The 60,948-nt window shown below is 41.0% G+C and overlaps 2 protein-coding genes, 1 long non-coding RNA gene and 1 pseudogene across 3 annotated transcripts; all 4 read left to right on the plus strand.

The window, feature by feature from the left end:
* Positions 1-25,926: 25,926 nt before the first annotated feature.
* Positions 25,927-46,354, plus strand: LOC134081912 (zinc finger protein 208-like). The gene is made up of 5 exons (XM_062537595.1): positions 25,927-26,794; positions 30,882-31,781; positions 34,220-34,224; positions 40,246-41,104; positions 45,408-46,354. Exons 1-5 carry the CDS (start codon positions 26,008-26,010, stop codon positions 46,352-46,354), a joined length of 3,498 nt encoding a protein of 1,165 aa, XP_062393579.1. The 5' UTR covers positions 25,927-26,007.
* LOC134082072 (uncharacterized) lies at positions 34,447-36,865 on the plus strand. The gene is made up of 4 exons (XR_009939559.1): positions 34,447-34,506; positions 35,793-35,829; positions 35,924-36,015; positions 36,606-36,865. It is a non-coding gene; the product is annotated as an uncharacterized LOC134082072 (long non-coding RNA).
* Positions 46,355-50,378: 4,024 nt separating the features above from the next.
* Positions 50,379-52,775, plus strand: LOC134077816 (zinc finger protein 260-like; annotated as a pseudogene).
* Positions 52,776-55,964: 3,189 nt separating this feature from the next.
* On the plus strand, positions 55,965-60,637 carry LOC134077910 (zinc finger protein OZF-like; the record flags this gene model as incomplete). Its single annotated transcript, XM_062533584.1, has 5 exons — positions 55,965-56,292; positions 58,824-59,009; positions 59,178-59,333; positions 59,628-59,857; positions 60,026-60,637. Coding segments are annotated over exons 1-5 (1,512 nt in total), but the record flags the coding sequence as incomplete, so codon positions are not given.
* Positions 60,638-60,948: the final 311 nt, after the last annotated feature.

Here is a 60,948-nt window from a genome sequence, read left to right on the forward strand (position 1 = left end):
ATATGCAAATTATTGCATATTTAAGTAAAACTGGTCTCATTTGCATATCTAAACATCACATTTCAGAAAACTTGCAATACAAAAAATCTTTGCCTTAATGTGAGTAAACAACTGTGAAAGTTTCAATTTGATATCTATAGTTTAAAATTTTACCCATTTCACCTGTAGTAAATCCCAATGGCAAAATGCATTGGAAATTGCTAACCTTTGACCTTGAATAAAAGTATGTTCCACTAAATATAAATGGGTAGATTTTTGATATGTGATGCAGGAGGGTTTAAGGATCAATAAAAAGTATGAACCATTACTATTGCAATTAGTTTAAGTTTTGGCCCTTTTTTGAGCTAGATTGACTGGCCTATAACCATTCCAATGACTCCAAAGGTGATTAGATAAGGAAAATTAAGCTAAAAAAGGCCTTGTATAGTCCACCTTTAAACCATGCTACAAGTAATACTGGACAGGGATGTAGTGGTGGCTAAACACAAGTAAACACAGTTTATCAACCTCTGAAATTTCAGAAATAGAGTTTATCCACCTCTTATTAAAAATGTATCACCTCAAGAGTTTTGTCACAAATCGCATCATTTAACATTAAAAAATAACACACACATTCCTAGTGCACGATGGAAATAATTTGAAGGAATCTAGCAGCAGTCTTGTAAATAGTGACCCACAGTCTTTGCAAAATCCTAATCTGAGACTGGCCTGTGACTAGAAACTCAATGTATTGTCTTTAGATGTGAGAGGGTCTGAGACAGTAGTCTTTCAAAAATCTTTTCCAAATCTTTGCAAAGTCTGTCAATGTAAGGTAGGCTTTAGTTGACGGGAGCGCGCCGCGATTCTATTACAACCGATTTTGGAAATGTAGTCGCCGACTGTTAAAACAGACCAAAATCGTACAATGTAAGCCAGCCTTTAGTCCAAAACGTCTGCATGTCCGATTTCTTCATCCCAGGCGAGAGCTTAACGGGTGCGATAATTGAAAACCCCTGTGTTATTTTCCTATAGAAAAAGCTCAAGATACCGGATCTCCTTATTTGGGCAAAGATGGTAGCTTTTTTTTAGGCGAACTTCAGAGGTCTATTTATGTAGTGCCTCTTTAAGGCTGGCTTTACACGACAATGCTCCCGGGTGAAACCGACAAAATATTTTATCAGATGTGCCTTTCATTTAGACGGCGACAGCGTTTTTGGGGCTTAAAAACGCAAAAAAATGAACCCACCCTCCAGAGTGGAAATCTTAAAGACGCTCCACCGTCGCGTTCCCGTCTAAAGGGTTGACAACGCAAAAGTGTGCTCTGAGCAATGCTTGCAGTACAGCCAAAAAATAACAAACATGTCGGATTATTAAAGTAGAAGGAAGTTTCAATGCACGCGCGCGCTCTTGGTGTTGTTGTATGGCAGTGCTCCACAGTCACCTAGCCACCTGGCATGCATACTACATCAAATTTCACACACTTTTGCGTCACCGCGTGCATGCAGATTTCCACCCAAAGACGCTCGTCTATACGCGAAATAAAAAGTGGGAACGCAACGCCACTTTTGCGGATTGTGTTCAGATCGTTGTCGTGTAAAGCTAGCCTAAAGGCCTATTCGGACGGGATTAGTTTTATGGGGTGACATCAGGTAAAGTAATAATTACCAGGTAATGTAGTCCCGTCCGGACGCGCCATGTCAGTAAACATAACGGAGTATGTCGGTGACATTAGGCCTATTCGGACGGGATTAGTTTTATGGGGGGACGTAGAGTAATGCAGGTTTATCATATGACCTCTGTAATAAAAATGTCCAATTCGGACGGGACTAGACATCTCTGTCATTTTACCTGACATGGGAGGAGTAAACTACGTTTACGTTCTGCCGTCACATCTTCGTCGCCGTGCACGTGATACTTTGCGTCAGATACGTGCGGGAATTTCAGATTTTGTTTACAATCAACATGGCGCCGAACAAGACACGACAACATAAGAAGGGAAGGAACTGGACTAGAGAAGAAACTCTCACTTTAATATCAGTCTGGGGAGAACGTCGCTTTCAGCGATTATTCGAGAGTATGGTGCATAATCATTCCGTGTGGCAGGACATATATACCGAAGTTGTCAACAAATGTCCTAGTGTCGGCACCGACTTCAGTGACTGGTCAAAGCTAAAGGAAAGGATCGAATACATGAAAAGGAAATATAGAGAATGTGTGAAGAACAACCGGCGAACCGGAGCGAGTCCTGTGAAGTCACCGTATTTTGAAGAAATGGATGCTGTATTGGGTAAGAATAATACTTATTACAATAGCAACGTTCTGTGGTAGACATTAGCAGCTAGTGGTGAAGTATCGCTAACGTTAGGTGTGTGTTCACGCTAGGACAGGACATAGCCCTACTGAACACAGCTCTTCAGAGAGCATCTGCTGTTCTAACACACACACACACACACACACACACACACTGCATCTAGTGACACTATGTAGCTTGAATATTAATCTTCTTTTGGGCGTAACTTTGGATAAACTCGTCTGCTAAATGCATTACATGCATGCATACATCAAATGCTATACTGAACTCTTCTCTTTTAGGGTGCCGACCTATCACGAACCCAGGGGATGACCATGCAGACAACCGGAGCACCGAGGAGGAGGACGGCGACTCAGAATCGGAGGGTAAGCCCGAGGCTAGTTTTAGTTTTGTAACGTTAATGATTCCATTTTTATGGTGCTGCTATTAAAAACATCAATAGGCCTAGCTAAAGACACCATTCAGTATAGGCTACTGAAAATGGTAGCATGTTATATAAGCAGATACAAGGAAGTTGTATTGACATGCATGTGGTTACTCAAAAGCACGATCTAAAACCTATGTATTATTATTATTAGTAGTAGTAGTAGTAGTAGTAGTAGTACTACTACCATTATGAAATTGTTTCTCAGCCTATTTGTGCGGGGGGGGGGGGGGGGGGGGGGGGTGTTCATCCTCACAGCACGCAGCACAGCACGCAGCACAGCGGACACCCTTGGGCAAGAGTCAACAGAGTCAACAGAACCAATTCCAAGACCCAGTCGTGAGGAGAATCCAGCCGCCAAAGATCCACAACCACCACCAAGCGATAGTAAGTCTGTGTTTACAACTGCTGTGTCATGTGTGTCATCATATGCAAGGTCCTCCCCCCACAAATAACTGATGTGTGTCTCCATCTGTCAATTTGATTGTTTTTGACAGACAGTCGTAAACGGAAGGGGAAAAAGACCCAAGTGATGGAGGCTGTGGAGAAGGGTCTGGACCGCATCTTCCAACACGAAGCCTCTTCAAGTTCGGACCATATGCGTTTGGAGAGGGAGAGGCTGGAATGGGAGAAGGAAGTTGAGAGGAACCGCATGGAAATGGAGAAGCGTCGCCTTGATTTTGAAATGCGCCGCTTGGAAGCTGATGAGCGGCGAGCTCAAGAGACGAGGGATTTCATGATGCAGTTTCTGCACTCTCGTCAAATGCCAGCTGCTCAACCCACACCATTTAGTTATGCTCCGGCTCCTTATCCTGCTAGCTACCTGGAGCATCTTGAGGGCTCTCCTGCTCCAAGCTCCTCTGCTGGGTCACAGCCCTCGCATCCTTTTTTCCCTCGTTAACAACTATGTTATGACTAACAGCTAATGTTCTTGCACTTTACTTTTATTCAATGGTCACAAGACAATAATTCTTTTTTTGGACACAATACTTTATTTTTGATATCCAGTATTTGATATGACATCAGGTGAAAGTATAGAAACCAAAAAATAAATAGAAATCTTATTTTGTAATAAAAGAAAAAGTCACCAGCAGAGATTGTGTAGCAATTCATAATAACAAGCTTTTTCTTTACTTAAAAAAACTGAACTTTGTTCATTTGTAACAGTTGTGAATGTATACTGGAATACAGTATTCTGGAATATACTGGAATTTTCCGTTTTCTTGCAGTGTTTATGGCAGCTGATTAATAAATCCTTCTAAAGCCATGCGGATGTGTTCTCCATCATTTTGCATGACTTCCATTTGGATGGCATTGTTGGCTTCCTCCTGTGGCTGCTGAAATGTTTCTGTGTGTGGTGGAGTGTTGCATTGCAGGTTGAGGTTTTCACAGAAGTTGTGCAGGACAATACATGCTACAACAATGTATTTCAGGTTGCTTGTTTTTGAGTCGTTCCTCTTCATTAGTGTTCTCCATCTCCCCTTGAGGTGACCAAAGGCATGCTCGACGTGAATGCGTGCCTGACTGAGGCGCTCATTGAAGCAACGCTGAGATGCTGTTGCTGTGCCCTCTGGGTAAGGCTTCATGACTGTCTCGGATAAACTGTATGCTGAATCAGCCACAATTAGAACTGGAACCTCAACCCCGTTGATAATCCTCTTAACATTTGGGAAGAATGTTCCATTGTCCAGCTTCCTGCACAGGTGGGAACAGTCAAAAACAAAACAATCATGGCATTTGCCTGGCCAGCCAAAATCAAAATCCAAAAATCTGTAGTGGGAGTCCACAAGGCCTTGAAGTATCACACTGTACCACCCTTTGCGGTTGTAATCTGTGTGATATGCCGAGGGTGCGATGATGGGTATATGAGTGCCATCCAGGGCACCTCCACACATCGGAAAACCAGATTTCCTTTCAAAGCCATCAATGATGGCTTGCATTTCTGCCTCATTTCTTGGCCTTTTGATATATTTCTTCTTTATTTGGCAAAGTGCCTTGCAGACCTCCCAAAATATGTCAGATGCTGTGCTGACCCCAATTCCAAACATATTAGCCACATCATGAAATTCCACATTGCTTGCTAATTTATAGAGAGTTAGCCCAACTCTTTTGTTTAGAGGCACAGGACTCTTCATGTTTGTTCTTTGTGGGTGTATGAGAGGGGAGAGGTCATTGCACAGCTGACAAAAAGCTGCTTTGGGCATCCTGAAATTAAGGTACCAGCCATCATCATCCAAATTTGCTGTTGCGTTTTCCCAGAAGCCTATGTTTTTCAACGTATTGGAGGATGTTGGTGGAGCAGGACATAAAGCATCAGCTGATAATAGTAAGAACGAAGTCATGATTATATGAAATGTGAAATAGTAACCATTGTTAAGATAGTGACACTAGTAATACAGGATAGGCATACCTAAAACAAGCAGAAGTTTCATGCCTCTGACAACAGGACTCTTGAACTTTTTTCTTGGTTTTTGGCGCTTGCGTTCATATAAGGAACATGTATAATTTTGACGGCCCGCAAAATCAATAGCTTCGTCGAGCGCCTCCATGCTGGAAAATGTGGGTGGAATTGTCTGCCATTGTGGGTGGATTTGTTTTTCAATCAGGATGTGACGACATATTACAGACATTTTTACAGAGGGTCGCGTTCGCACGGGATTAGTATTACCTACGGTAATTTCTCCGGACCGTTTTACGGAAGGTAAAAGTGGCTGTAAATTTCACCCGACATACTCCGTTATGTTTACTGACATGGCGCGTCCGGACGGGACTACATTACCTGATAATTATTACTTTACCCGATGTCACCCCATAAAACTAATCCCGTCCGAATAGGCCTATTTACAGACACTTTTACCTTCCGTAAAACGGTCCGGAGAAATTACCTTAGGTAATATTAATCCCGTGCGAACGCGACCCTCTGTAAAGATGTCTGTAATATTTCGTCACATCCTGATTTGAAAACAATTCCACCATAGTCTGAATGAAAACATAACATGCTGTGCAGCTCCTAATAGGACGTTAGCTAGTTTGCCTAATAGCTTGATATTGTTAGCCATTTCAAACTACTTATGGCATAACATAAAGCTAACGTTTGCTAGTTTCACCAACTTGTGTAGTCTTTCAAATCTGAAAATGCCGCACGTACCTGACGCAAAGTATCACGTGCACGGCGACGAAGATGTGACGGCAGAACGTAAACGTAGTTACTCCTCCCATGTCAGGTAAAATGACAGAGATGTCTAGTCCCGTCCGAATTGGACATTTATATTACAGAGGTCATATGATAAACCTGCATTACTGTACGTCCCCCCATAAAACTAATCCCGTCCGAATAGGCCTTAAGAGAGGATTGTGCTGTGATAACATGTGACCAGGGTTTACTTTGTGAAAAGGAAGCATAAGAAGAATTTAGTGTATGAATATCAACCCAGTGTGCAGCCTTGGTAAGCTCTCTTCATTTCAAATGTTTTCTTGTCTGCTTTTATGTTGTAGCCTACACTTCATGTTGTCTGCTGTAACCATGCTATGTTGTTGTCAGAGGTGGAAAAGTCCAGCTTCAGAAAGTAAAAATCCAACCATGGGTGCGTTTCATGTAGCGTTTATACGTCCTCCCTCGCTCCTCGATGCCTCGATCCTCACTGATCTACATAAAGAATGATGGGGGGGAAACAATGGGATAGTCTATCCATTGTTAGTTATAGATCAGTGGGAACGCCCCTCGAGGATCGAGCATCGAGGATCGAGGAGGCATAATGAGAGGCACCCCATGTATTGGCTCTACCTGTGCACTTAACACAGGTGATCTCACTAATTAGCTGCTCTACCCAGCTGAAGAGTTGTGCTAATTAGAATCAGCTGGTTTAAATGAATGGTTGGCACAGATATGTGGGATAACTTTTACCTCTGGTTGTTGTAGCCTACTGTGTTTGGTTGCAAGTTAAAGATAACGCCATGCTCCGGTAGATCTAAGTAGTGGTGAATCACTCAGAGAAGACTTATTAATAGAAACCAGAAATATACTGCTAAGCATTAAAAGCCTGGGCTTATTGGTTCAGTTTTGCTGGGTTCCAGCACATATTGGAGTGAAAGGAAATGAAAAGGCAGATGGATTAGCCAAAAAGGCGCTAAAAAACAAAGACATAGAAATCAGTGTACCAATGGGGAAAGGAGAAGCAAAAGCCAAAATTGAAGCTGAAATAATAAAAAAAATGGCAACAGAAATGGGATGCTGAACCTAAGGCTATAAACACTATCATAACATTTAGAAAAAATGTTGCAGGAAAAAGAATGACTATACAAAATAGGAAGGACGAAATAGTATATACAAGATTGAGAATGGGACATACAGGACCGAATTCTACACTCAAAATAATGGGGAAAAGTGATGGCTTATGCACAGAATGCCAAGTGCAGAAAGATGTGGACCATGTTTTATTTAGATCTATGAGATCTAGAGAGCAGAGGCAATTATGGCAAGACTCAGACAAACATTTTGAGAATATTCTTGGCGAACAAGGAATGGAGAAAGATAGACTTGGAGCCTTATTTACCTTCCTTAAAAACAGTGAACTAATGAAAAGAATTTAAACTTTTTTTTGGTTTTGATTGGTTGTTTATTTGTTGGTTTCTCTTTTGGTTTGATTTATTATCTCTAGTTTTATTCTTTACACCATCATGACTAAGTAGCCAAAAGGTATCACTTATCACCCTACACACTCCTGTACAGTAGGTGGCGGTATACAACATTTTAAAGGATGTAATCTGCCAAGAAGGAGAAGGAGGAGGTAGTAGATCTAAGCAGTGTAGTTAACATAATTGTCTGATTTCACACGGGGGGCTAATCATTTTGGCCTCAACTGTATTGGCTTAGAAATGGTCATTTACATATGCATAGCTTGGGCCAACTCTCCATCTAGTACGTACACCATTTCAAAATAACGGTGATAGACATGTGCAAAATACAGCTCTGTCTTTGGCATCTGTATACCAAGACACATTTCCGTGTAATAAATTAGTCTATGTTAGCGGTGTTCCTTGCCCATATTGTGTAAGTGCAGATTTAGCAAGTAGGCTGTAGCAATTACTAAACTCTAAACACAAAACTCTGAACACACACAACTTGTGAAACTATTTATTATTCAGGCCCTTTACATCCAGGGCAAATGAAAAGTCCTCCAGTGTCAGGCCAGTTTATACACTCACAATGGTACCAAATCTTCAAGACAAAAACAACAACATGGGATTCACATCAGTATTAACTCAAAAAGTTATATGCATTAAAACATAATCTCCATCATACCCTAGTATCCACAGAGTCTTGAGTACAAGGATATTGCTCGCCACAGAGCAGACATAAGTCGCTTAGGTCTTCTGTGGAAACAAACATGGTATTATGGTCTGAACTCTGATCTCTAAGTAGAACTTTGATCTCAGTTTGACCTTTCAAGTAAGTTTGTCTGAAATGCCAGATATTTCTAGAAGGTATACTCCCAACTCCTTCCTCAAGATTGCCACAACCCTCGGGGTGCGTGGGAACTCCAACTCCCCCCCTGTTACAACTGCCTCTGCAAACTGAGCCATACACATTAGATTCAGCAAAGCTTATTATGTTAATGTTATGTAGCAGCTGCTTTTTTTTTTACTCACCGTATAGCATTTGTGCAGTGCCCAATTTTCTTGTCAGTCACACCACACGAGTTAAAATACAAAATATGTTTTTCTTTTGGGTATATAACCTGTAAAAATAAGCATGGGAATCAGGACTGTACAGTGTATTTGTTTTAAGAAAAACGTTTTAAACTGAGTGATACTGACCACAAGAGTCCAGTGATCTCCCTCATTCACTGCACCTGTTATCGTATCGTATACCTGTGGATGGAACTGCAGTGAAGAGAATAATGTTTATATGGGATTGAAAAGACAATCATTTGTGATTTTATGTAGAACATAATGAGTTTGCAGTTTGCACCTTATTCATTTTGCTGCCATATCCTGCCCAGATGTTGGTGAGCTGGAATGTGTCCATTGCAAAGACTTTTTGGCTCGAATTTGAAGCCAAGCTCCATAAATATCCATTGATAACCTGTTTTAAACATTACACACATTGCAAGGAATAAAATCACAATAACAGGCTGGTAAGATCAAGAAAGTAATTTGATTATTTGATTAATTGATTAAAATATGAACGATAATGTGAAAGAGAACCTCGCTCTCAAGTTTTTCTCCTGCCTGTAAGTTTGCAAGGTCCCATGTGAAAATTGTGTATGGGCCTATTTTGCTGCAGAGCTTTCCACCCATCCTCCTCTCCATCCTCCTTTGCCAGATGGTTTCCAGCACTGTGAGTAAAGAGGAGAATATTGCTGTTAAATATCATGCATTTTGTCTCCAAAAAAAACAACATTGACATGTATATGGGGACCTGCAGCAGGAGAAGGAGGAGGAGCAGGGCCCTCAGCAGCAGATGGTGTGGGAGTAGGGCTCTCAGTAGGAGGATGACCAGCAGGAGGAGCAGGAGCAGGTGGTGTAGGAGCAGGGCCCTCAGCAGCAGGTGGTGTGGGAGTAGGGCTCTCAGCAGCAGGTGGTGTGGGAGCAGGGCTCTCAGCAGCAGGTGGTGTGGGAGTAGGGCTCTCAGCAGCAGGAGGAGGAGCAGCAGCAGGTGGTGTAGGAGCAGCAGGGCTCTCGGCATCAGGGGGGCTGGAAGGTGTATGGATGACAGGACATATGGACATAAAGGCAGCAGCAGCAGCATCAGGGGAGTTGTGTATGGATGACAGGACATATGGACATAAAGGCAGCAGCAGCATCAGGGGAGTTGTGTATGGATGACAGGACATATGGACATAAAGGCAGCAGCAGCAGCAGCATCAGGGGAGTTGTGTATGGATGACAGGACATATGGACATAAAGGCAGCAGCATCAGGGGAGTTGTGTATGGACATAAAGGCAGCAGCAGCAGCAGCATCAGGGGAGTTGTGTATGGATGACAGGACATATGGACATAAAGGCAGCAGCAGCATCAGGGGAGTTGTGTATGGATGACAGGACATATGGACATAAAGGCAGCAGCAGCAGCAGCATCAGGGGAGTTGTGTATGGATGACAGGACATATGGACATAAAGGCAGCAGCATCAGGGGAGTTGTGTATGGACATAAAGGCAGCAGCAGCAGCAGCATCAGGGGAGTTGTGTATGGATGACAGGACATATGGACATAAAGGCAGCAGCAGCATCAGGGGAGTTGTGTATGGATGACAGGACATATGGACATAAAGGCAGCAGCAGCATCAGGGGAGTTGTGTATGGATGACAGGACATATGGACATAAAGGCAGCAGCAGCATCAGGGGAGTTGTGTATGGATGACAGGACATATGGACATAAAGGCAGCAGCAGCAGCATCAGGGGAGTTGTGTATGGATGACAGGGGAAGGTGTCTGGGTCATGTGTGTGTTGTCCATATGGGGGGCAGTACAGGGGGACTGTTTGCTTCTCATTTTGACTGATGGCTCCTCAAAGTGAATAGATGGTCTAGATTGATTTGGGGAAAAGACTGTACCCCTGTCATCCATTAGATCTACACTCTTTCCATCCACCTTTAGCACCGTGTATGGCCCTAGAAAATTAGGGTCCGATTTGCCACCTTTCCTCCGCTGACTCCTAATGTTCTGCCTCAGCGCCTAGTCGCCTGCCTTTATTTCCACACGTGCGCCCTGTAGGGCTGTTGGAACCAATTTCGGTATTCAAATATAATTCGAATTTGTAAAAAAATAGTACTAATCAAATGTTAAATTTATAATTCGAATGTGTGTGTGTGTTTTTTTTTTTAAGTGTTGACTATCTTGAACGAACAACAGCTTTAGGTGTTGTGTCCACCAATCACGTTTTTTTACGCTTAGAGAGCCCTCCTCCTTTTCTTGCCGTTTCGGTCAAGTGTTTATTGTTGCTATGTTACCAAAACCGTCTGCCAGCACGTCTTTTTAGAACGTTTGCCTATTGCTAGCTAACTAGCCAACGAGCTAACTGAAATGGCAGCAGTCGTTCGGGACTCAGCACACTAAAATATGACTTCGACAGACAGGAGCTAATTTGGCATTCAAATCAAATTGGTAAACTAGGCTTTGTAATTTGCGTTTGGTTTGCAGCAGCGGTTTAATATTTAGCATGGTAGTGGACATAATATAGGCTAAAACAAGTCAACTACGATGTCATAGTGGCAGTGGCAATTCATAAGCCCGTTTTAACAGTGTGAGTAGACAGATAAATAGTAAATATTTAATAAGTCAAATGTTGACCATTAAATATTCGAATATAATTTGAATTAAAAAAAAAAATGGATGAAATTGAAATGGGATATAGAGGAAGGTTGATAGCCCTAGCACCCTGCTGCTTCTGCTTCCTCCTTTTCTCCCTTTCTCCCTGACTTTTGCAGCATTGGCTTGTGCTATGGCAAACAACTCATCCTGTCTCTGGATGGCATAAAATACCAACTCCTCTGCCACCAGATCCTCAATGGACTCATCAGCCTAAATGCAAAAGAGTAAGGTTGCATGCAAATTGTAATGGTAGGAACTGGACATGTAACAGCATTTAGTAACTCTTTAATGGTACAAACCTCATAAGTCTTTGGTGTTCCTCTTGGATACCTAGCTTCTCTCCCAAATAATAAAAAATATGGGGAGAAGCAGGTGGTCAGTTGCTTCTTTGTCGAACATTGTTGATTCCAAGTAATCTGCCCATGTCTCCCGCCTATTGTTTGTGCGTTTACTCAGGCATCTGAAGAATAATACACATTATTTAGTTTTTACAATGTCTGCCCAGTCATTATCTAAAGAATTATTTAATTTGGTATGGTTTACCTCTGAATGGTGCCATTCAATCTTTCAACCAAACCATTGGTTTGGGGATGGTATGGGGCACATAGGCTGCGTTTTATGCCCAGATATTGGCATAGGGCAGCATCGATCTAAATATGTAACATAAGCAGAATTAATTAAGTGGTAAGAATAATGACATGCAACAATGAAGTTTCACACAAGCACTAACCTTATTAACAAACTCCCTGCCATTGTCTGTGAGAATTCGTTTTGGTGCTCCAAATGCACTGTGCTACCTCCTCTGCACTCTTGGACTTTAGAGGGAAGGCTTCGGACCGTTTGGTAAAGTAGTCCACGTCCACCATCACACAGATGTACTCATAGCTCCCCTCTTTTGTCAGTTTGACTTTGCCCACCAAGTCCATCCCTACCACTTCTCAAGGCTCAGACACCTGATAAGCAATTGTGATAAAACAGTAATTGAAACATATCCAGTTCACATACACAACACATTATTTCATCTCTAAAAGAACTTACCACAATGGGTTCATACTGAGTCTTATTTTTAATGCCAGGTTTTTTAGCCTGGCATTCAGCACAGTGTTCTATCTGCAAAATGTTTGTTGTTAATAATGATTGTTGATTCATTGAGGAAAAAGTAGTGAAAAGGCAGAATTTACTGACAGAATGACCATTTTTGTTGTACTTACCCAAGTTTTTACATCTACTGACATACCAGGCCAGTAATACCGTGCACTTAATGCATGTAAAGTTTTCTGAACTCCACAATGTCCACCATACACTGCATTATGAAATTTAAACAGAAGGTTTTCCACCTCCTCCCTTCCCTGGACCACTTTAGCCAGGTCCCCATTGTTTCGTATGTTGTGAAGTGCACCATCTAAACATAAAATGTTACTGACAAGTTCATTCTAAAGGCTTTTTTAACTAGGTTAAAACTAGGTTTAACCGCTTGACATTTTACTCACCTTTGAGGGCAAACTTCTTTGCTCGCCTCAACAGAATATACTTCTCATTTTTTTGTTAAGTCATTTGGCAGTCTCCAAAATGCCTTTAATTCAAACATTTCCTTTAGCATAGAAGCTTCCATGTCTATTTGCATTCAGTTTTCTCCTCACTTACTGAAACCCACAACTGGGGCCCGTTGCACAAAAGCAGAATTAAGATATCCGGGATAAGTTACTGAGCTGCGATCACTGAATCCAAAACAAGAGCATATCGGCGTAATTGGTTGCACAAAGACCAATCCAGGATAAGCAGACACGGATTCATCAAGCCAGGTGTAAGTTATCCGGTATGTGTGCGCGTTCTCGTTTCTCCCCCAAATAACTCACGGTTGGAATAAAAAAGATGCGAAAAATAGCGTCTTGCACACAAAGTGAATAACCGCTTTTGATATAGACTAACAACGAGGTAAAGTTTTACTTTTTTGGATGGGGGATCATGATTATTTCTGTTACATAGCGGGAGTAGGTGTGGCAGATCAACTGAATGCAAATTTACGTATGCACCCACGTGTGTGAGAGCTTCCTTGTCTCGGCACGCAACGTCATTAGGAAGCGCTTTGCCACCGCAAAGATGCACAAAGTATCTTAATTTGTCTTAAAAGCCGAATTAGTTCAAAACACCTTCGAAAAATGTCCCCTCCACTTCCAATCAACTACTACAGCAGCCTATTCATCAAACATCTGTCAAAAAAGAAGCAAACAACGAGTAGGCTATGTTATTAATTATAAGGCCACCATAATTTAAATGACATCCATATGGTATTAGGCAGACATTCTGCTGTGTTTTGCGAGTAAATGCATGTTGCAAATAATATATAAATGGAATCTACAGCTCTTTAAAAAAAATCACGTGGAGGTCTCATTTGAATGACAGCTAGCTGAACCAATCAGATTATGTAATTACCATTAGAATCAACTTATCTTGGCTGTGAGCCTGGTCAGGAGCAGGCTAGCTCCACAGAATAAATCGCCATGGTAACTTATACCATAACATATCCTGCTGCCCCCTATCCCGCTTTTGTGCAACTGGATCACGGATAAATTGAGCCAGGATAACCAAGATATCCCGGGTTAATCCCTTATCCTAGTTTTGTGCAATAGGCCCCTGGTAGCGAAATCTAAGACAACGAAATATGTAGCAGGGTAGGCTATATTGAAAACATCCTCCTTCGTTTTTAAAAATAATTCCTTCAAACTGTATGCAATGAACAGCTGGGGAAGTGTGTCGTTAACCCAACGAGCAAACAGACATTTTTAAACAAACGGGAACAACATCACGCAAACATGCTGTTTTAACTTGGTAAAAGTGAAACTGAAGTTTTCCCACATATCCACGTTGGTCTAAGTGTTCAGAAATAGTTGTGTGAATCCGTGATAAAACCTCCGTTTCAATAGCTAAGATAAACGAAAGGCCAAACTGCATGAACAAATTATGCATTCATAGCCATAGCGTTTCTGTTGCAATCAAAATCAACCTAAGCCAACACGGTCTCACACCCAACTCGTCGAACGAGGACGCATGCAGCCGTGAACCTCACTGCTGTTCATCTGTCAATCATCACGTAAAGCCCGCCCTGACAATGTGATTGGTCCGAATAGCTCTGTACCTCGAATAGTAGCAGCTGAACGGAGCAGTGCCAGACCGAAGTTCCCTTCAGTAAAAGAATGTAGGCGGGGCTAAACTTCGGTCTGCCATCCAGGCTAACACAAATGGGAGATGATACTCTAAACAATTAAATTCACATTTAGCCAATCAGCTGCAGGAATGTTGCAACTGGAATGCCAACAGATTGTGATAATGATTCCCCTGTGTATGGGCACAGTTGACACATGGGGTGCCTCTCAACATGCCTCCTCGATCCTCGATGCTCGATCCTCGAGGGGCGTTCCCACTGATCTATAACTAACACTGGATAGACTATCCCAGGGGTCGGCAACCTGCGGCTCTGGAGCCGCATGCGGCTCTTTAGCGCCATCCTGGTGGCTCCCTGCGTCTTCAAAAATGTATGAAAATGAATGGGGGGATTTTTGTTTGTTTGTTTTAATATGGTTTCTGTATCAGGACAAACATTCTTAACGTTTTCCAGTGAACTAACGGACCTTCCTGGTGTGAATACGCCCTTAAACAAACGGGAACAACATCACCCAAACATGCTGTTTTAACTTGGTGAAAGTAAAACTGAAGTTTTCCCACATATCCACGTTGGTCTAAGTGGTCAGAAATAGTTATGTGAATCCGTGATAAAACCTCCGTTTCAATAGCTAAGATACACGAAAGGCCAAACTGCAAGAACAAATTATGCATTCATAGCCATAGCGTTTCTGTTGCAATCAAAATCAACCTAAGCCAACACGGTCTCACACCCAACTCGTCGAACGAGGACGCATGCAGCCGTGAACCTCACTGCTGTTCATCTGTCAATCATCACGTAAAGCCCGCCCTGACAATGTGATTGGTCCGAACAGCTCTGTACCTCGAATAGTAGCAGCTGAACGGAGCAGTGCCAGACCGAAGTTCCCTTCAGTAAAAGAATGTAGGCGGGGCTAAACTTCGGTCTGCCATCCAGGCTAACACAAATGGGAGATGATACTCTAAACAATTAAATTCACATTTAGCCAATCAGCTGCAGGAATGTTGCAACTGGAATGCCAACAGATTGTGATAATGATTCCCCTGTGTATGGGCACAGTTGACACATGGGGTGCCTCTCAACATGCCTCCTCGATCCTCGATGCTCGATCCTCGAGGGGCGTTCCCACTGATCTATAACTAACACTGGATAGACTATCCCATTGTTTCCCCCCCATCATTCTTTATGTAGATCAGTGAGGATCGAGGCATCGAGGAGCGAAGGAGGACGTATAAACGCTGCATGAGAGGCACCCATGGGCCAGTTTTTGCGAGCAAGAAGAAACTGCAGCACAATTACCGACTTTAATTTAAACGCAACTGATCTAGCGCTGCGTTTTGCACAATGCGGTTATGGTCAAACGGACATCAACAAAGCATGGGACAGGGCTTTGAACACAGACCGCACCATCTGCGACCGATTGGTCCACTCGGACATGCCTACCGCACTCCCCACCACTTGGTTATCTAGTCCACCTCAAGGTTTCTAGAAATGCGGTAATTGTGCACAATTATGGTTATGGTCAAACGGACATCAACAAAGCATGGGACAGGGCTTTGAACACAGACCGCACCTCACTGCTAAAGAAAAAAACCAAGCCACAAACTACATCTAGGCTATCTTTCTCTATCTTTCTCTACTTGCTATACTCCAGCAGCGGGACACATAAAAAACATTGTGCGTAAACACTGGCATGTACTGAAGAGTGACCCGACACTAAAAAAGACCCTATGCAACTTTCTGCAGGAGACGATCGCTCCTTGTTTACATCTGGAAGTCTGAGACGAAGAACCACGCTTGCAATTTATATATTTAAATATAGCCTATACATGCATAAATATACACGCTGAAGCTGTCGGGGAAGCTCTGCAGAGAAAATGCAAGCATAAAACGAGCGAAAACGAAAAACGAAACCGAAACCAGAGATGAAATCGCCGATCCTGCATAGTTCCTCTTTAAAGACATCTGCGCTGAGCCGCCTAGATTTATATTTAGGCGCGCTCATAACGTCCGCGACCGATTGGTCCACTCGGGACATGCCTACCGCACCTCCCACCACTTGGTTATCTAGTCCACCTCAACACAAAATGCTTCTCTCACCCCCGTACAGGCAAGAAATGTCCTATTTCTTCATTTATTAATTGCAACTCCACGCATGTCATATATCTTCTAAAATGCCCCTGCGGACTGGCGTACATAGGCCAAACAAAACGTCATCTCAAAATACGGATATCTGAACACAAAACGGCCATCCGTACCCAAAACTTAACATATGCCATGGCGCGACATTACAAGGAGGCCAATCATGGCTCCCCGGCATCTCTAAAATTCTGGGGAATTGAGAAAATCACACCCCTACCCAGGGGTGGTGACATCATCAAAAACTCCTCTGCAGGGAAGCTTTCTGGATACATGCACTCGGCACTTTAGAACCTTCAGGTCTAAATGAAGAACTAAATCTATCCTGTTTTCTGTAATGCATCTTGTATTTAAAGCTATAACTTTCTTTCCCCCCATTATATTGTGGACAATGTATACCTGTTTGTAATGTTTCTTTACTTTTTTGTGGGCAAGTTGCCTTTAATGACTGATGTTGTGAGTGTGCCCTTGGTAATTCTGGGTGTATCTGCGGGTTACCAACGCCCCTCTACGCCCAATCACACCTGATAGTGGTCCTTATCAGGGACTTACTCCCAGTCTTTCTAAGGACCCTGATGAAGACGTTTGTAACGTTGAAACGTTAGTCATGTTTTGCACCTTTTAAATAAATCACAAGGAAGACATCTGTGTTGCACCGGCATTCCTCTTTCTTCCTGTTCCAGAGGAAGTTAGTTTACACCACAGGTGTCAAACTCAAGGCCCGCGGGCCAAATGCGGCCCGCCACATCATTTCATATGGCCCGCGAGAGCTTACAGGGTCTGATACAGTATGTGGCCCGCGAGAGCTTTAAAGGTCTGATACAGTTTTTGCGTATAGGCAATACACTGCAATACAATGCACGCACGTGAGACTGACAGGGAGGCAACATCAACCACCTTCCTCTATGATCAGTGTAACTGGCTACATCAGATGTGATAGCAACGCGAACGTGTGAAAACAAGTAGGCTATTCTAAACTATTTTAGCGAACGGAGCGCCTAAATTACGCGCTCGGTTTAGCCTGCCTGTGAAACGCATGATTGTTTGAAGTGCGTGTGGTTCTTTGAGAGGGGAATCGATGTAAGTTACTTTCAATTGGTAGTTGTAAACTACGTGATACGTTTACGTCTACGTTTAAAAAGCATACATAATTGTGTGTGGTCCTATCCAAAAAAATCCAGCTTCAAAACCTTGCTAATCGAGCAAATGGTTGGCCAAAAGTGAGCCTATTCCGACCGAGAAAAGGTGCATTCAGATCAGGCAAGCATAGGTAGGCTAGAAGTTTGTTGTAATCCTGTTGCTTTGCATTTTCATTTCGGTTCAAAACGAGCTACGTAGAATCCACACAACACCTTTCAACTTCAAAGAAAAAGTCCACCGGGACCGTTCGCTTCTACTGTATGTGTATAGAACGTGTAGTGATGCACTTTTTGACATGTCAGTTTGTTTGCATCACTGGCTAGATGTAAAACTGCATTTCGTTACTGGTATTTCGCTTGTGCAATGACAGTTAAGTTGAATATACTCGAATCTAAAAAAACAAAATCCATGGCATGACCTCTTCCTGACTGACCAGTGACCCTCATTGAAAAGTCAAACTGTATGGAACTGACAGAGGTTTTTGGTTTGTTTTTACAAACATAACAATAATAAAAAGAATATGTCATGCTGATACCTTTTGCTCTTCTCGATTTTAGGGAAGTTTTATACCGATGCTAAAGATTTTGTGGCTGGTGCTACAAATCTTATAGTTACATCTGGCCCTTTGAGGGCAACCATTGTGCTGATGTGGCCCTCGGTGAAAATGAGTTTGACACCCCTGGTTTACACAGTGGCGACATCTTGTGAAATAGGCTAATATCAGAGAATGTCTAATAAGGGGAGAACGACCACTCGCTGAATACTTCCACATGGTACTGCAACCAGAGGGTGATCGCGAGCAAGTGGAGAATGACTGGAAGTGAATGGAGTTTCTCCTAAAATCCACTTTTCTCTGGATATATTTTTTTTTGTGTAGAAATCGGAATATTGCATTTGAAAGGGGGGTCAAGGAAAATACACACGGCTGAGTATTAGATTTTTTTAAGTCCCTTAATTGCTCTAAAAAGCCTTTCAAACGTGTCTATGACGTCATTCATTAGCAGGGTGCTAGTGTGTTATGGGCAACAACGACCAAGCCTGTGAGAAACCAAAGGGCCATAAGTAATTGGTCATTCAACTTTCGAACCTATAGCCCATATTGAGCTTGCAGATACTAAAATCCAATACTCGATTTTTTTAATGATAATCAGGTGAAACAGACCAATTTAGCCGTCTAGCCCCATAGGCCCCCATTGTTTGATCACTTGCTTGTGATCGCCCCTAGTGGAACTGCAACAGGAACTGCAGGTACAATGCAGGTACAATGGAGTTAATAGCGAATGGACCGGCTCTCCATAAATGGGCTCTGATAGACCTCTGAAGTTCGCCTACAAAAAAGCCACCATCTTTGCCCAAATAAGGATATCCGGTATCTTGAGATTTTTTCTATGGGAAAATAACATGGGGATTTTCAATTATCGCACCTGTTAAACTCTCGCGGGGATGACGACATTGGAAATGCAGACATTTTTCACTACACAGTTTTGTCTACTGCCGTCTAGTGGATACTGTGATCTTCGGTAGGTGAAGACGGCACACTTTGATCTTTGCTACCCCAAAGCTAACTTACAATGCAACTTGCCATAGGCAGTTAGCTTCAATTAACTCCCGGATCTCCTTATATGGGCAAATATGGCAGCTTTGGATCCTTTTTGTAGGCGAAGGGCACACAGGTCCTAATGTAACTAATGTAACTGAGGACAGTAAGGGCACACAGGTCCTAATGTAACTAATGTAACTGAGGACAGTAAGGGCACACAGGTCCTAATGTAACTGAGGACAGTAAGGGCACACAGGTCCTAATGTAACTGATGTAACTGAGGACAGTAAGGGCACACAGGTCCTAATGTAACTAATGTAACTGAGGATAGTAAGGGCACACAGGTCCTAATGTAACTAATGTAACTGAGGACAGTAAGGGCACACAGGTCCTAATGTAACTAATGTAACTGAGGACAGTAAGGGCACACAGGTCCTAATGTAACTAATGTAACTGAGGACAGTAAGGGCACACAGGTCCTAATGTAACTGAGGACAGTAAGGGCACACAGGTCCTAATGTAACTGAGGACAGTAAGGGCACACAGGTCCTAATGTAACTGATGTAACTGAGGACAGTAAGGGCACACAGGTCCTAATGTAACTAATGTAACTGAGGACAGTAAGGGCACACAGGTCCTAATGTAACTAATGTAACTGAGGACAGTAAGGGCACACAGGTCCTAATGTAACTAATGTAACTGAGGACAGTAAGGGCACACAGGTCCTAATGTAACTGAGGATAGTAAGGGCACACAGGTCCTAATGTAACTGATGTAACTGAGGACAGTAAGGGCACACAGGTCCTAATGTAACTGAGGACAGTAAGGGCACACAGGTCCTAATGTAACTAATGTAACTGAGGACAGTAAGGGCACACAGGTCCTAATGTAACTAATGTAACTGAGGACAGTAAGGGCACACAGGTCCTAATGTAACTAATGTAACTGAGGACAGTAAGGGCACACAGGTCCTAATGTAACTAATGTAACTGAGGACAGTAAAGGCACACAGGTCCTAATGTAACTGAGGACAGTAAGGGCACACAGGTCCTAATGTAACTGAGGATAGTAAGGGCACACAGGTCCTAATGTAACTGAGGATAGTAAGGGCACACAGGTACTAATGTAACTAATGTAACTGAGGACAGTAAGGGCACACAGGTCCTAATGTAACTGAGGATAGTAAGGGCACACAGGTACTAATGTAACTAATGTAACTGAGGACAGTAAGGGCACACAGGTCCTAATGTAACTGAGGACAGTAAGGGCACACAGGTCCTAATGTAACTAATGTAACTGAGGACAGTAAGGGCACACAGGTCCTAATGTAACTAATGTAACTGAGGACAGTAAGGGCACACAGGTCCTAATGTAACTAATGTAACTGAGGACAGTAAGGGCACACAGGTCCTAATGTAACTGAGGACAGTAAGGGCACACAGGTCCTAATGTAACTAATGTAACTGAGGACAGTAAGGGCACACAGGTCCTAATGTAACTAATGTAACTGAGGACAGTAAGGGCACACAGGTCCTAATGTAACTGAGGACAGTAAGGGCACACAGGTACTAATGTAACTAATGTAACTGAGGACAGTAAGGGCACACAGGTCCTAATGTAACTAATGTAACTGAGGACAGTAAGGGCACACAGGTACTAATGTAACTAATGTAACTGAGGACAGTAAGGACACACAGGTCCTAATGTAACTAATGTAACTGAGGACAGTAAGGGCACACAGGTCCTAATGTAACTAATGTAACTGAGGACAGTAAGGGCACACAGGTCCTAATGTAACTAATGTAACTGAGGACAGTAAGGGCACACAGGTCCTAATGTAACTGAGGACAGTAAGGACACACAGGTCCTAATGTAACTAATGTAACTGAGGACAGTAAGGGCACACAGGTCCTAATGTAACTAATGTAACTGAGGACAGTAAGGGCACACAGGTCCTAATGTAACTAATGTAACTGAGGACAGTAAGGGCACACAGGTCCTAATGTAACTGAGGACAGTAAGGGCACACAGGTACTAATGTAACTAATGTAACTGAGGACAGTAAGGGCACACAGGTCCTAATGTAACTAATGTAACTGAGGACAGTAAGGGCACACAGGTCCTAATGTAACTAATGTAACTGAGGACAGTAAGGGCACACAGGTCCTAATGTAACTAATGTAACTGAGGACAGTAAGGGCACACAGGTCCTAATGTAACTGAGTCATTCACATCCTGATTAAAAGACAACGTCCAGTTTGTACGTGTAAAGCAGTCGTGTTGCTGTAGAGATGCGTCTGAAGAAGATCCCACTGCGGATTGAAACGTTGCCTTTTATGAAGTAAATAAAGTGTATTTTTGGAGCCTACCCAGTGTGCGGACCAATCCATTCTATTATATCTATACTTTTGTCCGGCACCTGGACTATTTCTGTGGATGTGCGCACCCCAACCAAACGCCGCTGTAGAGATGCGTCCCACATGCGTCACACATAGTTGTGTTTACACTGAATTATAATAAAAAGTAACTTCATTACATCCACTTCACTCTCATCATTATTGTTGAGGTCTTCTGGAATATAACCTGATGTGAAACTTTTGCATAGATGTTTTTAGCAAGAAGAAACGAATGGCAAAGTGTAGCAGACTGCCCCCTAGTTTCTGAAAGGCCCACAGACCTCCCAGTGTTAACAAGGTATTACACGCAGGTGCCAATAATTGTGAAACGTTTTCATTGTGAAATTACAATAAATCGCCAAAAGTTGATTTTTCATTTATATTCAACTTCACCAGGGGTTCCAAAAAATGCTTATTCTTGTGTGTGTCATGCGTGTCATTGACGTATTCATGGGTTTCATCAGGTCCCTTTCCACAGGTGTATATAATCAAGCACTCGATTATCAATGCAATTGCTATCAGTTGCTTGATGATGTTCCAAAATAATCTTGCTGCTCTTTCAAGCCTTCTACATTTATTAATTCTAATATGAAAAATAACACACACAAAGCATGTACACTTTCAAGGAATTAAATAAATAAAAAAAAATATCAATGGAATAATGGAAATATGTCGCTGCTCTCATTGAGTTACCCCAGCGCCATCTGATCGTCGTTAGCACAAATCAGGATTTGGTTCAGCTGGCTGGCTAATGTGTTGTCAAGGTAGAGTGTACGTACGTACGTAGCAACCGGCCAACATCAGCAGTTTAAACAAGAGGGGCACACCTGATATAAAGTCGATTTTCTCCAGACTGGAATGCTCAAAAATGCTAAACATTTACCTGAAGTGGTCAGAAGGGGTTGAGGGTCATGAAACATGTGCCCAAAATTCACATTCCTAACTCTAGAGAATAGAGATTTTAGCATATAGTTGAAATTCTGATCTATGTCCATAGACTTCAATGGAACAGTTGCTGCCTCTGCTCTGCATAAAGGGGAAATTTGACCCCCCCCCCCCCCCCCCCCCTTGCGATTCGGGTTCCAGGAAGTGGCTTCTCATGAAGTATCTTGCTCCGCCCTTAATGATCTTTGCCAGAGCTTCACACAGGGGGGTAGGTGGGGGTGGGGGTGGGGGTGGAGATGGTCTTCAGGTGGGTATGACCAGAGCTTCACACAAGAGGGCAGGTGGGGGTGGAGATGGTGTTCAGGTGGACATGACCAGAGCTTCACACAGGAGGGCAGGTGGGGGTGGGGTTGGGGTGGACACAAGTAAACACAGTTTATCCACCTACAATCTCAGAAGTAGAATTTATTAGAGATGCACCGATTGCAATTTTTTGGCCGATTCCGATTTTTCATAGAATTAGACCGGCCGATTCCGATTTCATTTCTTCTAACCGCTTGTCAGCACACACAAATAGTTATTTTCTATCTTTTCTTAATACAACATGTTAATATAGAAATGGAATCAACTTATCAATGGCTGGTAAAAAAAAATGGAATAGACAGATTCTTCTTCAAGTCCTCTTCAGCTGCAGTATTTCCAGTGTGGGATATTAATATCACACACTAGGCTACTAGGCCTAATTGAAATGCACTGTGGGAACACTTATGTTTTTCTTCTCACATCCAATATCCAACTGTAGATATCTTCAGAATATGCTACTGATAAGTGTAACTGGATAATTTGGTATACATAGGTGCTACATAGGCTTGAGATGTTGGAAAATTGCAAAAAAAAAAAACTAATTTTGAGAAAACAGCCTTGAAACACAGCCATATGCAATTCTCAGTCTACACTCTTCTTGGAACTTTCGCGATTGCTTGCGGATACAAAGGAAGTGTCCATATTTGGATGGCATAATGTCATGCAGGAGAAACACAGCTTTCCAACGACACCACACATGATATGTTTTGTATCACGGTCGCGGTAGACAAAAGGTAATGAAATTAAGCCTCTAAATGTGAAAATCGGACTTTGTTGTTGTAGTAGTGTGAAAGAATACATTCTAAGGTGGCAAACCGGAGCAAAATGTTTATTCCTGCCGTGTCTCGTCTTAAGTGCAGTATAACTACTCCTAGACTATGTCGCTGCTTGTTGACAGCGTGTGTGGTTCAGCTGTGGGCACGCAATTAGTGGCAGAGACGGGCGGAGATGAGCGCTGTAACCTGAAGTGACAGCTTAGTGAATTCCACGCAATATGGCAAAGCACAGCGTTCGCTGCATAGAAAATCTCAGTATAAGAGCTTTATCCAGCCCTGACTGTTGGCCTTTGCTAGCTTCATCAAACTTTGCTAACTCAGCTAAGTGATGTTGTTACAAGTCCGAAAGAGTGCATTTGACCGGCATAAAATCTGCATTTCTCAGACTGACCGGCCGGTCGCCGGTCATGGCCGATCACGTGAAAATCGGCCGATTCCGGTCACCAGCCGATCGATCGGTGCATCTCTAGAATTTATCCACCTCTACAATCTCAGAAGTAGAGTTTATCCACATCATATTAGAGTTTATTCACCTCTGAAATAGCGGAGACAGAGTTTATCCACCTCGACAATCTCAGAAATAGAGTTAATTCACCTCAAATTAGAGTTCATCCACCTTTTATTAGATTATCCACCTTTTATTTTAGTTTATCCACCTCTAAAATTTCAGAAACAGAGTTCTACCAATATTAATTTCTCCCCCCTTTCAAAAAGTTTATTTAACAACTGCAAATTTTAACATTACACAATCACACTGTATTATCTACATTCACAATATGTACACTCATCAACACAGGAACCACTTAATACTTGGTCTTCTTATAAACATTGAAGTATAACCTCCACTTTACCTCAGAAATCCAAAACCGCATGGCACTGTCCACTTTACCGAGGTCACAGAATTCATAGTTTACCCACCTTTTATTTTACCACTACACCACTGCATGTAAATGCTTCTCAATGAAGTAATTACACAAGAGTTCATAAACATTCAACACATTTTGATTTTCTGGGATGTATGATTTCATGATGGGGTAATCTTCTTCTGATCTGGTCTTCACCACATTACCCATAAGGGGCTTTGTATTAAACGTCTGGAAGGAAACACGGCAGAAAATATGACACTCTACACTGATCACAACAGGAAATGTCACCAACATTTAGAATCCTAAAATCAACACCCAGAAAACACAGTCCAGATATCAGAGTATCAGGTAAAGGCCATTCATGAGACCAAGACCTCATGTAATACTTTGACTTGGTTACAGAGCAGAATGCAATACTGTGGGATACTGTGCAATATTGAAAAGTAATTACAGCAGCTCTCTTTGTTCAGTACCCTACCCCCACTCTGTGTTAATTACCAATCTGTCCTCCTTTGGAGAGTGCTAATTACCCCACCTGCCCTCCTTTGTGCAGTGTATGAAAGTGCTTATATGACCACGCCCACTTGATGCCCTATCATTCTAATTTACATCATAAAGGCTCCTGTCACTGATTGGATGAACCCGGTGGGCCAGAGAGAAGAGGCAGCATATAAACACCACCTAGTGGAGTCAGATTTCTGAACTCACCTGTTCAAAGGTAGGCACTGGGACACTCTCAACACATACACTAGATCTGTGTTCAACTACTATATTGCATTTCTTTATTTGCACTTGTCTGCTATTAATCTTCATTATTGTAGTTGTAAGTTACAAATGTAATTCAAATGTAATACTTGTCTTGAATTTGTTTCACAGCACAGAGCTAGAGTCTGAAATGTCAGGATTTACTGGACCTACACTGCTGCCTGTGCCAGTGAAGGAGATTAAAAAAGAAGAGTCTGATGATTTCCTTCAAGAGTATCTGTCTACAATTCAGAAGGAAAACCCTGGACCGGATCATGTGTGCAAGACTGAAACAAACATGTCAGACATCATAGACATGAAAGAGGAGGAAGAGGCTGATGTAAGAGAGCATGGTCAGAAAGACTCTTCTCCTACTGGTAAGATACTCATTAGTGTTTTGGCTGCTGGAACTACTGGAATTATTGAAGCAAAACAAGAATTACATTACTACTACTATTACTACTTATAATACTACTACTACTAATACTACCACTACTAATAATAATAGTAATAATAATAATAATTACATGTGTTTCAAATCGTTTTCTATAATAATATGTGATGTAATTTAAATTGTTTTCCTTTTCTTGCAAATCATCAAGAACTCAACACAGATAAGATGAGATGTGCTGGGGAGATGGAACATCATCATAATAAACTTGGAAAGAGGTTCCGTATTAGGAATCACCTGAAGGCACACCAGACCATCCACACAGGAGAAAAGCCGTATCAGTGCAGTGTATGTGGGAAGAGTTTCAGTGACAGTTTGGGTCTCTCCATGCATCAGATGGCACATAATGGAGAAAAGCTCTCCCCATGTCCTCAATGTGGAAAGACTTTCACTAGGATGGATCATCTTGAGACTCACCAGAGGAGTTTTAGTCAAATGAGCAGTCTCAAGAAACACCAGATTGTCCACACAGGAGAAAAGCCATATCAGTGCACTGACTGCGGAAAGAGTTTTAGTCAAATGAGCAGTCTCAAGGCACACCAGAGTATCCACACAGGAGAAAAGCCATATCAGTGCACTACATGTGGGAAAAGTTTCAGGACTAAGATAGAGGTCACCTTACATCCGCACACACATACAGAAGAAAAGCCATATCAGTGCACTGACTGCGGAAAGGGTTTTAGTCAAATGAGCAGTCTCAAGGCACACCAGAGTATCCATACAGGAAAAAAGCCATATCAGTGCACTGACTGTGGAAAGGCTTTTAGTCAAATTGGCAATCTCAAGGCACACCAGAGTATCCATACTGGGGAAAAGCCATATCCGTGCCCTACATGTGGGAAAAGTTTAAGGACTAAGAGAGAGGTGACCATCCATCAGCGCACACATACAGGAGAAAAGCCATATCAGTGCACTGACTGTGGGAAGGGTTTTAGTCAAATTGGCAATCTCAAGAGACACCAGAGTATCCATACTGGAGAAAAGCCATATCAGTGCACTACATGTGGGAAAAGTTTCAGGACTAAGATAGAGGTCACCTTCCATCAGCACACACATACAGAAGAAAAGCCATATCAGTGCACTGACTGTGGAAAGGGTTTTAGTCAAATGAGCCATCTCAAGGCACACCAGAGTATCCATACAGGGGAAAAGCCATATCAGTGCACTACATGTGGAAAAAGTTTCAGGACTAAGACAGATGTCACTGTCCATCAGCGCACACATACAGGAGAAAAGCCATATCAGTGCATTGACTGCGGAAAGGGTTTTAGTCAAATGAGCAATCTCAAGAGACACCAAATGATCCATAAATCTTAAGGCCCATCAGAAAGTGCACACTAGAGTGAAATATAAGAAATGCTGAATTGACTAAAGGGTTTACTGATGAGTCACAGTTCAGGGTTTACTGATGAGTCACAGTTCAGGATTTACTGATGAATCGGAACTCAGTGTTTACTAGAGGCCACATGCACACAGTTAAGAGAGGCTAACCATCTGATCATAAAATAAAAAATGTATATTTTCTAGAATTCATCAGAAATGATTGGAAAATCATCATCTTTTTGCTGTTGAACAATGAACTGAGTGAAGGCCTAATCAGAAGATGGCATCACACACACTGGATAAAACTACAACTCACATGTCAGATTAACTTCTATGATGAAAGTTGCTTTGATAATAACTGAGTTTATACAATTTATCATTGTATATTAATGTCTTGAATATGTACACCACTGCATGACCATCTCAATGACAAGGTATCTCACCATGTTTTTATATTTTAAATACATTTTTGTTTTATCTGAAATGACTTCTTCAGTCCAACTTTTTTTTTTTTTTTTTTTTAAGCGATCACTCACATACCAACACAAAACAGCATTTTGTTAGTTTCAGTATGGAAAGAATTTTAATGAACTATTTCATTTATTTATTCATCACAAACGGCAAAGGTACTGCGATAGTGTGATTTTGTCGTTCACTTTAAAATAAATGGTCCTCCAGTTAAGAGACTTGCTTAGGGAGACAGCTTGCTTAGGGCACTGACATGGCCAGCATTACTGTAGATGTAGGAAACATTAAAATCAGGGCTGTCAAAATAACTGATTAATTTAGATTAATTAATTTGAGATAAAATAACTGATTAAAAAAATTAACACAGATTAATCGATGACCTTTGACCCGGAGTCATTCTAGTCAGTAACCAATAGACCGTAAAATGGGGAGACGAATGTGCTGCATGGATCATTGATTGGCACATTGACTTTAAAAAAAAAACGGCCTGACGTTGTTAAAAAGAAAGCGTTGATGAAAACAAAGTCCTCTGCCATGTCTGCAGCACAGAATTTGCATATCACCGGAGTTTGTCAACACTTCAGTACCACATTACTGCAAAGATATAGTGTTGACATTGCGATTTTGCGATTACATTTTATATGCGATTAATTTAGATTAATTAATCACAGAGTATGTCATTAATTAGATTAAAAATTTTAATCGATTGACAGCCCTACATTTTATATGCGATTAATTTAGATTAATTAATCACAAAGTATGTTATTAATTAGGTTAGAAATTTTAATCGATTGACAGCCCTAATTAAAATGCATAATTCTGATTGTTGAGAAACATTAAAAGCACAAGTGTGTGCACACAGGGCCGGCCCGCTGCTTAGGCAGTAAAGGCAAATGCTAAGGGCGCCCACATCCAGGGGGCGCCAGAGCGGCGCACTCAAAAGCATATGTGTGTGTGTGTGTGTTTGTGTGTGTGTGTGTGGACATTTAGCGTACGTGGGCCATCCAGTCCTTGTTGGGGACTACCGAAAAGGAGAAGAAAAGTGGATGGCCGGGACTGTTACAGCACAAGGCGGTCCGGTGTCGTACCAAGTCAATGTTGGACCAGCACAACAGTGGAAACGGCATGCAGACCAGATGGTGGCCTGTCACCCCAACATCGTCCAGTCTACTACTGACATACAACCTACACCCATCACTATCAGTCCGCCAACTCGGCCCGCATCAGGTGGAAATTTGGAGACTGCTTTCCCAGTTACTGAGTTTACCACATCACCATCAGAGCAGTCAGACATCACATACACTGACACCTCTACAACTACGCCACAGCAGACACAACACAGATACCCTTGCCGGAACCGTAAACCACCAGACAAACTGACTCTTTAAACAAGGTGTGAATGATCTGTTCAACTCTTCAGTGAGTGAGTGTTGTCTCAAGAAAAGGGCAGAATAATCCCTTGACACGCTCAAGGGGACGGGGCAGTCTACCCCTAACCTTAGATATGTTTGTGTGTGTGTGTGTGTGTGTGTGTGGGTGGGTATCTGTAAAAAAAAAAAAAAGAATTTGACTTGGTTACACATGACATGTTATGTAAATACTGTGTTAAGGTGGGCACTAGGTTGGTACTATTATGTGTTGCTCACTGCTTTGAACAGGGCAAGTTGTGAAGATGAATAAGGGGGGAGGAGTTGTGATGTATTGGTAATAGCCTACTATGGTTTATCACACCACACCAGTAGGGGACGCTGTGCTACCCAGGATTGTATTGTTGTGCATGAGTTCATTAAACCAGTGTGGAATTGTACTAAAGTGTGGACGCTCGTCATTCCAAGAGTTCAGCATACTGCGGTTAGTTTATTGATAGATTAGAACTTTAGGCAAGTCATTACACTTTGGAATAAAGAACAGTACACAATCTCTGCACTAGTTTACTTGTCACTGTTAGCTCAATAGGCAAGGAGTTAGGCATCCAACGGCCTACCTGGGTTTGATTCCCGAGCGTGATCGTTTATCCTCCTCTTATTAGAGTTTATCCACCTCTGTAATCCCCCTTTTTAAAAGTTTACTCAACAACTGCCAATGTTAACATGACACAATCACACTGTATTATCTACATTCACAATATGTACACTCTTCAACATTCTAGGAACCACTTAATACTTGGTATTGTTATAAACATTGAAGTATAACCTCCACTTTACCTCAGTCCAAAACCGCATGGCACTGTCCACTTTACGGGGGTCACATAATTAATAGTTTACCCAACTTTTACTTTACCACTACAGCACATCATGTAAATGATTCTCAATGAAGCAATGATACAAGAGTTCATAAACATTCAACACATTTAGATTTTCTGGGATGTATGATTTCATGATGGGGTAATCTTCTTCTGATCTGGTCTTGGTCACTACATTACCCATAAGTGGCTTTGTATTAAACACTTGGAAGGAAACATTGCAGAAAATATGACACTCTGATCACATCAGGAAATATCACCAACATTTTTAGAATCCAAAGACCATGACCTCATGTAATATCTTGAACTGGTGGCAGAGCAGGATTGCAATACTGTGGGATACTGTGCAGTATTGAAAAGTAAACATGGCAACTTTCTTTGTTCAGTAGCCTCATTCACCTGCATTTTTACACCTCCACATCACTCACCTGCCCTCCTGTGGGGGTGGTAATTACCCATCTGCCCTCCTTTGTGGTGTGTTAATTACCCACCTACCATCTTTTGTGGAGAGATAGTTACCCATCTGCCCTCCTTTGGGGAGTGCTAATTACCCCACTTACCCTCCTTTGTTCAGTGTCTGAAAGTGCTTATATGGCCACGCCCACTTGATGCTCTATCATTCTAATTTACATCATAAAGGCTCCTGTCACTGATTGGATGAACCCAGTGGGCCAGAGAGAAGAGGCAGCATATAAACACCACCTAGTGGAGTCAGATTTCTGAACTCACCTGTTCAAAGGTAGGCACTGGGACACTCTCAACACATACACTAGATCTGTGTTCAACTACTACTATATTATATTACTTTATTGCTAGTTGTCCATTATTCAATCTTTAAATTGTAATGGTAAGTTTCAAATGTGATTCAAATGTAATAATTGGCTGGATTTGTTTCACAGCACAGAACTAGAGTCTGAAATGTCAGGATTTACTGGACCTACACTGCTGCCTGTGCCAGTGAAGGAAATAAAAGAAGAAGAGTTTGATGATTTCCTTCAAGAGTATCTGTCTACAGTTCAGAAGGAAAACCCTGGACCGGATCATGTGTGCAAGACTGAAACAAACATGTCAGACATCATGGACATTAAAGAGGAGGAAGAGGCTGATGTAAGAGAGCATGGTCAGAAAGACTCTTCTCCTACTGGTAAGATACTCATTAGTGTTTTGGCTACTGTTCCTACTGGAATTACTGAAGCAAAATCAAACATAATAATAATAATGTGTTTAAAAAAGTTTTCTTGTCTTTCTTTAGCAAATCATCAAGAAATCAACACAGATAAGATGAGATGTGCTGGGGAGATGGAAGGTCATCATAGCAAACATGGAAAGAGCTTTCATAAGAGGAATAACCTGAAGTCACACCAGACCATCCACACAGGAGAAAAGCCATATCAGTGCACTACATGTGGGAAGAGTTTCAAGACAAAGGCGAAGGTCACCATCCATCAGCGCACACATACTGGAGAAAAGCCATATCAGTGTACTTACTGTGGAAAGACTTTTCGACAAACATCTGTCCTCAAGAAACACCAGAGGATCCATACTGGGGAAAAGCCATATCAGTGTACTTACTGTGGAAAGACTTTTCGACAAACATCTGTCCTCAAGAGACACCAGAGGATCCATACTGGTGAAGAGCCATATCAGTGTACTACATGTGGGAAGAGATTCAGGGAGAGCAGTTCTCTTACTAAACATCAGCGCACACATACAGGAGAAAAGCCATATCAGTGCACTGACTGCGGAAAGAGTTTTAGTCAAATGAGCAGTCTCAAGGCACACCAGAGTATCCACACAGGAGAAAAGCCATATCAGTGCACTGCATGTGGGAAACGTTTCAGGACTAAGATAAAGGTCACCTTTCATCAGCACACACATACAGAAGAAAAGCCATATCAGTGCACTGACTGCGGAAAGGGTTTTAGTCAAATGAGCAGTCTCAAGGCACACCAGAGTATCCATACAGGAAAAAAGCCATATCAGTGCACTGCATGTGGGAAAAGTTTCAGGACTAAGAGAGAGGTGACCATCCATCAGCGCACACATACAGGAGAAAAGCCATATCAGTGCACTGACTGTGGGAAGGGTTTTACTCAAATGAGCAGTCTCAAGAGACACCAGAGTATTCATACTGGAGAAAAGCCATATCAGTGCACTACATGTGGAAAAAGTTTCAGGACTAAGAGAGATGTCACTGTCCATCAGCGCACACATACAGGAGAAAAGCCATATCAATGCACTGACTGCGGAAAGGGTTTTAGTCAAATGAGCCATCTCAAGAGACACCAGATGATCCATAAATCTTAAGGCCCATCAGAAAGTGCACACTAGAGTGAAATATAAGAAATGCTGAATTGACTAAAGGGTTTACTGATGAGTCACAGTTCAGGATTTACTGATGAATCGGAACTCAGTGTTTACTAGAGGCCACATGCACAGAGTTAATAGAGGCTAACCATCTGATCATAAAAGAAAAAATATATATTTTCTAGAATTCATCAGAAATGATTGGAAAATCATCATCTTTTTGCTGTTGAACAATGAACTGAGTGAAGGCCTAATCAGAAGATGGCATCACACACCCTGGATAAAACTACAACTCACATGTCAGATTAACTTCGATGATGAAAGTTGCTTTGATAGGGTGACCACCTCCAGTCAGACAAAATGTGGGACAAGTAGCATGGTAAAGAGGGACAATGTGGGACAGACGTAATAACTTTAAACTTAAGATATATTACCAGATCTAATTTACTAAACAACATTTTTTTTAATCTACCGACATAAGATTAAGACACTACCTAGGCTAAAAGACAAAACATTAATTTAGCAACATCTCATCTTTATTGGGACTATCAAAATTGTCAGCTGTCCAAGGGACCAGGCATTATGCAGCTGAAAGAATGCACTCAGTGAATCAAATTCTTAAAATACAACACACAAAAAAAAATATTAGACCCACCTAGCCTAAGTTCAACCAAATATAAGGCCTATAGTCTATAGTTGAGGCTTGCAAAGAAAGTTGAACTATTTCAGTGCAAATAGGTAAACCAGAAGCTTTTATGATTTGCATGTTTCTTTGATGTGTTTTTTATTATCTGCCAAGGAGGTTATTTTCATCGGGCCTTATTTGTCTGTTTGTTTGTTTGTCTGTTGGTTCGCAAGATAACTCAACAAGTTAAGGATGGGATTTTCAGGAAAGGTCTGAAATGACCCACGGAACAAACGATTTAATTAGTTATCCAGGAGGTTATTTTCATTGGGCCTTATTTGTCTGTTTGTTTGTCTGTCTGTTGGTTCGCAAGATAACTCAACAAGTTAAGGATGGGATTTTCAGGAAAGGTCTGAAATGACCCACGGAACAAACGATTTAATTAGTTATCCAGGAGGCGGTTGTGTTTTCGCTTGGCCTAGGTCTGCGCACTCGGACTCAGAGTGTTTTTTTCGTTTTGGAGGACTCACTTGCACCATGTCGCTTCACATCGTATTCTTCACCATGCCCCAGAGAAAAACGCAAATGCAAAATGCCCTCTCTGCTTCGCCGTCTACAGGTCTTTGCCAAGAGTATATGTTGCGGTCCATTCGCTAAAAGTGCATCTTCTCTTTCTCGTGGCAACACTGGCCATGGCTGCTTAACCTGACCGAAGAGCGCGCTCTCCAATTTGAGATTGCGGAGGCGTTCGTGCACCAGGCAACAGTTTGATTGACGTACGACTCAGCCTATCGACTACCGATTTTATTGCTCTCCTTTGAACTATTGGACATAAGTTAACACTACGCCTGTGGGCGTATCTGTGTATTTATTTTCAATTGGCCAGGGTCGAACGAAAAAGCGGGACAGATGCTCAATTTGCGTGAGGCGGGACAAAGGGTAAAATTGCTGTACAGTACAACGTAAAGCGGGACAGGTGGTCACCCTATGCTTTGATAATAACTGAGTTTATACAATTTATCATTGTATATTAATGTTTTGAATATGTACACCACTGCATGACCATCTCAATGACAAGGTATCTCACCATGTTTTTATATTTTAAATAAATCTTTGTTTTATCTGAAATGGCTTCTTCAGTCCTTTTTTTCCTTTTAAAGCGATCACTCACATACCAACACAAAACAGCATTTTGTTAGTTTCAGTATGGAAAGAATTTTAATGAACTATTTCATTTATTTATTCATCGCAAACGGCAAAGGTACTGCGATAGTGTGATTTTATCGTTCACTTTAAAATAAATGGTCCTCCAGTTAAGAGACTTGCTTAGGGAAACAGCTTGCTTAGGGCACTGACATGGCCAGCATTACTGTAGATGTAGGAAACTAGGGCTGTCAAAATAACTGATTAATTTAGATGAATTAATTTGAGATAAAATAACTGATTAAAAAAATTAACGCAGATTAATCGATGACCTTTGACCCGGAGTCATTCTAGTCAGTAACCACTAGACCGTAAAATGGGGAGACGAATGTGCTGCATGGATCATTGATTGGCACATTGACTTTAAAAAAAAAACGGCCTGACGTTGTTAAAAAGAAAGCGTTGATGAAAACAAAGTCCTCTGCCATGTCTGCAGCACAGAATTTGTATATCACCGGAGTTTGTCAACACTTCAGTACCACATTACTGCAAAGATATAGTGTTGACATTGCGATTTTGCGATTACATTTTAGATGCGATTAATTTAGATTAATTAATCACAGAGTATGTCATTAATTACACTGTAAATTCTAACATTCAAATTAATAAGAAATATTAAGTAGGGTTGACTTAGTTTTGACCAATCTGTCGAGAATACTCACTTTATTTGAGTTAGTAGTACTTTGGGAGCGAAAAGTCAAACCAACTAAATCATTTTAAGTTCAGGTCACTCACAAAACACTAGTTCAACACTTGGGCATGCGCAGAAGCCTCTAGTAGAAACCAACCGACACGACACACACGACTAAACACGCATGGACATCGCTGGAGTACTTTACAGGCTCATTTGGTGAGTAAACGTTTGAAATTGATTTGCTTTCTTTATGTATTATTCATTCAACGCTAGTTAAGTTTTGTTCACCATATGTCAATGTCTATGTGACTTGTGCCTGTCGTGATGTTAAGTATCATAGCCTAGCGTCTAGCTATCGCTAGCCCAACGTTTGTTGCTAACGTTATCTGTTAGAAACACTAAACTGTAGATCTACCAAAGACTCTTTTCGGACGTGGCTCATGTGTTTTCATCACTGAAAACGATTGTTTCTAAAAACTCCAAAGCCAATAACTCCAGTTTCACGTTTGCATGTGTAACAGCTAAATGGTATGAAGCATGATTATGTTCGACCTCCATATTAGCTAGCATTTTTCAACTGGAATTATTGCAGCTTGGTCATTAGCACTAGCTATCGGAGAGGCACGTATTGTCGGACGGCACGGGTTGTCGGACACTTCCGTGTATGTGCAACTTAATATTAATTTCTATACAAACTAAGACGGAGGATTCATAAAGAAACGCAAGCACCCACACCATAAGTGTCTCTCAATGACCTATGTACCAAAAAATGACATTTTACTGTGACTTGAAGAGCTGTAAAACACTGTTGTAAGGCTGCATTTACAAAACCGCTTGGAGCTCCGGTGGAATTTTGATTAGCGACGAGCTAACCGTTGATTTACAGCAAAGATTCTAGAGCGGAGCAAGATGTTCAGTTAATGTTTAGGATTCCCACGGTAGCCAGCCTCTGTGACGACACCTGAGCTTATCAAAATGGCGCCTATGGAGTCATAGAACGCACTTCAACGTATCGTATTATCCGGTCTGTGATCTATCTTGCTCTGTTGTAGAATCTTTGATGTAAAATGTGAAAAGGCCGACAATATGTACCCCCCCGGCCAGCGCTAAACCCCGAGCATGGTAAACTAAATTGGATATTTCAGGCGATAAAAGCCCCGGGAAGAACCAAGCCAGATATTGTTCTAATCTACACACCTATGGCTACCGAAATATGTGAGGTTCATTTAGCAAATGTTATTTTAAGGTATTGAAAAACATTGTTGTTTTAGAATTTTCGAACGAAACGGCCGACAATTAGGGGTCTTACGATAGTTCTTTTCCTCATGGTAGCAGCTAGCAGCTACAGGACTTGCTTTCAAATTCTTTGATTTTATGTTATTTCATATCAATACAAAGTAGGCCTATTTTGTCTGAGCAAAAACATTAGATTACTATTTACTATTTATATAATTGAGTTCATTTCATTGAGCTTGGTGCTAACATGATCTTTCCTCTTATAGAGATGTTGTCAAGCAGACCAAATCCCTGAATGAACTTGTAAGTACTGCACTTTTCGTGCTGATAAGGCTATTTGCTAAAGTAGCAGTTTGTGTCTTGCGAATGTCTTAATCTTTATTGTCTCTATCATTAGACATCGACTGTGATAGCCCAACACACTCTTGTCCTGAAGGGAATTCCTGTTTTACATGGATCAAGTCCAGCGAATTCTACAGCACAGCATTTGTAAGTATACTTGGAAATAATAATAAGAAGAAATAAAGCAAGTTATCATATCTAGTTATGGTTATTTATGTATGTACAGTATGTATGTTATGCAATACACATAGGAAATTACCACTTATTCTGCATGTTTATATTGTCAGTGTCTTTGGGTGAGGAGGGGGCCCATTGGACATTTTCCAAAATAGTTTAAAGTGTTATTCTGGCGGTGAGCAAACACTTCCAAAAAAGCATCTTAACCAATAATATTAAAAACAGCACCAGACCTCATCAGTAGCTTGCTCAGGGTCCCTACACTTAAAAGGAAGCACCAACAACGTAGTTAGCGAACCCGGAGTTTATTACAGAAAACACTTACCAACTTGTCCTCTACCAGCTCCTCCAACCCAGTATCATAAGGTTTCGTTGAACTGTCACATTTGGTTAATCTGTCATTTGTGCTGGGGTTGGAGGAGTTGGTAGGAGGACAGTTGGTAAGTGTTGACACTTGGAAAGTAGATTGTGTTCAGGTGGACTCATTTTGTGGTCACAGCTTTGTTCATTAGTAGCAACACATGATAACAAGACTTTCTTTTGCATATGTGTCTTCACAGGACGCTGTGACTGATGGGACCATCTCATGTGTTGATGTGCTCACTGTTCTTGGGGAGATTGACGGCTAACATCATTTCCAGGGTCCAAGCTGCTGTCAGGTGTTATGGTGGCACCTTATTTCTGCTTGATATAATATAATATTCATTTTCTGCTTGATATTACTATGTAATAATTATTACTATTATTATTTTACTGCGGAGTCCAAGCACTCTTATTTTACTTTAAATATGTTGAATGGCAGGGTAGTTTGCTATGTGAATGCTGGATAATTAAAAATAAAAATAATTGTGATTAACCTAAACCAACCTTCTCATTTCGGTTTTTTTGTTAGATGTTTTTACATACATTGCTTGTATAGACATTGTAAACTGAACCAGAGAACAAGTCAGTAGTACACACTTAAAAATGTGAGCTATTAAGTATTATTTACTCAGAAAAAACAAGCTTCCATGAGAACTATGGGTTCTAGGTATATGAGTACTAAGAACCATTAGCTAATTAAGTACAGTTTAATTAAAATAAATAAGTTGAATTCACTTATAAAGTGTAAGTTATTAAGTGTTACTTACTCAGAATAAACAAGCAGTGTTCACTTAAAAAATGTAAGTTCATTGAACTTACTTTTTTCAAGGCAATGAGTTTGCGTACATTTTTTAAGTAAAGTCAACTTATCAAAATTTACAGTGTAGATAAAAAAAATTGAATCGATTGACAGCCCTAATTAAAATGCATAATTCTGATTTTTGAGAAACATTAAAAGCACAAGTGTGTGCACACAGGGCCGGCCCGCCGCTTAGGCAGTAAAGGCAAATGCTAAGGGCGCCCACATCCAGGGGGCGCCAGAGCGGCGCACTCAAAAGCATATGTGTGTGTGTGTGTGTTTGTGTGTGTGTGTGTGTGTGTGTGTGTGTGTGTGTGGACATTTAGCGTACGTGGGCCATCCAGTCCTTGTTGGGGACTACCGAAAAGGAGAAGAAAAGTGGATGGCCGGGACTGTTACAGCACAAGGCGGTCCGGTGTCGTACCAAGTCAATGTTGGACCAGCACAACAGTGGAAACGGCATGCAGACCAGATGGTGGCCTGTCACCCCAACATCGTCCAGTCTACTACTGACATACAACCTACACCCATCACTATCAGTCCTCCAACTCGGCCCGCATCAGGTGGAAATTTGGAGACTGCTTTCCCAGTTACTGAGTTTACCACATCACCATCAGAGCAGTCAGACATCACATACACTGACACCTCTACAACTACGCCACAGCAGACACAACACAGATACCCTTGCCGGAACCGTAAACCACCAGACAAACTGACTCTTTAAACAAGGTGTGAATGATCTGTTCAAATCTTCAGTGAGTGAGTGTTGTCTCAAGAAAAGGGCAGAATAATCCCTTGACACGCTCAAGGGGACGGGGCAGTCTACCCCTAACCTTAGATATGTTTTTTTTTTTGTGTGTGTGTGTGGGTATCTCTTAAAAAAAAAAAAGAATTTGACTTGGTTACACATGACATGTTATGTAAATACTGTGTTAAGGTGGGCACTAGGTTGGTACTATTATGTGTTGCTCACTGCTTTGAACAGGGCAAGTTGTGAAGATGAATAAGGGGGGAGGAGTTGTGATGTATTGGTAATAGCCTACTATGGTTTATCACACCACACCAGTAGGGGACGCTGTGCTACCCAGGATTGTATTGTTGTGCATGAGTTAATTAAACCAGTGTGGAATTGTACTAAAGTGTGGACGGTCGTCATTCCAAGAGTTCAGCATACTGCGGTTAGTTTATTGATAGATTAGAACTTTAGGCAAGTTATTACACTTTGGAATAAAGAACAGTACACAATCTCTGCACTAGTTAGTGTTACTAGTCACTGTTAGCTCAATAGGCAAGGAGTTAGGACTTGCATCCAACGGCCTACCTGGGTTTGATTCCCGAGCGTGATAGTTTATCCTCCTCTTATTAGAGTTTATCCACCTCTGAAATATCAGAGATAGAGTTTCTCCCCCTTTTTGAAAGTTTATTCAACAACTGCAAATGTTAACAAGACACAATCACATTGTATTATCTACATTCACAATATGTACACTCATCAACATTCTAGGAACCACTTAATACTTGGTATTGTTATAAACATTGAAGTATAACCTCCACTTTACCTCAGTCCAAAACCGCATGGCACTGTCCACTTTACGGGGGTCACATAATTAATAGTTTACCCACCTTTTACTTTACCACTACAGCACGGCATGTAAATGATTCTCAATGAAGCAATGAAACAAGAGTTCATAAACATTCAACACATTTAGATTTTCTGGGATGTATGATTTCATGATGGGGTAATCTTCTTCTGATCTGGTCTTCACCACATTACCCATGAGGGGCTTTGTATTATACACTTGGAAGGATACATTGCAGAAAATATGTCACTCTGATCACATCAGGAAATATCACCAACATTGTTAGAATCCAAAGACCAAGACCTCATGTAATAACTTGAACTGGTGGCAGAGCAGGATTGCAATACTGTGGGATACTGTGCAGTATTGAAAAGTAAACATGCCAACTTTCTTTGTTCAGTAGCCTCATTCACCTGCATTTTTACACCTCCACATCACTCACCTGCCCTCCTGTGGGGGTGGTAATTACCCATCTGCCCTCCTTTGTGGTGTGTTAATTACCCACCTACCCTCTTTTGTGAAGAGTTAGTAACCAATCTGCCCTCCTTTGGGGAGTGCTAATTACCCCACTTACCCTCCTTTGTTCAGTGTCAGAAAGTGCTTATATGGCCACGCCCACTTGATGCTCTATCATTCTAATTTACATCATAAAGGCTCCTGTCACTGATTGGATGAACCCAGTGGGCCAGAGAGAAGAGGCAGTATTTAAACACCACCTAGTGGAGTCAGATTTCTGAACTCACCTGTTCAAAGGTAGGCACTGGGACAATCTCAACACATACACTAGATCTGTGTTCAACTACTACTGTATTGAATTTCTTTATTTGCAGTTGTCTGCTAATTAATCTTTATTACTGTAGTTGTACGTTACAAATGTGATTCAAATGTAATAATTGGCTGGATTTGTTTCACAGCACAGAACTAGAGTCTGAAATGTCAGCATTTACTGGATCAACACTGCTGCCTGTGCCAGTGAAGGAGATAAAAGAAGAAGAGTTTGATGATTTCCTTCAAGAGTATCTGTCTACAGTTCAGAAGGACAACCCTGGACCGGATCTTGTTTGCAAGACTGAAACAAACATGTCAGACATCATGGACATTAAAGAGGAGGAAGAGGCTGATGTAAGAGAGCATGGTCAGAAAGACTCTTCTCCTACTGGTAAGATACTCATTAGTGTTTTGGCTACTGGAACTACTGTAATTATTGAAGCAAAAATCAATGAATTACATTACTACTACTTCTACTACTACTACTACTACTACTACAACTACTACTAAAAAAAACAAACATAAATTACAAGAACGACAATAATAATAATAATAATAATAATAATAATAATGATAATATGTGTTTCAAATTGTTTTCTTCCAAATCATCAAGAAATCAACACAGATGGGATGAGATCTGCTGGGGAAATTAAACATCATCGTAATAAACACGGAAAGAGCTTCTGTAAGAGGAATCACCTGAAGGCACACCAGACCATCCACACAGGAGATAAGCCATATCAGTGCAGTGTATGTGGGAAGACTTTAAGTCGTAGATCTATCCTCAAGCTACACCAGAGGACGCATACTGGAGAAAAGCCATATCAGTGCACTGACTGTGGAAAGACTTTTAGTCATAGATCTAACCTCAAGATACACCAGAGGACGCATACTGGAGAAAAGCCATATCAGTGTAATTACTGTGGAAAGACTTTTCGACAAACTTCTGTCCTCAAGAGACACCAGAGGATCCATACTGGTGAAAAGCCATATCAGTGTACTACATGTGGGAAGAGTTTCAGGGAGAGCGGTTCTCTTACTAAACATCAGCGCACACATACAGGAGAAAAGCCATATTGGTGCACTGACTGTGGAATGTCTTTTAGTATAATGAGCAATCTCAAGGCACACCAGAGTATCCACACAGGAGAAAAGCCATATCAGTGCATTGCCTGCGGAATGGCTTTTAGTATAATGAGCAGTCTCAAGGCACACCAGAGTATCCACACAGGAGAAAAGCCACATCAGTGCACTGACTGTGGAAAGGGTTTTATTACTAAGAAAGAGGTCACCATCCACCAGCGCACACACACAGGAGAAAAGCCATATCAGTGCCCTGACTGCGGAAAGGATTTTAGTCATATGTGCAGTCTCAAGAGACACCAGAGTATCCACACAGGAGAAAAGAAATATCAGTGCACTGACTGCGGAAAGGGTTTTAGTCAAATGTGCAGTCTCAAGAAACACCAGATTGTCCACACAGGAGAAAAGCAATATCAGTGCACTGACTGTGGAAAGGGTTTTAGTCAAATGAGCAATCTGAAGAGACATCAGATGATCCATACATTTTAGGGCCCATCAGAAAGTACACACTAGAGTGACACTTTAGAAATGCTGAATTGATTAGAGGGTTTACTGATGAATCACAGTTCAGGGTTTACCAGAGTGCACACGTATGCAATTAAGAGATGCTCACCATCTGATCGTAAAAATATATATACAGTATATTTTCTAGAATTCATCAGAAATGATTGGAAAATCATCATCTTTTTGCTATTTAACAATGAACTGAGTGAAGGCCAAATCAGAAGATAAATGACACCACAGATCCTGGATAAAATGTCAACTCTCATGCCAGATTAACTTCAATCATGAAAGTTGCTTAGTTTAGAAATGTTATTCTATCATTGTATATTAATGTATTGAATATGTACAACACTGCATCGCCATCTCAATGACAAGGTATCTCACCATGTTTTTGTTTATTTTTTTAATACATTTTTTTTTTTTATCGGACATGGCTCCTTTAGTTCAACTTGTTTTTCTTTTAAAGGGATCACTCACATACAAACACCAAACAGCATTTTGTTATTTTCTGTAAGGAAATAATTTGAATGAACTATTTCATTTATTTCTTCATCACAAACTGTTACTGGAGATGTAGAAAACGTTATAATTTGTAATTCTGATTTTTGATAAATGTATTTTAATAACCCTTAGATGCATAAGTGGGGTCAAAAATGATCCCAGAGGTTGTTTTCTTGCAGTATCTTCTTAATTTTTTTTTTTTTTTTCATTTAACCTTCCATGTATTCCTCAAATAGGTTGTCTTTGACATGAGGCCATTTGGATTTGTGTCTAATTATTATATTTTTAAAGTAATTTCATGTTTTGTATCAATACCACCGATCCGCATACATGGGCTCAAAAATGACCCCAAGCATTTTTTATGGAATTTCAAAAGTTAACCCTAGGATCTTTTGATTTTTATCAAGTGTGGCAGTAATGTATACATTTACTGTTGATTATCACATCTCATGTCAGCAGTCTCACCATCCTGAAGGCTATTTTTATGCCTAAAAATAGGGCGAAAATTCATTTTTTTAAAGCCAATTGGGAGTATTTTCTGATTTACTGTATAACAAAAGAAGATATTCATAATAACCTCTGTAAATGATTTTTTTATTTGATATATTAACACTACAAAAACAATTTTCAACCTGGCTTTTTCCAATGGTCAGATTATTTGCATCAAAACATATATGCAAATTAGCGCATATTTAATTAGACATGACCTAATTAACATATTTAAACATAAATACAGAAAACTTGCAATACTTTCTTTTCTCCTATTTATGTGAGTATTCAACTGGTAAAGTTTCATGAAGATATCTCTAAGTTAAAAATGTTACCGTATTTACCTATGTTTACCTTTTTTGCCTTTCTAAAAGCTGTTTTGTAATAAAATGTTAATAAAAAGTGATACATCATATGTCAAACATGAAATAATATTTTTTTTGACAAATATATAATAAAAATCATCATCTTTAACCAAAATGAAAGACATTATTTGAGTTTTTAAAAAGCAAAAAACGCATGCATTCTAATTGGGGTCATTTTTGACCCCACTCATGGAAGAGTGTAGGTATTGGTAGCCTATGCATCTAAGGGTAAACATCAGGGCACACTATTTTGAGTGAAAATGTAAGATTCAGACCTTTGCTGGGAGGACATGTTAGTAACTTGCCCTCTTTGAATTTAAATTGAATACCCCTGGTCTACAGCATCTCATTGAGGTAGTCAGACGAGATGTTCATTTTAAATTATATGAAAGAAATTCCTCTACTATCACATAGTTTGACAAAAGACCTCTGGTTGTTTATGTTGAACATTTTCAAACTTTATTGCTGTGAGAGGACTGAAATCCTAGGATTGTCTTTTACTGTTGTTACAAAGTGCCATTGGTAAACTCTCTTTCAAAACATATACAGTATATTTAGAATAGTTGATTAAAGGTTTCTAATGGTGTCACTTATATGTGCCTAGGACAAAAACTAGCAGAGATTGAGATGTGTGTTTGGAACAGTTTTTGAAATCCCCAGGGGGGATTTAGACTCCAGAGGGTTAATAAAAGATCTCTGGTTGTTTCTGTTGGACATTTTCGAACTTAATTGTGGAAATTTCACTCGGATGCCCTAAACATTTTGGACTGTATCACACATTTTACTAAAAGATCTCTGGTTGTTTCTGTTGAACATTTTCAAACTTTATTGCTATGAATTTTCACTCGGATGCCCTGAACTTTGGACTGCCCTTGGTGACGGACACAGCAATGCCATTTAGAGTTGAAGATCTAAATGTGTAGATGTTGCTAAAGGCACCATCAGAAGATACAGCACACACACAGCAATGCCATGTACAGTTGTTCATCTAGATGTGTAGATGTTACTAGAGGCACCATCAGAAGATACAGCACAGAGGGTTAATATTCTCCCAGCCAATGGCCATGCACCAGGTTGGAAAGGCCTGCGGCAGATCACAGATAACTAGAGACCATTCCCCCACCCTGCAGACTGGCTGATGATCTGGATAACAAGAGACCATTCCCCCACCCTGCAGACTGGCTGATGATCTGGATAACAAGAGACCATTCCCCCACCCTGCAGACTGGCTGATGATCTGGATAACAAGAGACCATTCCCCCACCCTGACTGGCTGATGATCTGGATAACTAGAGACCATTCCCCCACCCTGCAGACTGGCTGATTATCTGGATAACTAGAGACCATTCCCCCACCCTGCAGACTGGCTGATGATCTGGATAACAAGAGACCATTCCCCCACCCTGCAGACTGCTGATGATCTGGATAACAAGAGACCATTCCCCCACCCTGCAGACTGGCTGATCTGGATAACTAGAGACCATTCCCCCACCCTGCAGACTGCTGATGATCTGGATACAAGAGACCATTCCCCCACCCTGCAGACTGGCTGATGATCTGGATAACTAGAGACCATTCCCCCACCCTGCAGACTGGCTGATGATCTGGATAACAAGAGACCATTCCCCCACCCTGCAGACTAGCTGATGATCTGGATAATTAGAGACCATCCCCCCACCCTGCAGACTACTGATGATCTGGATAACAAGAGACCATTCCCCCACCCTGCAGACTAGCTGATGATCTGGATAACTAGAGACAATTCCCCCACCCTGCAGACTGGCTGATGATCTGGATAACTTTTACTGCAGATTTGAAAAGCACCCACTATAGCTTCCTTGGTTCAGTACCCTCCTGCACCCTGCATTTTTACACCTCCACATCACTCACCTGCCCTCCTTTGGGGAGTGTTAATTACCCATCTGCCCCCGAACCTGCCCTCCTTTGGGGAGTGTTAATTACCCATCTGCCCTCCTTTGTGGAGTGCTAATTACCCCACCTGGCCTCTTTTGTTCAGTGTCTGAAACTGCATATATGGCCACGCCCACTTGATGCCCTATCATTCTAATTTACATCATAAAGGCTCCTGTCACTGATTGGATGAACCCAGTGGGCCAGAGAGAAGAGGCAGTATATAAATCACCTAGTGGAGTCAGATTTCTGAACTCACCTGTTCAAAGGTAGGCACTGGGACTCTCTCAACACATACACTAGATCTGTGTTCAACTACTATATTGCATTCCTTTATTTGCTCTTTAATCTTTATTATTGTAGCTGTAAGTTACAAATGTGATTCACATATTTGGCTGGATTTGTTTCACAGCACAGAACTAGAGTCTGAAATGTCAGGATTTACTGGACCTACACTGCTGCCTGTGCCAGTGAAGGAGATAAAAGAAGAAGAGTCTGATGATTTCCTTCAAGAGTATCTGTCTACAGTTCAGAAGGACAACCCTGGAGCGGATCATGTGTGCAAGACTGAAACAAACATGTCAGACATCATGGACATTAAAGAGGAGGAAGAGGCTGATGTAAGAGGGCATGGTCAGAAAGACTCTTCTCCTACTGGTAAGATACTCATTAGTGTTTTGGCTACTGGAACTACTGGAATTATTGAAGCAAAAAACAAACATGAATTACATTACTACTACTACTACTAATACTACTACTACTTATAATAATAATAATACTAATAATAATAACTATAATAATAATAATAATAGTAATTATAATAATAACATGTGTTTCAAATAGTTTTCTATAATAATATTTGATATAATTGAAATTGTTGTCATTTTCTTGCAAATCATCAAGAAATCAACACAGATGGGATGAGATGTGCTGGGGAGATGAAACATCATCGTAATAAACATGGAAAGAGGTTCCGTATGAGGAATCACCTGAAGGCACACCAGACCATCCACACAGGAGAACAGCCGTATCAGTGCAGTGTATGTGGGAAGAGTTTCAGTGACAGTTTGGGTCTCTCCATGCATCAGTTGACACATAATGGAGAAAAGCTCTCCCCATGTCCTCAATGTGGAAAGACTTTCAATAGGATGCATCATCTTGAGACTCACCAGAGGACCCACACTGGAGAAAAGCCATATCAGTGCACCGACTGTGGAATGTCTTTTAGTCTTACATCTAGCCTCAAGAAACACCAGAGGATCCATACTGGGGAAAAGCCATATCAGTGCACTGACTGTGGAAAGACTTTTCGACAAACATCTTCTCTCAAGACACACCAGAGGACCCATACTGGAGAAAGGCCATATCAGTGCACTACATGTGGGAAAAGTTTCAGGACTAAGAGAGAGGTGACCATCCATCAGCGCACACATACAGGAGATAAAACATATCAGTGCACTGACTGTGGAAAGGGTTTTAGTCAAATGAGCAATCTCAAGACACACCAGAGTATCCATACTGGAGAAAAGCCATATCAGTGCACTACATGTGGGAAAAGTTTCAGGACTAAGATAGAGGTCACCTTCCATCAGCACACACATACAGGAGAAAAGCCATATCAGTGCACTGACTGCGGAAAGAGTTTTAGTCAAATGACCAATCTCAAGGTACACCAGAGAATCCACACAGGAGAAAAGCCATATCAGTGCACTGACTGCGGAAAGGGTTTTAGTCAAAAGAGCCATCTCAAGGCACACCAGAGTATCCATACTGGGGAAAAGCCATATCAGTGCACTACATGTGGGAAAAGTTTCAAGACTAAGACAGAGGTCACCGTCCATCAGCGCACACATACAGGAGAAAAGCCATATCAGTGCACTGACTGTGGAAAGGCTTTTAGTCAAATTAGCAATCTCAAGAGACACCAGGTGATCCATACATCTTAGGCCCCATCAGAACATGCACACTAGAGTGACACATTAGAAATGCTGAATTGACTAAAGGGTTTACTGATGAATCACAGTTCAGGATTTAACAGACAGCACACGTCTGCAATTAAGAGAGGCTCACCATCTGATCTTGAATAAAAAATACATATTTTCTAGAATTCATCAGAAATGATTGGAAAATCATAATCTTTTTTGCTGTTGAACAATATACTGAATGAAAGCAACATCGGGAGATAAATGACACCAGACATCCTTGATAAAACTACAACTCTCATCTCAGATTAACTTTGAGCATGAAATATGCTTTGATAATAACTGAGTATAGAAATGTTATAATTAATGTTATCATTGTATGTTCAACACTGCATGGCCATCTTCAAGACAAGGTATCTCGCCATGTTTTTCTTAAAATAAATCTTTCTTTTATCTGAAATGGCTTCTTCAGTCAAAGATTGTTTTAAGCAATTATTCACAAGATATCACTCACATACAAACAAAAAATAGCAATTTGTTTTTTTCAGTATGGAAGGAATGTGAAATAACTATTTAAATAACAATAAAATAATACTAAAAGGAAATATACACTGCAGTGGATGTTATTCTCATCATTAATGTGTTTACTGTGTTAATGGACTGAAGATGGGAATAGGATTCGGTTTTTGGTTTCAGATTCGGCAGAATCGTAACCAGTGGATTCGGTATTCGGCCGAACCCCAATAATCTGGATTTGGTGCATCCCTACTTACAAGTAAAGATAGCACAATTACACTGAAAATAGCCTTGGTTTCAAAGGGTTTAACATGCATACAAACGAGCAATTTTGTGTAAACAACATAATTGTTCTATCATTAACGAAAAAGCTGTCCCTGGGTGCTTTGACATTCCTGCCATTTCATACTTCCACACTTCCAGACACCTTTCTCCAAAGCAGCCTAGAGAATGAGGAATATCATCCAAGCTGCAGTTCAGAGCAAACCTGATGTTGGAATTACTATTGCATCAGTCAATATTATTACAAGAGGACTTAATGCCAAACAAAGACATTCAGTTGCACTGTTGGTCAAATACAGCTCTGTGTTGAAAGAGAACTCCAGTGCACATTTCTTTCAGTAGATTTGTAATATAGCAATCAATACATGTAGTTTAGACGCACTGATGATTATTATAAGTACGACTAAACTACATTCTTGATTGCTATAATACAAACACACAATATTGTGTGTATGTAATATAGCAATCAAGAAATGTATTTTAGTCATATACATTTGTTGTATGTTTTTAAATATAGCAATTAAGAAATGTAGTTTAGTCGTCCTGATAAATACATTTGTTGTGTGTTTGTAATATAGCAATCAAGAAATGTATTTTAGTCATATACATCTGTTGAATGTTTTTAATATAGCAATCAAGAAATGTAGTTTAGTCGTCCTGATAAATACATTTGTTGTGTGTTGGTCTACAGCATCCTAGTGCTCTCCTGTATCCATGTGAGCTCAGAAAATGGACTCCAATTGATTGTGTTGATATGCTGCCCAAGCTTTTTAATACAATTTTCCAACTCATTGGAATACTGTGCAATATTGAAAAGTAATTGACCGTTCGCAAAAGCCGCGCCCCCTAGTTATTGTTACTACGCCCGTCAAACAAATGAGAACAGACGTTCTACAGAGCTCAAATGCGCCCAAAATGTATTAGAGTGAGCCTGAAGAAAAATCCAGGTTGCACTGGTGCACCTGACACTGCTTGGGTGAAAGCATACATTTATTTCGCAAGTTTCATTGTAGACTATGCCTGCAACTTTACCAAACAGTATACCACCTCTCCTGGGCAACTCTTTCTCTCTCTCCCCCTCTCTCTCTCATGCGCGCTCAATGGACACCCCCCTCGACATGCTGTTTTAATCATAAAACATTCACAATCGTGAAAGAAAATGACGCATAGAAGACGACTGGCTACAAATCCGGTTAGCATCACAGAATGCTGCACAATTTTGATTAAAACAATTGCATTCACCTTGACTGATCATAGTGTTTTTGAACCCCAAGACTGGAGACTGTTTTGGATTAATGCAGCAGGGTTCAGATGCAAAACCCTGTAAATCCGTCTGACCTTTTCTTTTAAATGGACATTTTGTATCAGGCTCATATAGGGTTTTGCATACGAATCAATATTTCAGACCAGAAGACAGCTAGTTTTGAAGCTTGAATTAACTTACAGCCAGGCCTATGTGAAGCATATGCACTCACCATTATCTCATTTAAGGCTTTTGCATCTGAACTCTCTATGGCACGACAGACAGGGCTGCAATATGCAGGGGATGTTCAATGTAAAATGTTAAAAATAAGCACAGACAGGGAATATTAGCCTACAGCAATCGAGTCGTAGGCTACGTGTAGGCTACCGAAACTGATCTTGCAGTGCAATCAGCATACTGTGGGCCAGTAAGTTCCTGCACTGCGGGTAAATAGCCCACGTTTTAAACTTGGGACCATAAATACACAGTAGCGTAGGCTACACAATGCCAGATAGCTAAAAGTTGGCGATCAACTAGCAACCACCACCCGAGAGCAAAACGCATCATCCCCTTATGTACATGGTTAGGTTAGTGCTTGGTAAATTGCAAGTAGGCTACTATGACTTTGCAGACAGCAAGTGATTTGTTGGTTAAATGTTGAGCACTGCTTTCACAATGCTAGATGAACCAAAACTATTACGTTCAGTTTTACAGATTTTATAGCCTCTAATGACCGTCAACCTCTTGCTAAAAATTATCTGTGTGGATAGCAACATCAACTCAGTGCAGTCAGGCGAACAGCTAGCTGCCTGCATGTCCTGGATAGTAGGTTGCTGATCAGTTAGTGTTCTAACTTTAATACTTTCATATTTAATGCTATAAAGAACCACACATGTTAACTGTTAAATCCAGTTTTACAGATTGTGTGTACTTAGCTACTATGCTTATTGATTAATATCATGCTAGGTTTATTGGTATACCTTCGAGCAGACGTAACCTCCAAGCAGTTTCGTACAGGTATTTTTCAACACTTTGTCATGGTAAAATGTCATTTTATGTAGGTAGCTAATTTAGATACACTAGGTGTGGGTGCTTGTGTTTCTTTACGAATCCGCCGTCTTAGTGTGTAAAGAGATTAATGTTAAGTGCCACATACATGGAAGAGGGTGATAAAGTGTCGCTAATTTGGAAAGTTAATTCTAAGTGCCACATACTAGGTGATGGGTGTCGTTCTGATATGGAAAGTTATGAATCTTTGAGACATTTAGTTGTGATTGAGGTCTCCCACACCGCTTAATCCATTGCAGACATCTTTCCACTTGGGTTTTGGGCTTTGGGAAGGCGGAAAAACGCCCCCTCCCTCTAAACTTTTGGGGTACCTGGTGTATGAGTTTCTCGTGCCATAGGCGCATCATTGCACCGTCTTGCAGAATTCGCAATGTTTGACGGGCGTCCTTCTACTTAGTTACCGTTGTTGAGCTACGATTGGACAATGGCCGTTCGAGGGCGTGGTTTTGCGATCGGTCAATTACAGCAGCTTTCTTTGTTCAGTACCTATACCCACAGTGTGTTCATTACCAATCTGTCCTATTTTGCGGAGTGTTAATTACCCATCTGCCCTCCTTTTTGGAGTGCTAATTACCCCACTTACCCTCCTTTGTTCAGTGTATGAAAGCACATATATGGCCACGCCCACTTGATGCTCTATCATTCTAATTTACATCATAAAGGCTCCTGTCACTGATTGGATGAACCCAGTGGGCCAGAGAGAAGAGGCAGCATATAAACACCACCTAGTGGAGTCAGATTTCTAAACTCACCTGTTCAAAGGTAGGCACTGGGACACTCTCAACACATACACTAGATCTGTGTTCAACTCCTACATTTTATTTCTTTATTTGCACTTGTCTGCTATTTAATCTTTATTATTGTATTTGTAAGTTACAAATGTGATTCAAATGTAATAATTGGCTGGATTTGTTTCACAACACAGAACTAGAGTCTGAAATGTCAGGATTTACTGGACCAACACTGCTGCCTGTGCCTGTGAAGGAGATAAAAGAAGAAGAGTTTGATGATTTCCTTCAAGAGTATCTGTCTACAGTTCAGAAGGAAAACCCTGGAGCGGATCTTGTGTGCAAGACTGAAACAAACATGTCAGACATCATGGACATTAAAGAGGAGGAAGAGGCTGATGTAAGAGGGCATGGTCAGAAAGACTCTTCTCCTACTGGTAAGATACTCATTAGTGTTTTGGCTACTGGAACTACTGGAATTATTGAAGCAAAATCAAACATAATAATAGTAATGTGTTAAAAAAAGTTTTATTGTCTTTCTTTAGCAAATCATCAAGAAATCAACACAGATAAGATGAGATGTGCTGGGGAGGTGGAAGGTCATCATAGTAAACATGGAAAGAGCTTTCATAAGAGGAATCACCTGAAGTCACACCAGACCATCCACACAGGAGAACAGCCGTATCAGTGCACTACATGTGGGAAGAGTTTCAAGACTAAGAGAGAGGTGACCATCCACCAGCGCACACATACTGGAGAAAAGCCATATCAGTGCACTGACTGTGGAAAGGGTTTTAGTCAAATGAGCAGTCTCAAGGCACACCAGAGTATCCATACAGGGAAAAAGCCATATCAGTGCACTGCATGTGGGAAAAGTTTCAGGACTAAGAGAGAGGTGACCATCCATCAGCGCACACATACAGGAGAAAAACCATATCAGTGCACTGACTGTGGGAAGGGTTTTAGTCAAATGAGCGGTCTCAAGAAACACCAGAGGATTCACACTGGAGAAAAGCCATATCAGTGCACTACATGTGGGAAGAGTTTCAGGACTAAGATAGAGGTCACCTTACATCAGCACACACATACAGGAGAAAAACCATATCAGTGCACTACATGTGGGAAGAGTTTCAATACTAAGAGAGAGGTCACCATCCATCAGCGCACACATACTGGAGAAAAGCCATATCAGTGCACTGACTGTGGAAAGGTTTTTAGTCAAACATCTAGCCTCAAGACACACCAGACCATCCACGCAGGAGATAAGCCATATCAGTGCACTGACTGTGGAAACACTTTTAGTCGTAGATCTCACCTCAAGACACACCAGAGGATCCATACTGGTGAAAAGCCATATCAGTGCACTACATGTGGGAAGAGATTCAGGGAGAGCGGTTCTCTTACTAAACATCAGCGCACACATACTGGTGAAAAGCCATATCAGTGCACTGACTGCGGAAAGGGTTTTAGTCAAATGAGCAGTCTCAAGGCACACGAGAGTATCCATACAGGAGAAAAGCCATATCAGTGCACTACATGTGGGAAAAGTTTCAGGACTAAGATAGAGGTCACTGTCCATCAGCACACACATACAGGAGAAAAGCCATATCAGTGCACTGACTGCGGAAAGAGTTTTAGTCAAATGAGCAGTCTCAAGGCACACGAGAGTATCCATACAGGAGAAAAGCCATATCAGTGCACTACATGTGGGAAGAGTTTCAGGACTAAGATAGAGGTCACCTTACATCAGCACACACATACAGAAGAAAAGCCATATCAGTGCACTGACTGTGGGAAGAGATTCAGGGAGAGCGGTTCTCTTACTAAACATAAGCGCACACATACAGGAGAAAAGCCATATCAGTGCACTACATGTGGGAAAAGTTTCAGGACTAACATAGAGGTCACCATCCATCAGCGCACACATACTGGAGAAAAGCCATATCAGTGCACTGACTGTGGGAAGAGTTTTAGTCAAATGAGCAGTCTCAAGGCACACCAGAGTATCCATACAGGACAAAAGCCATATCGGTGCATTACATGTGGGAAAAGTTTCAGGACTAAGAGAGAGGTGACCATCCATCAGCGCACACATACAGGAGAAAAACCATATCAGTGCACTGACTGCGGAAAGAGTTTTAGTCAAATGAGCAGTCTCAAGGCACACCAGAGTATCCATACAGGAGAAAAGCCATATCAGTGCACTACATGTGGGAAAAGTTTCAGGACTAAGATAGAGGTCACTGTCCATCAGCACACACATACAGGAGAAAAGCCATATCAGTGCACTGACTGTGGAAAGGGTTTTAGTCAAATGAGCAGTCTCAAGAGACACGAGAGTATCCATACAGGAAAAAAGCCATATCAGTGCACTGACTGTGGAAAGGCTTTTACTTTAATGAGCAGTCTCAAGAGACACCAGAGTATCCATATTGGATAAAAGCCATATCAGTGCACTACATGTGGGAAACGTTTCAGGACTAAGACAGAGGTCACTGTCCATCAGCGCACACATACAAGAGAAAAGCCATATCAGTGCACTGACTGTGGAAAGGGTTTTACTTTAATGAGCTATCTCAAGAAACACCAGATGATCCATAGATTTTAGGATCCATCAGAATGACACATTAAATGATGAATTGACTAAAGGGTTTACAGATTCAGGGTTTACTGATGAGTCACAGTTCAGGGTTTACTGCATGAATCAGATCTCAGGATTTACCAGAGGGCACACGTATGCAATTAAGAGAAACTCACCATTTGATCTTAAAATGAAAATTATACTTTTTTCTAGAATTCATCAGAAATGATTGGAAAATCATAATGTTTTTGCTGTTGAACAATAAACTGAATGAACGCAAAATCAGAAGATAAATGACAGCAGACATCCTGGAATAAACTACAACGCTCATGTCAGATTAACTTTCATCATGAAAGTTGCTTTGATAATAACTGAGTTTACCATTGTATATTAATGTCTTTAATATGTTCAACACTGCATGCATGTCCATGACATTTTTTTTTTTTTTTTTAAATAAACTTTGTTTTATCTGAAATGGCATTTTGCATAGAAACATTTTTTAAAAGCGATTACTCACAAGATATCACACACATACAAACACAAAATAGCAATTTTGGTGTTTTCAGTGTGGAAGAAATGAATATATTTCTACATCACAAACTGCAAAAGAACTATAATAGAGTGGTTTTATCATTCACTTTAAAATAAATGTACCTTACAAAGGGTTTATGAATGCTTTGTAAGGAGCTCATTAATGAAAAGTACACTTTTGTAATCAGTGGTAGTCGGTCTGCATCCTTTGAGGTAACTTGATCCATTACCCATGACGACCATCAAATGTGTAAACTATGATCAGGAACTTCCTTCCCCTAATTTCACAGTTAGATTTTAATTAGGGCCGGGACTTTAGCGCGTTAATTATGATTAATTAAGGCGAGACACGGCAGGTGAAAATACTGTTTTTGTGACCTCCGGTCAATTTCGAGATTTTGAGCTAGTTTGCTACTTTAGCATGTATTCTACCACCCTACTACAACAACAAAGTCCGATTTGCACATTTAAGTGTTTATTTCACGAACTTTTGTCTACTCGCGCCTGTATATTTCTCCTAATTTTACCAAAAGTTCCCATTCTAAAGTGTCATGTACTACCGTTACCGTGATCCAAATCATATCGTGTTTGATACCGTTTGAAAGCCCTGCTTCTCCTACAAGACGCAATGCGATCCAAATATGGGCATTTCCTTTGTATTAGCAACCAATCGCGAAAGTTCAAAGACGAGTCTAAGCTGAGAACGCATTTCATTGGCTGTGTTTCAAGGCTGTTTTCTCAAATCGAGTTTTCCCCCACACGCCATGCAAAGGATCTCCACTTCTGCAGCACCTACATACACCAAACTTTCCAGTCTTATTCCTAACTATATTAGGAAGATATTTACAGAGGGATTTGTTGATATAGCATTCTTGGCATGATTTACATGACTTTTTATGCCTAAAAATAGGGCGAAAATCCACTTTTTAAGCCAATTGGCAGTATTTTCTGATTTACTGGAAAACAAAAGAAGATATTCATAATCCCCTCTGTAAATGTTTTTTTATTTGATATATTAACACAACAAAAAAATAATTTTCAACCTGGCTTTTTCCAATGGTCAGATCCTTCGCATCAAAATATATGCAAATTAGCGCATATTTAATGAGATATAGCCTAATAAGCATATTTAAACATTAAATTAAAGAAAACTTGCAATACATTTTATTCTCCTATTTATGTGAGTATTCAACTGGTAAAGTTTCATGAAGATATCTTTAAGTTTAAAATTTTCCCCTATTCACCTGGGGTGTCTCGCCTTAATTACACAAACATTAATGCGTTAAAAAAATTGACGCATTTTAATCGTATGCCTATTTATTTTTGCACCGCGGAACGTTTCTCACTGGATGAGTTTCAGACGGACCGATTATACTGGAGCACCAAGTAGTTCGGTTCAGACCATAGACTGTAAGGTTCAGACAAAACAAACCACAGTGGCACAGTGAACATGAACAAAGAAGCTGATGTGACCGCGTTGGTTGGCCCCGTGGATGGGAAATGTTGTTACAAAAAACGAACGGATGGAAGCGCAGATAAGAGCATGGTTGTGTGCAACCTATGCAACAAGGACGTATCACCACAGGTATCACCTCAGTGCAAAACATAAAGCAGCTAGCTGCTAGCGTGGACAAAGTATTGTGATACTCCAGTCCAGACACTTGAGGGAAACCTCTGAGCTTTATTTATTATTAAATAGCAACCGAGTTGCTGTTACAGCCACAACTCACGCTAATAACAGTAATCCACCGCACCTAATTCCATGTCCAACTTTCATAGACCTAAAAGAAACTTCACACTCAGAACCGCATACAAGCACACACGCACACACGTAAACTCCGCCCCCCAGTTCCCCTTAAAGGGACACAACAATTTCATGAACTCAACTCAAGGTAACAGGTGACACAATTAACAGGATATCACAGTATTATAGTTTACAGAAGGTCTATCTATCTATAGGCTACATGAATTTCTGAAAATGTACTATTTGTAAATATGGTATTGCTACACTTTATGGCAAAAATTGCACTGGTCTGTTGGACTTCTTAATAAACAATATTTTTGTTGCTTAAGCTTAGGCCTATGTATTCAGTCATTATCCAATAGTAGGCTATACTAAAAATCCATGTGAAAAAAAAATACTTCTCACTGTTCTCAGGTCATATATTTATATCCAATTAAAATGCGATTAATTTCGATTAATTAATTACAAAGCCTCTAATTAATTAGATTAATTTTTTTAATCGAGTCCCAGCCCTAATTTTAATCTAACCAAATGTTCTCCTATTTTTTTGTTTTTGGGAGTGGGGGGGGGGGGGGGGGGGGGCATTAAAGCAGCTTGCTTAGGGCACTGACATGGCCAGCATTACTGTAGATGTAGGAGGCAGAAAGTGTAATTCTAATTTTTTTGAAACATAAAAAGCACAAGTGTGTGCACAGCAGAGAGAGTGAGTAACCTTGTCATTGGTATTCTAGCTGTCTGGGATCAATAGAAAGCACTTTGCAGGCCTACACAGTAATAGGTGTTAGCTACCATTGTGTTCTGGCCCCTGTGCTGAATTGCCTATTCCCTACCCACTGCAAACTGTGAGGGTTTTGGAATGTTAACTACACTGACAAAGGATTATGGGAAATAATTCCATATGTAGGAGCACCATTCACACATCTGATGGTCCTCAGGTGGGCATGACCAGAACTCTACCTGCAGGAATCAAACAAAGGAGCGTAGGTGGGGGTGGAGATGGTCTTCAGGTGGGCTTGACCAGAGCTTCACACAGGAGGGCAGGTGGAGGTGGAGATGGTCTTCAGGTGGACATGACCAGAGCTTCACACAGGAGGGCAGGTGGAGGTGGAGATGGTGTTCAGGTGGGCATGACCAGAGCTTCACACAGGAGGGCAGGTGGAGGTGGAGATGGTCTTCAGGTGGGCATGACCAGAGCTTCACACAGGAGGGCAGGTGGAGGTGGAGATGGTCTTCAGGTGGGCTTGACCAGAGCTTCACACAGGAGGGCAGGTGGGGGTGGGGTTGGGGTGGACACAAATAAACACAGTTTATCCACCTACAATCTCAGAAGTAGAATTTATTAGAGATGCACCGATTGCAATTTTTTGGCCGATTCCGATTTTTCATAGAATTAGACCGGCCGATTCCGATTTCATTTCTTCTAACCACTTGTCAGCACACACAAATAGTTATTTTCTATCTTTTCTTAATACAACATGTTAATATAGAAATGGAATCAACTTATCAATGGCTGGTAAACAGATTCTTCTTCAAGTCCTCTTCAGCTGCAGTATTTCCAGTGTGGGACATTAATATCACACACTAGGCTACTAGGCCTAATTGAAATGCACTGTGGGAACACTGTTTTTCTTCTCACATCCAATATCCAACTGTAGATATCTTCAGAATATGCTACTGATAAGTGTAACTGGATAATTTGGTATACATAGGTGCTACATAGGCTTGAGATGTTGGAAAATTGCAAAAAAAAAAAACTAATTTTGAGAAAACAGCCTTGAAACACAGCCATATGCAATTCTCAGTCTACACTCTTCTTGGAACTTTCCCGATTGCTTGCGGATACAAAGGAAGTGTCTATATTTGGATGCCATAATGTCATGCAGGAGAAACACAGCTTTCCAACGACACCACACATGATATGTTTTCTATCACGGTCGCGGTAGACAAAAGGTAATGAAATTAAGCCTCTAAATGTGAAAATCGGACTTTGTTGTTGTAGTAGGGCGAAAGAATACATTCTAAGGTGGCAAACCGGAGCAAAATGTTTATTCCTGCTGTGTCTCGTCTTAAGTGCAGTATAACTACTCCTAGACTATGTCGCTGCTTGTTGACAGCGTGTGTGGTTCAGTTGTGGGCACGCAATTAGTGGCTAAGACGGGCGGAGATGATCGCTGTAACCTGAAGTGACAGCTTAGTAAATTCCACGCAATATGGCAAAGCACAGCGTTCGCTGCATAGAAAAACTCAGTATAAGAGCTTAATCCAGCCCTGACTGTTGGCCTTTGCTAGCTTCATCAAACTTTGCTAACTCAGCTAAGTGATGTTGTTACAAGTCCGTAAGAGTGCATTTGACCGGCATAAAATCTGCATTTCTCAGACTGACCGGCCGGTCGCCGGTCATGGCCGATCACGTGAAAATCGGCCGATTCCGGTCACCAGCTGATCGATCGGTGCATCTCTAGAATTTATCCACCTCTACAATCTCAGAAGTAGAGTTTATCCACATCATATTAGAGTTTATTCACCTCTGAAATAGCGGAGACAGAGTTTATCCACCTCGACAATCTCAGAAATAGAGTTAATTCACCTCAAATTAGAGTTAATCCACCTTTTATTAGATTATCCACCTTTTATTTTAGTTTATCCACCTCTAAAATTTCAGAAACAGAGTTCTACCAATATTAATTTCTCCCCCTTTCAAAAAGTTTATTTAACAACTGCAAATTTTAACATTACACAATCACACTGTATTATCTACATTCACAATATGTACACTCATCAACACAGGAACCACTTAATACTTGGTCTTCTTATAAACATTGAAGTATAACCTCCACTTTACCTCAGAAATCCAAAACCGCATGGCACTGTCCACTTTACAGAGGTCACAGAATTCATAGTTTACCCACCTTTTATTGTACCACTACAGCACTGCATGTAAATAATTCTCAATGAAGTAATGATACGAGAGTTCATAAACATTCAACACATTTTGATTTTCTGGGATGTATGATTTCATGATGGGGTAATCTTCTTCTGATCTGGTCTTCACCACGGTTAAACGCTTGGAAAGAAACACTGCAGAAAATATGACACTCTACACTAATCACAACAGGAAATATCACCAACATTTAGAATCCTAAAATCAACACCCAGAAAACACAGTCCAGATATCAGAGTATCAGGTAAGGCCATGAGACCAAGACCTCATGTAATACTTTGACTTGGTTACAGAGCAGGATTGCAATACTGTGGGATACTGTGCAATATTGAAAAGTAATTACAGCAGCTTTCTTTGTTCAGTACCATACCCCCACTCTGTGTTAATTACCAAACTGTCCTCTTTTGGGGAGTGTTAATAACCCATCTGCCCTCCTTTGTGGAGTGCTAATTACCCCACTTACCCTCCTTTGTTCAGTGTCTGAAAGTGCTTATATGGCCACGCCCACTTGATGCCCTATCATTCTAATTTACATCATAAAGGCTCCTGTCACTGATTGGATGAACCCGGTGGGCCAGAGAGAAGAGGCAGCATATGAACACCACCTAGTGGAGTCAGATTTCTGAACTCACCTGCTCAAAGGTAGGCACTGGGACACTCTCAACACATACACTAGATCTGTGTTCAACTACTAAATTGTATTTCTTTATTTGCAGTTGTCTGCTATTTAATCTTTATTATTGTAGTTGTAAGTTACAAATGTGATTCAAATGTAATAAGTGGCTGGATTTGTTTCACAGCACAGAACTAGAGTCTGAAATGTCAGGATTTACTGGACCTACACTGCTGCCTGTGCCAGTGAAGGAGATAAAAGAAGAAGAGTCTGATGATTTCCTTCAAGAGTATCTGTCTACAGTTCAGAAGGACAACCCTGGACCGGATCATGTGTGCAAGACTGAAACAAACATGTCAGACATCATGGACATTAAAGAGGAGGAAGAGGCTGATGTAAGAGAGCATGGTCAGAAAGACTCTTCTCCTACTGGTAAGATACTCATTAGTGTTTTGGCTACTGGAACTATTGGAATTATTGAAGCAAAACAAGAATGACATTACTACTACTATTACTACTTATAATACTACTACTACTACGTTTTCTCTAATAATATGTGATGTAATTTAAATTGTTTTCCTTTTCTTGCAAATCATCAAGAACTCAACACAGATAAGATGAGATGTGCTGGGGAGATGGAACATCATCGTAATAAACATGGAAAGAGCTTTCATAAGACCAATCACCTGAAGGCACACCAGACCATCCACACAGAAGAAAAGCCGTATCTGTGCAGTGTATGTGGGAAGAGTTTCAGTGAGAGTTTGGGTCTCTCCATGCATCAGTTGACACATAATGGAGAAAAGCTCTCCCCATGTCCTCAATGTGGAAAGACTTTCACTAGGATGGATCATCTTGAGACTCACCAGAGGACCCATACTGGGGAAAAGCCATATCAGTGCACTGACTGTGGAAAGACTTTTAGTCAAACAAGTAGCCTCAAGACACACCAGAGGATCCATACTGGGGAAAAGCCATATCAGTGTACTACATGTGGGAAGAGATTCAGTGAGAGCGGTAATCTCATTAAACATCAGCTTACACATACAGGAGAAAAGCCATATCAGTGCACTTACTGCGGAAAGGGTTTTCGACACACATGTAGCCTCAAGACACACCAGATGATCCATACTGGGGAAAAGCCAAATCACTGTACTACATGTGGGAAGAGATTCAGGGTGAGCATGAATCTCATTAAACATCAGCACACACATACAGGAGAAAAGCCATATCAGTGCACTGACTGCGGAAAGAGTTTTAGTCAAATGAGCAGTCTCAAGGCACACCAGAGTATCCATACTGGGGAAAAGCCATATCAGTGCACTACATGTAGGAAAAGTTTCAGGACTAAGAAAGAGGTCACTCTCCATCAGCACACACATACAGGAGAAAAGCCATATCAGTGCACTGTCTGTGGAAAGGGTTTTAGTCAAATGAGCAATCTCAAGGCACACCAGAGTATCCATACAGGAAAAAAGCCATATCAGTGCACTGACTGTGGAAAGGCTTTTAGTCAAATTGGCAATCTCAAGAAACACCAGATGATCCATACTGGGGAAAAACCATATCCGTGCCCTACATGTGGGAAAAGTTTCAGGACTAAGAGAGAGGTGACCATCCATCAGCGCACACATACAGGAGAAAAAACATATCAGTGCACTGACTGTGGGAAGGGTTTTAGTCAAATTGGCAATCTCAAGAGACACCAGAGTATCCATACTGGAGAAAAGCCATATCAGTGCACTACATGTGGGAAAAGTTTCAGGACTAAGATAGAGGTCACCATCCATCAGCGCACACATACAGGAGAAAAGCCATATCAGTGTACTGACTGTGGAAAGGCTTTTAGTATAATGAGCAATCTCAAGGCACACCAGAGTATCCACACAGGAGAAAAGCCATATCAGTGCACTGACTGCGGAAAGGGTTTTATGACTAAGAAAGGGGTCACAATCCACCAGCGCACACACACAGGAGAAAAGCCATATCAGTGCACTGACTGCGGAAAGGATTTTAGTCATATGAGCAGTCTCAAGAGACACCAGAGTATCCACACAGGAGAAAATAAATATCAGTGCACTGACTAAGGAAAGGGTTTTAGTCAAATGAGCAGTCTCAAGAAACACCAGATTGTCCACACAGGAGAAAAGCAATATCAGTGCACTGACTGTGGAAAGGCTTTTAGTCAAATGAGCAATCTGAAGAGACATCAGACCATACATTTTAGGGCCCATCAGAAAGTACACACTAGAGTGACACTTTAGAAATGCTGAATTGATTAGAGGGTTTACTGATGAATCACAGTTCAGGGTTTACCAGAGTGCACACGTATGCAATTAAGTGATGCTCACCATCTGATCGTAAAAATATA

This window comes from Sardina pilchardus, chromosome 1 (assembly GCF_963854185.1).
Source record: "Sardina pilchardus chromosome 1, fSarPil1.1, whole genome shotgun sequence".
Lineage (NCBI taxonomy): Eukaryota > Metazoa > Chordata > Actinopteri > Clupeiformes > Clupeidae > Sardina > Sardina pilchardus.

Coding starts and splice junctions, on each gene's coding strand:
- LOC134081912 (XM_062537595.1), top strand. CDS start 26,008: ATGAGCAGTCTCAAGGCACACCAGAGTATCCACACAGGAGAAAAGCCA. Junction 26,795..30,881: donor CAAGAGACACCAAATGATCC/ATAAATCTTAAG, acceptor ACCTGAAGTCAC/ACCAGACCATCCACACAGGA. Junction 41,105..45,407: donor AATGAGCAATCTGAAGAGAC/ATCAGATGATCC, acceptor ACCTGAAGGCAC/ACCAGACCATCCACACAGGA.